Source organism: Peromyscus eremicus, chromosome 15, assembly GCF_949786415.1.
Source record: "Peromyscus eremicus chromosome 15, PerEre_H2_v1, whole genome shotgun sequence".
Lineage (NCBI taxonomy): Eukaryota > Metazoa > Chordata > Mammalia > Rodentia > Cricetidae > Peromyscus > Peromyscus eremicus.
The window spans coordinates 34,575,143-34,647,231 of NC_081431.1; the positions used below are offsets into that span (position 1 = coordinate 34,575,143).

The following is a 72,089-nucleotide window of genomic DNA, read 5'->3' on the forward strand; positions in this document are numbered from 1 at the left end:
CCATGAAGCTCCTGGACAACAACTGTGTTCTCCATTCTGAGCCTGGGCATGCTGGCTTCTTTTCTTGGGGTCTCATTTTCCTTATTTATGAAGCAGGAATCAAATGGGACCATGAATGCCCCTTACGTGCTACAAGGCCCTTTGGAGTGGTAGGTGGGGCGTTTGGATCTTGAGGCTTTGTATTGTCATCCCAAACTTTTGACTCTTCTTTTTCCTCAATAGGCGTCTAGGACTAGCCAGTTCCAAGGCTGGTTTTCAATGAATGGTCAATGGGATGATGAATGGAAGAAAGAGAAAGGGGAGTGAAAGCCAAGGGCATAATTTGATTCTCTCCTACTGAGGTTTGATTTCTAGAACACAACCCATGTTTTTCCTTCTAGTCACATTAACAACGCTTAACTTGAGCACTTTCCATAAGCCAGGCCCTGTACTAAATGTTTTATGTGCGTTTTTCTGTTTAATTTTTGAAGATGAGTCTTAATAGGGAGGTTACAGCACTCAGTATGAACTTGTGTGGGCATCAGGATCTGGACCATCCTAGTCTTGAGTCCTAGCCCACGATGCCCAGGGACTCTCATCCTTTCTACCAGTCATGGCCTCCCTCCTCAGTTCACCCCAGTACAACGAACTCTTTGTTAGCCTGACCTGATGCCAGCCTTGATATGTGCATCCCTCTGGGACAGCAAGGAGCACACTGTATTGTAGTGGTCTGTTCCTTTAGGCAGGTTGTGACCCGTCAGGACAGATTCTCATAACTGGGGATTGGTGGACATGGTAAATGCTAAAATACTTTCATGTGTATGCCCTGCCATTACTGAATAAACTGTGATACTTGTCCCCATGGAAATCTGAAAACATCTCAATAAGTTGAACCTATGGCCGAGACAGTAAGTTGTTCAAAGGGATTTTTTTTTTTGTTGTTGTTGTTGTTGTTCAGTCTTGTTTGCCTGTGACTTTGAATTCTAGAATAATCCTAAGGCCAAAGGGCAAGCAGCCAGCAGAGTACTCCAGTGAGCTGAGAATGCTAATGGATGATTGCATTGTGTAACTCCATCTTCTCACCCTGAGTATGGGCGGGCCCGGGCAGGTGGAGCTGAGGGGTCTGGGAGGTAAGCTGTGGCCCTCTGGGCAGCCCCTCCTCTGCACTGGAAAGTTTTGCAATGTCCTGGAGGAATGAACAGTGTCTGACTCAAGACTCTGCTCCCTGGTTGTCATGGGTGTGTGGAGACAGGGGAAGGAGCTCACGAATCACCCGACACTGTGAAGGAGCCTGCCTTGGGCAAGACAGCAAATGCGCAGCTGTGCTGTGGATCTTCCTTCTTAAGCTGGCATTAAGACAGCACAGCTGTTCACAAACATTTGACTACTCTTCCTACAAGATGCTAGATGCCGTTGAGGGTGGTATTCCTACCCATGGGGTGGCTATTGAGCACTTGAAATATGGCTAGCATAATCGAGCTCTGGACTTCAATTTGATTTAATTTTAGTGGCTGGTAGCAGTAGACGGGACAGTGTTGGTAGAGAACATTTCCACCATCTTGCTTCTGTTGGCCAGCACTCTAGGTGGCTCCTAATTTAATGACAAGCTAAGCATGATTGAGAGAGGAATCAGGAGCATCTAGATCACTTCATTTCTTAACTAGTGCAAAGTTGTGGTAGGGGTCCTTGATCCTTAGTTTCCCAGCACCAGATTAACCCAGAGGTCCTATTTTTTTTTACATCTTTAATATTTCTTCCTTTTCCTACAAGAAGACACTGGTCAACTTCACTGGAGAAATGTTTTCTAAGTGTCTCCAGGGAACATCAGTATGTTTTTCTGCAGCCATCATGGCCCAGTTCAGTCTCAAAGGCTGCCTGCTTTGCACAGCAGGGAGAGATGCTGCATTCCTGGTCCTTGGACCTGAGATCCTAGGAGAGCATTGACCAATCAGGGAGAATCTCTCCATCCATCATTTCTGAGTGAGAATAATATCTCAGGGATATGACAGCAGGAACTCACTCCAACATGCAAGGAGGGTTTCCGTTTCAAAATATTTACTTCAATAAACTTTACATGTTTGAATTTTATAGAATAAGCCACTGACAAATATTGTACAACTTTGATCATTTATATGTTCTTCTCAAAAAGTGACTGCCCTTTCTTTACATTTTCCTGTTCTTTTTCCTCCTCCCAGGAACTCAAGAGAATCCATTGAACAAAAGAATCCATTGAACCTCTCTGACTGTAGCTGAGTGTGATCAAGGTAAACCAGAAGTCCAGGATGGGGGGACCCCCCTCCCCAAGCCTGTACCAGTTTAGAAGACCTCTTCTTTATGAAAAATTTTAGGAGATTTGTTTTATGTGTATGAGTGTTTTGCCTGCATGTATACATGTGCACCACGTGTGCGCCTGGCACCCGGATCTTCTACAAGAGCAGTGGGTCCTCTTGACTACTGAACCATCCCTCCAGCCCCCCCCCCCCAAGCCTTTTATGTTCTCCATTAATTTACCCTGAGCACCCTGCCCCCACCCCTTGGCTGTATCTCTGGGATAGACTGTGAGGGGGAGGAAGTGGAGCGTAGTGAAGGATTGAACTGGCATGCAGGGAGAGGAAGCAGTAAGAGAAAAACAGAAAAGACTGAAGCAGGGATACAGGACACCAAGGTCTGCTTTGGGCTGCTGCTCCCCACATCCATGTGAGGGCCTATCATACCACGGGCCCTGCCCCATCCTAGTGTTCTAGAAAGGCTGTCAGAGAGGTTATGACAGGAAGGGGTCAGGAAGCAGTGATCCAATCGGGCTTGGGACTCCTGGATTCCAGGGAATGGAAGCAACTGAGAATTGACTTTCTGGGTGTTTCGTGACAGGAACTGGCTCAAGTCCATTCGATTAGAACACTGTAGATACACTGTGCCTGGAGTCAGAGGCCTTGTTATGGCGTCAGTGACAATTGACTGCTGTCTTAATTCAAACTGGCAGCCAGTTGTCACGGAAACCATGTTACTTGTGTGGTCTCTGATCCTGGTGATCCATTCTTGCGGACTGTTATCTGACATCCCGTCTCTGTTGTCTGGTTCCACCTCTACCCCGAGTCTTTTGTCTTAGGGGGACTGAGAGCTAGAGGTGGGAAGGGCATCTGGTGGGTAGCAATTGGCTGGGAAGGGCGTGTGACATGGGTAGAAGCCTGGCCATCCTGTGACCTGTGAAGGCCAGTCAGGGGCACCACAGCAAGCTCCCCATGTGACCAAGGGGCAAAGAATCAGGGAGTGCTGCTCTGGTCAGAGGCCTGTGGATGGAAGGCCTGTTTGCCTAGTGATCCAGGGTTTTGTAGGATGGCAGAGCGAATATAACTGCTCTGTCTGTTAGAAGACCCAGGTGTAAGAGCCACCACTAGACTGCCACCCTCTGACGGCGTGGAGTAGAATCTTGAGCACCAGGTAGCCCACGTGAGCAAGCAGACCTCAGTTTCCATCCAGTCTCATCACATTCAGGGATTGTTCTCGCTACTGTAATGTCATAATTTGGCTATGCCATTAATTAGGCGGTGATTTGCCACTTTCTATAATGGTCTCCATGGGGGAAATATTTAAAGAGCTCCCCAGTAGATGTACAAATGAGCTGTTAGGGTACAATCCACTTCCAAGTTGGGAATTCTCTGCCTTCATAACATGGTGACAGTATAATCAAAACACCAAGCAGTTCATTCTCTTAGCTGTAGCCTGGAGAGGAACGGCTCTCCCTGACTCAGAACAGATCTTATGGGCATGTCCTCAGGTACCACAGGGCACATATGGCAATAAACCCTGGTCTGCGTACCTAGTCTCATCTTTTGTAGCAGTTACTGGGGGTATCTTAAAAGAACAGGTCACTTGGGGGGGGGGAACCATGAGGTATTACAAGTTTATTCCTAACATCATTGTACATCCATCCACAGTTATGAGTACCTACTGTGTACAAGATACTTGCCTGAGCATCAGCATAAATAACAACGAACACCTTTACAGTTTAATCATTCATTTAAACCATGGCTTCTATATCCCACCTCCAACACACCATGCACTGCTACAAGTGCAGGGGATTGCTTTCCGGGTGTGTGCTGCCTTTGAGACCGGATGTGTGATAACCTCACATCTTTCCTTTCGGAAAAACCTTCCTCCACACAGAACATAGCTAGCTTATGTGGGGCATCTCCTTACCCTTTCTGTCTGTGTCCACTTTGCGTGGGCACGTAACTGCAGCCCATGGAAGAGATCACACGAGTTTCCATAGCTTTCTAGTAGTTACTGCCAAGAGCCATTCATTGCTGCTTAGAAGAGGGCCCCTTGCTGAGTAGTTATGGGGTAATGTCCCCGAGAGGTCTTGGACCACATTAAACACCTGCCAGTGGTAAGGAGGACCTTGTCGTGAGTTGCAAGCAAAGAGCTTTGAATGGATTTGGAACCATACTTCAAATTTTTAGGTACAGGTAGAAGTTCAGAAGCATATAGGAACCACTATCTATGTCTGTATCAATATACACTGGAGTGTAAGACTGTAACAGGTTCCTGGAATGTCCAAATGTATTCCCGGTAAAATACTATGTAGGTATAGGAAGAGGAAAGCACCCATCTCCAACCTGAATGGCATATAGACAGTGCATAGAGCCTTGCATGGCTATTTAATTGTGCATATGTGCCTAAATCTGGACATATCTTCCCATAAGACCTTTCTGCAAGTATGTACATTTGTGCAAAGTACATATTAAATGGCCACATGATAAACAGAATATACTGTTCCATGTACCTGTTGTCCAAATATACATACATACAATGGCCATGTGCATCTACTCGGACTCCATCTAAAGTGCATGTATACATGTTTTCTGTGCTTTTGTGATGGAGTATATCAGAGACAGTGTAATACATGCTTGGGACTACAACACAGAGCACTGTTATTGGACACGTAGCTGCCAAGACAGTGTAAGAATTGTCCACACGCTCCTATCCAATGGGATGCTCAGTCTGACATTTGTTCCTTGGTTGAAGTAATCTGTAGGCATGAGTGCATCACTGTTAAGGCTCCTCCTGAGTCTCTGTGGTTGGAAGGAGGCTGGGCTCAGAGGGGAGGACACTGAGCTTCCCATCCCTAGATAGGCAGTGATGGCCGCTTCTCCATCTGGAGGAGCTTGGGCTGAGCAGAGATCCAGAGGTCTTCGTCCTTCTTTTTCTTCTTCTTCTTCTTCTTCTTTTTCTTCTTCTTGTTTGGGTCTGGCTGCTGGCCGCTCTTGGGTGGCCGGCTGCAGCAGCAATGGCAGCAGATGAAGAGGAGCGTAAGAACTACCACTAAGGGCAGCCCCAGGAGGACAGCCAGGCAGACGGTGTTGAAGACGCCCCTTTCGTGTCTGGTCCGGATGGTTTCCCAGATAGAGTTGAAGAGGGAACTGTTTCTCTCCATGGTGCTGGGCTAGTGTGGGGCCAGAGGATCCCAACTACCTAACAAGCCCCGGACTCCACAGAATGCAGTGCTGGCCACTTGTAATTGATTCCTCTTTTGGCTTTGGGTTTGGGCATGTCACCAGGAGCACCTGGAGAGAGTAAAACAGACAATTCAAGGGAAGTGCAGAGGAATGGTCCACCATTTTCACAGTGTCAGTGGCTTTAATGCTTAGAAAGGAGAAGGAATTAACAGTTTGCAGAGTTTATTGAAATTGTATTAAGACTCAATAAACAAAGTGCATGTAATGAGTCAATAACCATTAACCCGTTCTCATAATGTACACACATGCTTTTGGGCTTAGGATAAAAGAATTAATATTACATCAGACCTGGTACACACTAGGTGCTCAGTAGTTGTTGGATAAATTAATCAGTGTGTATACCATGTGTTTTCTGGTTAATTCTCACCCTATACCCTCTAAAGTGACAAGCCTCAATCTTTTCTCAACTGTTGTTCACCTGGCAGGTGATGAATGTGTATTTCCCATATGATAGCTTTGTGTGTAACTCCCTAGGAACACAGCTTATCATTTTAGATGCTCCCTAAAGCTTAAACACACGATGAGATTTCCTCTACCTGGCTAAGAGGTCATCGATCCTCATCTTGCCACATCCTTGCCACCCTGGGTGCTTGCTCTATTCTCCACTCCCTGTCTCCTCTTCTCCTTACACCGCACTTCTATATCTGGTCCTCTCTGCTTTCTACTCCCTGTCTCCCCTTCTCTTTACACCACACTCCTGTATCTGGTCCTCTCTGCTTTCTACTCCCTGTCTCCCCTTCTCTTTACACCACACTCCTGTATCTGGTCCTCTCTGCTTTCTACTCCCTGTCTCCCTTTCTCTTTACACCACACTCCTGTATCTGGTCCTCTCTGCTTTGTACTCCCTGTCTCCCCTTCTCTTTACACCGCACTTCTATATTTGGTCTTCTCTGCTTTCTACCCTCTCCTTCTTTCTCACCCCACTTGCTACTTGCAAGCAAAACTTCTCAATCTCCTCCCTACCTGTTCCTTTTTTCCTCACAGAGAGAAGCCTAACAGCCCCCTGGAACTGATGCTTGGGAACAGGCATGGGGCCCCTGTCCCAAACTTAAGAGACAGGGACCATCCTCCTATTCTTGAACAAGTAGATTCCCTTTCTTCACGCCTCTACATCGCCACACATATCTTAGGGAGCAGCTCTCAGGTGTAGACTCTCAGAGGGTCCCGTGGATTCTGGAATCCACAGGTTCCTGTGTTCAGAGGTAACTTTGGGAACAGACATGATTCAGAGAAATTGAGGAGACCCCTTGCTGTATAACACATTACCCTGGACTTGAATATCAACAGTAACTGACTTTCAGGCTGGAAACTTCGGCTAGTTCTTTCACTTAAGGACGACAGATGTGAGTGAGGTCTGAAGTGGCGAAGAAGATGTCTGAGGCTACATGGAGTTGTAGGGAATGTCCAGAGTTTTGATAATGAATCCAGCATCCTCTCAAGGATGCTGACAAGCAGATGTGAATTATACAGCATTTTACCTGGCACTTTGCTGACCAACAGGGTTTCCACATGTCAGCCACTATAGGCTTAAACTTATAATCATCAGCCATAGACTCCTGAGTGGTTGGGGCATGCTGTCTTTTAAGTGAGGAATAGGATAGTGCTGTGACTGTGGACAGGTGTACCAGGAGGCCTGTGTGTATCCTGAGCTCCAAATTCCAGGTTAGTTCAGGTTTAGTTCTGCTGCCTGGAGGCTAAAGATGTGCTCCACACACAGTGGTAGGTTACAAGGTGCCCTGGAGGTTGTCCTAGAGGAAGTTTAATTCCTTGGATAACATGCTTTATAATTGTCCCATATACTCAGGGGCCATATGCCCATCTCAGCTCCACTTGGCCTGGTCTGCTGACCTTTGGCCTCAACCCAAGTGGTATTATTTGCACAGTTCTTGCAGTGGCACAGATTGGCACCTATTACTGTACCCCGTGGCCCACAGGAACTGAAGTAATGCTATAAAAACACAAAAATGATTTTAGCCTATGTTTTCAAAGAACTTATTATGTGCCAGGCATTGTTCTAGGCACATTCTACCCATTAATTCACTTCATACTCACTGACTCATTATTACCTTATGCAGCAGATGTGATCATTTTCCATCCTTCAGCTAGAGATGGAGGCACAAGTCACAAGATACATGAGTGGCAGAGCTGGACTTACTCATTCTGGGAAGTTTGGCTCCAGATCGCCAAAGAGTGAACTATTCACAGGCATTGCTCTGGGCCTCCTAGTTCTTTGTATGGAATTAACCCATTTTTGGCAAGTAGCCCAGGATTTGTAGAATCTTAGACTCCTTGGCTATTCCTCAGACTGACTTAAGCATTTATCCCATTCTACTGTCTGCAAAGAGATTGATTTCTCTGTGTGAGACACTTCCCCAAAGCACTAAGAGACCCAGAACAAAACCCAATTCCTTCCTAAGTGCAGGTTTACAGAAAGTGTAAGCCCAAACTAAAATTCAATATGCAACCAAGTAAAAAGTACTCTAGAAAGCCATGTCCTCTCACTGGAGGCATTGCCTAAGCTACTGGGAGGGCTGGAGACACCCCATGATGTGGGTCTGCCAATACACCATTTCATTCCAAGATTCCAGGCTCCCTGGAGAGAAAAGCAACCACAGATGCAGCCGTAATTCCGTAGGTGCCCCCCCAGCCACACACACACACACACACACACACACACACACACACACACACACACACGCCAGAACTCCACAGGCCCGCCCCCCCAGCCGCAAACACATAAGCCATAACTCCATAGATACTCCTTAGCCACACAGACAAGCCATAACTCCATAGCCCCCAGACACTTACACATACCTAACTCCACAGTCCTCCCCCTCCTGACACAAACACACACACACACACACACACACACACACACACACACACACACAAAAGCCACAACTCCACAGCACTCCCAGTGCCCCCCCACAAACCCCTCACACACATAACCCATAATGCCACAGCCCCCCTCTGCCCTCCCCACAGAAGCCATAACTCCACACACACACCCACTCCTGCCATTCACACACATAAGGATTTCTCCTCCTCTTAATTTCCATTATATTTTTCCCATGGCCCTTTGCTTTGCCTCGGTCTTGTATACCCAGTATTTTTTGGTTCACCTAGAGCAGTGGTTCTCAACCTTCCTAATGCTGAGACCCTCTAATACAGTTCCTCATGTTGTGGCAACCCCCTCAACCATAAAATTATTTTGTTGATACGTCATAACTGTAATTTGCTATGGTTATAAATTGTAATCTAACATCTGATATCAGATATAGGACTCCCAAGGGGTCTCAACCCACAGGTTGAGAACCACTGACTTAGAGCAAGTGTTCTGTTCTGTTGTGGGAGGATTCAGCTGGTCTCCTCTCACTTGATCCCACATATAGCCATCCTGAGACCAAGGGCTCCTTGCATAGAATCTGTGACACCAAGACCACACTTCCTCATAACCTGTTCTGCATCGGGTGGTGCTGGACTCTGCAAAGAGCAGGGGATCAGCAAGAAGAAGGGTCCCGAACCATGGAGTATTAGTAGTAGTAGGGCAGTCTCCAGCCATGTACAGATTCTCTCAAAGATAAATAAGATTTTAATCGAGAACTTTGGGCACAAAGAATATTTAAACATCTCAGGCAGAGAGCAATGTCTAGAACATGAACGGAAGAACAAACTGCTGTCCAATGAGTCTGAAGCTCAGCATAGGAGAGGAGGAGACCGGAAGAGGAGGGAGAAGGGTGAGCCATGGCTGGGGTAGAGAACTGGTCTCATGTGGAACTTTGTAGCAGTCACTGCAATCCGAGCTGACCTTTAGGAAAAGATCACAGATCTGAAAAGCTCTGTAAAATATTGTAAGAGAGCCCTTTATCCATTTCACAAACATTTATTGGACATTTGATTTGTGCCAGAGTCTGTGCTGGGCATAGTAGATTCAGCAATGAATGACAAAGTTATGGTTTCTGACACCAGCTTTTAGAGCCCAGGGCAATTATTATTATTGAAGGATTGTGACATAAAAGACAAATATAATAAGCAAATTCCAACTTAGATTGCTTAGTTGGCTGAAATAGAAGCATGCATTTGGATTATGTGTTTATCTCAACGTCCCAGACTCTCCTATCCTCCACCTTTGTCTTAAACACGTCCATCCCGTGGCACCTAAAATAGCCTTTGAATAAATAGATTTCTTTTCAACTAAAGCTAAGTCAATAATTCACTTCTGCATTCTTAAAGGTACTTGTGAGAGTCAGCTCTCCACACAGGCAGAGAGAGTACTCATTAACATTTGGGAACCTAGTCTGGGGAAAATTGGATTAAAAGGTATTCTTTATATTTTTTAATCTAAGAATTCTTGTCTAGGCTCCCCAGGTTACTTGCTGAGCACTGCTAATCTATAACATTTCATTAGTATTTATGAGCTTTGTGCTATTAGCATTTTCAGGAAACAATCAAATATCTCCTCAGTGGGATGAATGAAAAGTTAGGGCTTCCATGGGACAGTATGCAAAAGAAGTCACACATTGAGCCAAATGTACTCTGGAAGAGCCTATCATTTTGTTACTTTCAAGTATCACTGACATAAAAAAGTCATTCATCCATTCTTGTAACGTGAACAATGGATGCCAATCAATCTTCATGTGTGTGCTTGTGGGGGTGGGCTTGAAAGAGGGAGAGAATTGGGGAAGTTTCCTTCAGTTTCCTAGAAACAAAATATTATTAATCTCTACACTCCTCTGTAGTGTCTAGCCAGGGAAGGAGTCATTCATTCATTGTTGTTTCCTCACAAGCTTCTTTCTGCCTGAATAGGAGGTGACGGAGGGGAAAGTGGTACTAGAGTCAGAAGATCTGGGTTTGAGGCTCAGATTAACCCGTATGACCATGGCAAGTTAGTGAACCTCAACTATAAAATGAAGCTAATAAGCATTTCTCTAATGCTGTGAGGATCCACACAGCCCAGCCTATTTCATACGTTTTGTGAACTGTAAAATATACAGACGTGATCCATAAAACTGCAGTATTGGTGAAATTCCAGCTTTGAGCTCTGGCTTCCCATTACCTCCAAGCCCGGTCCTCATTGTTAAAGAGGCCTACCCCAAAAGCTGGTTCTCATGGAGGAAGCTTTGAGTTCAGTTCCAGCTCAGGGACCTCTGGACCCCATGTCTGAAGTCCTCAGCAATAGGGACTTACCTTCCACCTCTGGGAAGTAACCAAGGACAACAGCAATGGGCTGTATGTGTTGTAAATCTCTTGGACCGCCTTGGCTCACAACTCAAAGAGGGCTTCTAACACCTGGTATTTGGGTTTTGTTAGGTGGTCTTCGGCTCTTGGAGGGAACATTGTCAATCCAGATGGGAAAATTTTATTAAACTATATATGCATATTTATATACAGCCATGTGTATTACAGGTTTTTTATTTTTGTTTTGTTTTTTGGTAGATTGTTACTAGCATGATTCCTTATGACTTTTTCAGACATTGTTACTGTTACGTTATCTTCCTTCTATATTTATCTCCCTCCTCTTTCCTAACTAGTGCTCCCTCCATTTTTCTCATTTTTTTCACCATCAGATTATTTGTACCTTAATAACACCCTCTTTATTGCTCCCACACTCCCACCCAGAAATGGTCCCTTTTAACTTTCCTGGTTTCTGCAGTTACTCTGGGCTATGTACTCACATCTGAAGATTTGGAGCCAGGGGCCTCAGATGAGAGAGAACACGTGGCATTTGTCTGTCTGTGTCTGGGTTACCCCACTCAATATGATCTTTTCTAGTTCCATCCATTTCCTGTAAAGTTCATGATTTAGTTTTTCTTAAAAGCTGAGCATTTTTCCCTATGCACCACAGCACCAGAAGAAGTTTCCAAAGGAGGGAGGCATCCCAACCAACTGCCTTACCCAGCTACGCCACCTATGAACCGCACGATGATCGAGTGTAGTAGTGGCACACATAGCTTGGTGGTAACCAATAGTTTCCTAATTGGACTTAAGACCCACTCAATAAGAGGGAAACCATGCCTGGTACTGGAAACCTAGCTAACTACTCAAGGCTGGTAAAGTCATGTCTCTTGGAGAACCCACAACTGCTACTTTACTAAACTAGCATAATCCCTAACAGAAGAGTTAATGACCTCACAGCCTCAGGTGGGATGATAAACACTGGACAGGAAAGTTGACGTGAATGGGCTGTCAGGATCTGGAAGGCTCCTGATAAGGGAGTCCAAAGGATGCTGTGTCCTCTTAAACAAAGGATTTCTCTTTCTCCAGAAAACATCCGCTCCTGATAAGATGAACATACCAGTGTCCTTCGGTAATTGTCAGTTTGAGACTGCAGGGGAACTGACTAAAGCCTGGTGGCAAGGCTTAGGCCAGCAAATGCCAGTCATTCTCCTTCAGCCTCACCTATGAGCTCCACAGTCCTCTGAACGCCAGCAGGTTTCCCTCAGACGACCATTCTTCCCCGCCTCTGGATGCCTAGAATTAAAGCCATAGACCTGCAGGCTGGCCGCAAGCAGGCAGCCCTTCATGAAGCCCCTTTCACTTGGAAGGGTTAGGGTCTTCTTTTTGTACATTTTTGAAATTATAATTACATCATTGCCCCCTTCCCTTTCTTCCCTCCAAACCCTCCCACGTCCTCCCTGCTCTCTTTCAAATTCATTTTTCATTGATTTTTACATAATACACAAATATATAATAGATAAATACAACCTGCTCAGTCTGTAGAACAGTGGATCTTAACCTTTCTAATGCTGCGACACTTTAATACAGTTCCTCAGGTTGGTGACTCCCAACCATAAAATTATTTTTGTTGCTAGTTCATAATTGTGATTTTGCTACTGTTACAATTCACAGTGTAAATATCTGTGTTTTCCAATGGTCTTAGGTGACCCCATGAAAGGGTTGTTTGACCCAAAGGGTCACGACCTACAGGTTGAGAACCCTGCTGAACGTTGTCTGTATGTACGTTTTCAGGGTTGACCATTTGGTATTGGATAGCCAATTGGTGTGCTCTTTTTTGGGGAAGACTATTTCTCCTGCCCTTAGAATTTCTTAGTTGTTTGTAGCTCTTTATGTAGGGTTGAGGCCTCATGGGCTTTCTCCATCCACTTTAGTATGTCTATTATTGTTTTCCTTATTCAGCTCATTTTTAGGCAGTCATGTTGGTGAGACTTTATGTGTACAGCTTCTGACATTTGTAAAGACACAGTCTCACAACAAACTCCCCAATCCTCTGGCTCTTACCGCCTTCCTGTCCCCTCTTCCAAATGGTCCCTGAGCGTTAGATGTGGGAGTTGTAGATGTGACCGTTGGAACTCTGCATTCTGATTGGTTGTGGTTTTCAGTAATGTTCTCCCCCTGTTGCAAAGAGCAGGATTTGTTTTGTTTGGTTGATTGTTCGTTTTGTGGGAGTGAGTATACAGGTGTGATTCATTCCTCAGGGAGGGAGAATTGAATCTCAGAGGCAAAAGTCACTGCAGAGTTGTGTCCAAGGCTGTGCTCAGGCTGGTGCATGCTGTGAGAGCCTTGGGTTTTAGGCAGAGCAGAATTATAATGATTGTCTACTCCATAAAAAAGCTGTTGTGCAGGTGTGAGAAAACAGACTGGAGAGGCAGAGGTGGGGAGGCCATTCCAGTTGTTTGGAGAGAGTGGCATCAGGACAGGGGATGGTAGTGGTGGAGATGGTGGGACACAAGGCTTAGCTCAGATGTTCTCTAGATGTGAGGTGGGGAACTTGCGGGACACGAGGAAGTGTTCCTGGGCTCTACTTTCCTTCTAGCTCTGGTCTCCTATGAGGAGTCTGAATGGATGTGTGTGTGTGTGTGTGTGTGTGTGTGTGTGTGTGTGTGTGTGTGTGTAAATATGTAAATCTACATTTTCTTTTATTCACAAAGAAGGAAGAAGAATCCCACTGAGCAGTTCCTGACCCCCACCATCTCTAATACCTTATCCAGCCTTGCCTATCCAAACCTCACCCCAGTTCTCAAACCACTCACCTTACAAAGTCCCTGTGGTTATGATAGCATACAGTTCACAAAGCAAGCCTCTCTGGCTGTGAGGGCACAGAGTGGAGCCTTAGCCAGTGGTATTGACTTTGCTGACCTGAGTTGTATTTTAGTGACAGCTTTTACCCTGCTAACCTGAAACATTTAGGTCCCCTCTAATGCAGGGAAGAACTGTGTGAAACAAAACCTGTTGGATCGTGGCAAATAATCTGCATGCAGAACATTGCTTTTGTTACTGAAACCCAGAGCTAGACATTATAAAAATAAACATATTTCTCTAATGTAATGAACTAGTTCTAATAAAAGTTGGAGGCTTGTTCTTGCCCTAAAGCATACATATATGATATATGACTAGAAATTGATTGTTGAAAGAAAATAGATAGTATTTTCCTCCAGAATCAATGTTGCAATTATGGTTACAATTTGAACAAAAATACAAATAGATCATCAGTATTGAAATGATTATGATAACCTAGAGTTCTTAAAAATGATCAAAGGTTACTTTATTATAATGCACTTCCTGGATTAGAAGAGCCTTGAGATGGGCCACTGGGTGAGACTCCTTTAGATCGTTAGTAAGAAGTCTGGAGTCCATTGCTAGAGGTCAGCCATTAACAACTGGCACAGCCAGAACCAGAATCAGTATCTCCCTCTTCTCAGCTCACCTTGCCAGGCTTTCTCCAAAGAAATCCTTAGAAATGGGCACCTAGGTGGTGTCTTGTAAAAATGCACCTACATGCTGCCATTCTGGATGCGGGCCAGAAGACCTTGCAGCCCCTTTATATCTCCAGGGACTGTGGGAATGATGCTGGCCAAGGTCCCCTCCTTGTTCTGCTTACTCATATGGCCAGGGAAGGACAGCATGAGCCGGGGACAGCGGAGATGAAGATGTCTCTGAATGAGCATAGGGTAGAATTTAACTGCTATGGGAAGCCACTGAGTGCCCCCTCCCCATCTCCTCCCCCCACCCCTGCCGTTAGCCCATCCCAACCAATACAGCTGATGAACAGCTCACATTGATACTGCTTACAACATGTGTGCTGAGTTCTACACGGCTCCTTGAGAGCAACTTTGACCCAAGAATAGATCACCTCAGTGACTGGAAGTTTTGAGACCAGATATCCTGGTCTGAATTCTGGCTCTTCCACTCACTAAGTGTGCCACATGGCAGGTCATCCTCTCTCTCTCGGGGGCTCAATTTTCTCACTGGTAAAATAGAGCTGAATACAGTAGTAGGCTGTTGTTAGAAATAACTGTGCCAGTTGGTAGTGTCTCCTAATCTAGCTAGGCAGTAAATATGATGATTTGACCTCAAGCAAAAAGACTCGCTGGCTAAAATAAACATCCCTCAGCTCCCCAGCTAATGATGATTTTGTTTGCCTTTTATAATTTCAGCATGCTTCTGATGTAATAATTTTGATATGCAAGCCTCTAAAAGAGACTCTCTCCCCTCTCTCTAGTTTTCCTGGAACATGGAGGCTCTTTCTAAACATCTCACTCACTGTTGTTTTCCTAACCATTGATTCCAGAACTGTGAATGGACATCACTTAGAGGCAGAAATGCATCTCTTCTTCCTCTTCTCATAGACCTCACCTGACTGTGTGGAGTGGTACTCGTCTGGTTTGTCACCTCCATGTGACACTATCCTTTATCGCCTCTTCCTCTCCCTTTTCCCTTCTTCCGGAATACTTAATGAGCTGCTTGTACATGGTAATTTGCATCCTAGGCACTGCTGATAGCCTCATGAACGAGAGAGATGTGGCCAAGCAACGTATTCTCTACAGGGAGAAGACAGTAGACAAGTGAACAGGGAAATAAATCCAAATGTGTTCTCATTTCTATAAAGAAAATAATTACAGAGGTCTCTGCAGAGGTGACTTGGTGGGGGGGGGGATGACAAAGATCCACTTATGCACAGAGACATGGACAAAGACCCCCCCCCCAAGGCAGGAGCAGAAAAGGTGGGGCTCTTTGGGGAGAAGGAACAGGGATGCCCGGGAATGAGGGTGGTAGCACATGTGATAAAGATGAGCATTTTCGGAGCAGGTCTTAGCAAGTGGGCTCAAGCCCTGTGGGTGGGAAAAGGAATGTTAAGGGAAGGGTCTTGAGATGTAGACGTGTGCTCTCTTCAAACCCAATTCTGCCGTATTCATCCAAGTGCTCAAACTGGTCTCTAGTTTTTTTTCTTCCTTAAATCTCTCTAAACTCTAAATGTGACTTGTACCCACTGCTTAACCCTTGGTGACATGGAAATCACAACTACTTAGCATGGAGGACCAGTCTCCTGTGATCTGTTCCTCCTCCCATCCCAGCCTCATCTTCTACCCCACTGTCATCACCAAGTTTCCAAGAACATTCCCAGCCTTCCCCACTTGATGCTCCGAGGTGTTTCATCTGCCCCACGTCTTTCCACCTCCCTCTCTCCATCCACTCCTCAGGAGGACTCCTGGTCATTCGGGCCTCTCCTTGAGGTGTGACCCCAGATCTCCTGACCCCCACAAAATGATTGCCTTTTCTTCTGAGTTTCCACAGAGGCAGTTACCTAGCAGAGACCTGATCTCAATGCATTATAAATGTGTTTTCTTTGAAAAATTACAAGAATTCAGGAAAATGCAAAGGGTTATGTAAAACTCAAACACTCTTGTGTTTGCTGACTTATTTTTCATACTCACTTTTTCTAGGCTCCTCATTGAGGGATTCTCACTCCTCTGTACGGCTTGAAGATCTAGCTTTGTGCTTATCACATAACAGGTGATAACGAACATTTGACACGGAAAGGGATTCTGTTAACATTTAAACCCATTGGAAGAATGACCCCATCATCTGGATTCTAACTCCAAAATGCCTTTCAAACGCATCCACTTCTCTGCACTTCCAAGACTAGATCATTGCCCCTGTTAATTGGGTTCATGCAGTGGCCTCCTTACCAGTCTTTCTGGCTCTACTTTTCCCTTGCTCTGGTTTGTCCTCGCCACATGAACGGGCCACAGTGCCCCTGTCCCTAGCTTATGCTCCATTATGCCCCATCAAATGAAGTATAAAAGATAAATACTATACCATATCCCACAAATTATCCCTCCTGCCTCCATTGCCTGGTCCCTGCCTTCATCATACATGCCCTGTCAACATCATCTGGTCCCTGTCTCCATTGTCCAGCCCCATTTCTGTCTCTGACATTGTATAGCAACCCTTTCTGCTTCATTCACTGTATCCTATCCTGGGTTTCTCTACCTGCTCAAAAAATGTATCTCTTTGCTTGGCACATGTAACCCCAGAACTTGATACGAATACTTTATAACACTCAGGTCTTAGCACAGAAGCATTTCAAATTTCCTGCAATGGTACCTCCATGAGGAGCTTCTCCTGCCATCTTGTCTTAACATCTTTGCAGTATGACTCACTTTGAAATACTTCATTCATTCTAATTCCTTCCTCCCTCCTCCTCCTCTTCTTTGTCTTCCTCCTCCTTCCCCTCTCTCTTTCTCCCCTTTTCTCTTCTCTTCCCTAACCACACGATTTCCTGCTCATGGAGACATACATGTTTAAAGCCTGTCATTCTCCTCTGGAATATAAGCCACACGAGAACAGGGCCTCTGGCCTGGCTTTTCCCTTTGAATGTCCAGATTTGGGCAGGGAGCTCTATGAATGAACGAAGTTCACCCAGGGGTTCTGAAAAAGAAAGTGAGAGCCCTCCTGGACATGAATCAATCATTCAGGTCACCGGGAGAGAGAACAGAATGGAGGGTAGAAAAGGGGAGCGCTGATCATAACTGAACTTTGAGGATAATTGCCCATCCATCTAGCACTGTCCAGTCAGGTCCTCCAGCCACAGAATTCGCTGGAGAGGGAAATAATGTCCATGAAAATCCCATTATCAGGAAAGCAGTTGGGAGTGGTGTATGTCTTTATCAGCTTCTAAATAATCACCTACCTTCCCGGTGCTCAGTTACAAAGAGCCCATTGTAGCCGGGACTTCTGGATAACAAGGGGCCCTTCCTAATTACTATATGCTCTATTTCAGGTCCAGCAGAAAAGAAAATTAAAAAGCTCTATTTCACTTTGGGTTCAAATGAGTCAGTCTCTCAATCAATCAAGTATTAATTAAGCCATGCTAGGACATACAGGGAGAGTCAGAGATACAGCCTCTTCTTAAAAATGATACCAGGGAAATAATTAGCAAATGACTTAGGAACAAAGGAAAGAGTTTAAAATGGGCTTTATTTTGACTTTCTTTGATTTTCTATTATGAAAAACACAGAAGGTCTGGAGTCCAATTCCTCTATTCGTCTTTATTTCTCACTGTCCTTTTTCCTTCCCTCTCTTTTCTCACCTTTGCCAGAGACCCCGAGAACAGCTCATTCCACTTGGTCCGCTCTCAGGAACACTCTCTGGCAAGCATGGCGCTCTCTGATTCCTTGAGACATCCAGCTGTGCTCACGTGAGCACGGCATCTCCAGCCCACAACAAGTCAGCAACTTCCTCAGGTATACCTCCCAGAGACGGTAAGGAAGATGTCTCCTAACCTTTCTCCTCATAAGCCAGAAATGTGTAGCCAAGGACTTTGTCCCTTCTGCCCACATGGTAGAGGGTCTGGGAGCATTCACACCCATGCTTTGCGCTCAGCTTTTCCCTCTGGCTTGCAGGGTGGGGCATTTATGTATTGTGCTGCAGCACTTGGCCCTGAGTCTGACACAGAGCCTGGTGGAATGTGGACTGACGTCTTCTGAGTGACTGACTAACCAGAGAACACATTTCTAGGTGAAAGGAGTCAGAGCGTGTGCAAAGCACGTACTGCCCTTCACACGGCGGGTGCCTTAACATTGCCTTGAAGAGTGCAAAACATCATAGTATCCTATAATATCTGTTTGGTAACAAATCATTTCGTTCTGATCCCTGCTTGATCAGACTTGCTTTAACGGGTGCATTGACTGGCTCCCAGGAAATGAGGGCAGCTACAGCTGGCGCTTTCTCTCTGCTAACTTGTTGCCTTTCGTGACTCTGTCCCTACTCAGTCCTCCTTCCCCCCAGGATTGAGTTTCTAGGGGGTTTGTTTTGTACATCACTATCAGCTGTTCTCTTCTTAGCTTCAGCTAGAATACTCACTTGTTTTCATTTGTCCTGGCTTCTGACTTAGATACTTCAGAAGGCCAGAGCACAGACAGGCAAAGGTCCTAGCACCTTCCACAAGAACAGATCTGTTGACTCAAAGGCCACCATTTGTTGAGGTCTTGCTAACTGCACAAATCTCTCCTTTCTGTGTGTGTGCGTGTGTGTGTGTGTGTGTGTGTGTGTGTGTGTGTGTGTGATCAAGCCTTTATATCAAGGTTGAATTAAACAACTCAATGTAATCTTTTTTTTTTTTTTATCTGTACTGAGGAAACTGAGGCCATCAGAGATTTAAAAAATTCTGTCCAAGGCCGTGGAGCTTCCAAAGGGCAAAATGAGGTTTTGATCTAATCCCAGTGGAACACAGAGGTTCTGCTGTAGCTTCTCTGGTATGTGATCTCCGTTCTCAGAAGACCTTTCTGTTAGGATGATGGTTTCTCACCCAGTAATCCCCTACAGCAGGTGAGAACTTCCACATGTGCCACATCCTATGGAAATACCCCGATGATATTTAGATTGTGATTTTAAAGGGCTCATACTTTCAACATTTAGTTTTATTTATGTAGATGTGTATCTACTTGCTTGTGTGCTACATGCATGCAGTGCCCATAGAGGCCAGAAGAGGGCATCAGATCCCTTGGAATAGGAGTCACAGGTGTTTTTAACCCCCCCCCCCCCCCCCCCCCCGATATAAGTGCTAGGAACTGAACTTAGGTTCTCTGCAAGAGAAGCGAGTGCTCTTAACCACTGCATCATCTCTCTATAACTGTACATCAGTAGGGGGAGCCTGGATTCGAGCCAGGGACCTCTTGATCTGCTGTCTAAGGCTCTATCCTTGAGCTATACCTCCTGATGGGGCTCAAATTTTAACAAGCCTACACATGGCAAGAGGGAAGCGCAACCCAGCACCCTGTCAGAAGGCGATGGGCCTCCAAGGCATGAGCCTTCATGATGGGTACAATGCCCACTTGTATTCCAGGAGTTATACCCAACACACCCATGCTTTATTATGATGATGACTAATCCCTTTTCCTTTTCACTTATATAAAATCCTCAGTTTTTAGCTAATCCTAATATTGAGCTGTACTAACATCCCATGAATGCATAGTCTGTGGAGCTTTAAAAGGGCCAGAGTTCTCTCTGATCCCTGTTTCATCTAGTCCTGTTCACTACCTGGTCCCCGGAGGCGTTTAAAGCTTGTAGCCTGAATTACAAAATTCCTGGTGTAGGGACCACATCACACATTCTCTGTGCTACCACCATCTGTGTAGAGAGAGCTACCCAGCAACGGGGAAAGCAGAAATGAGGACAAAGAGCCAGCCTGTCTGAACAGCAGTCACCTCCTTGCTGACCGAGCTTCATCTCTGGTTAATGCGAGGAATGATAAAGATGAGGAATGATTGCGGAGGAGCTAGTACATATGCAGATATCCCTGGGCTCAGTGCAAAATGCTGGGAGAGGGGTGAGGTGCAAAGAATATTAAGCTAGGGGTCAGAGGAACCAGGTCTAGTTCCAGGTCAGTTGCCTTCCATGTCTTTGACCTTGGACAGCATCATTTAAACTTTCTGAGTCCTTTCTTTGTCTGAGAAATGAAATTATTTCCTGCCCTGGCTCTCTCTCATGAAGAACAGACAAGACATGTGAAAGAACACTGAGGAGGGGGAAAAAACCACAATCGAAATGCCAGGGAGTGGCATTTTAAGGAAGAACACAAAAATGACCGCATCAAACCTAGAATCGGAACCCTGAGCTTTTCTTCCCAGGGCAGTGCTCCACCCACCCACACCACTCCCCCCCACCAGGTCCCTTATGAATCTCAGCCATCAGGAGCTGGGTTTCCAAGGCCGAGGGTCCATGAATGCACACGGACACCACTCACACTCTGTACATCCCATCCGATCACATCCCGGTCTTAGTCCTCACCAAGTCTGTAGCCATGGGTATGGTTAAGGACCACAGTTACTCAGCTCTCATTTTCACTCTTTACAAGTGTCTGGCGAAAGTCTGGAGCCAGTTTTTGTGGGTGTGGTAAAGCAGCTAGGTGAGGTTTTATTTTTGGAAGGCTCAGGCCTCTGAGGTCATCTGCAAGTTAGGAGTGGCTGGGGCGGGGTGGCACCATTTCTGTTCCGTAAATAAAGGGGGAGTTCAGCTCCTGGGGGACTCCAGCCGCTGTTGCTTAAGTCTTCCAACTCATATCCTTTAGGAGGGAGAGGGGTTTTTTTTTTTTTTTGCAAGAGGACAACCAACTACTTATGTGATTCAAGGGCTCCTACACAGGTGGCAATTAAAAAATAGACCTTAAATTAAAAGTTACATTTTTTTTTTTTAATACCGGAGAAGGATATTTAGAGTTCTACGACCTGCAGCACTAACAGAACGGCGGATTTATTTCTCTTTCTCAGTGGTGATGGGGGAAGGCTTTACAGGCTGGAAACTAATGGTGTGGCAAAAATATACAATTATGCGACTTGAAAGCAGTACAGATAGGTTCTATTTTCCTTTCCATTTCCCCCTTCATTTAATGTTAACAGAAGTTCAAGGCAATTAAGAGTCAAATACTACCTTCTTACAGGGTTAAGGTTCAAAATGCCCATGCCAAATCGGGGAAGTGAGCAGAAATATCGTCCTTTCCATAATACCTCACCCTTGTGGAATGTATAGCATGGTGTGATGATTCCGAGTCACCAGGCTTTGGGTCACAGCCTCCTTTGTCCCAGAGGGTGAACAGTGTGGGGGATGAACCCTCACCTGCCCTCTGCATGGGTGTAAATCTGTATCTCTAAGAGTGCATGGAGACCTTTTCCTTTTCATCATCTGGATAAATAACAGTTGATAGATGCACAGGACATATATCATTGAGCTAAGATACTGAGTACAACCAAGTGCCAGGCAAATAGCATCTTTTCGCTCTACCGTTCTAGCGCTCTTTCTCCCAGATATATGCCATTTCTTTAGTCTTGGATGCAGCTGTCTCTTTGTTAACTCTACCACCTTCATCCCTTCCCTTCACCCCTTCCCTTCACTCCCTCCCTTTACCCCTTCCCTTTACCCCTTCCCTTCATCCCTTCCCTTTACCTCCTCCCTTTATCCCTTTCCTTCACCCCTTCCCTTCACCCCCTCCCTTCACCCCTTCCCTGATCTAGTCTGTATACCAAACATGTGCCTCCTCATGTCTGAAAAGCCTTTTCCAAAGGAAAACAGTTACAGAAGTCCTCCTTCACCCAAGGTTCCACTTTCTGCAGTTCTAATATCCTGCCATCAAAAAACATTACTGAGAAAACTCCAGAAATACACAATTTACAATTCTTAAGCTGTGCACCATTCTGAGGATTGTTATGACATCCTGGCCAGTGTGCACAGCTCAGAACATGAATCACTCATTTGCACCGTCTCCACACTGTATACACTACCCACCTGGTACTCCCTTAGTAGCTGCTTGAGTTATGAGATTGTATACGAAGGTATGGCAGTGCTATGTTCAAATAATTTTCACTTAACAATGACACATATAAGAAGGGTACTGACGTTGGCAACCATGACTCATATAACAAGGGTACTGATGTTGGCAATATTTATACGTATTATATATTTATATATATTATAATATACTGAAATAGGTATATATCCTAATAGACTCAAATTCAAAATTAGATATTTACCTCATCTGGATTAGCTAGGTAACATGTACATAAAATGTATATATATAAATCTTTTCAGTAAATTGTATATAAAACAGTAAAATTGCAGTATATATTGCCAATAATACATATATTAACCTATTTCAGTGTATTATGATCAATCTATTTATTATTTTTACCGTAATGTTTTACCATGGCTAATTAATAAACTAAAATTAATTGCAGGTATAGATAGACAGAAGAGAGGTAAAAACATGCACACACACTTATTGTCCTCAGCTACAAAATCTGGCTGTGGGCATTTGAAGAGCTGCAAACTCGTAGACAGAGGCATGACGAGCAGGTATGACTTACTCAGTATGTGTCTTGGGACAATCACTCAGTTGCTCTGGGCCCGTTTCTTTATCTCCAACATGAGGATAATCTAGAATACACAAAAAAACTTGTGTGTATGTATTGTTTAAACTGTTCCCAGAAGACAACTAGAGACACAGACTGGCTTTCCTCTCATCCACCCATGTGTCTAAGGAGAAACATTCGTACTCCCTAAAGACAGACACACTCTCAGCTGACGACGTGAGGACCTTCTCACAGGGTCCTCAGGTGAAGTAGGTGGTGCATGTGATGCACACCTAGGCTTCTAGCAACTGTACATTCAGTCAGAATTGGTATCATCTGGTAGATGAAGGCACATGACAAGCAACAGCAACAACAACAGCAACAACAACAACAGTCACTCCTTGGTTCTGCCCAATGCCAGAACAGCCTAGAGTTCCTGGGAAATTTATTCCAGTGATAGGAGAGCTCCCCAGTTTCTTCCAGAATGGAAAGGTAGTCATCACTCCGCCTAATTCCAGAGAAGTTCTTCCTGTCACGGTAGTGGAGCTGAGGCCTACTTGATGTCTAAAGGTGCTGGAAATTTGAGTCCTTACGTGCACTCTGGGTTTTCAAGGACTAACAGCACGTCCACCCTGTTGAGCAAGTTCGGACATGCACATTCCATCCATTTCCGAGAGGCGGTGGGGCTGCTCTGAGAGCAGCTGGAATACCTGCGCTAGTGGCCACCCTCTGGTTGTTCTGTGATGTCTGTGGGTTAGAGAATACTTAGGAGTCTCCCTTGACTGTTTACTGAGTCCCTGTAATAAAAATAACACTACAAGCACCACTCTTTACACTTAAAGAGGCTCATAGCGTGAATACATATTTGTATCAATGCAATATGCCATTTGAATTATTTCCTTGTAGATGCATGTGGATTTCATGTCAGGAAGTGTTAGCTAAGTATCTACTATGTGATTGGTATGTGCTAAAGGGCAGGAGGGGTAAGAGTGGTGACATGGTTTTTATCTTAAGGGAGTTGCCTTAGAACACCGCAAGTTCCTGTTTTGCTTAGCCAGAGGGCAGGTCAAGTCCTGCAGCCTCAGACGCCTCAGGTTTCTTATCACTAGCAGTGAAGATAATAATAGCTCCACTCATCATCCAGCATTAATCCCAAAGCCCACAGTAATATACGTGTGAATTCTTTGTAATTTGAAAATGCCCCGCAGAGTAGGTTTTGTTGTTCTGAGGCCGAGATCTGTATCCCAAGCTGGCCTCCAATTTATTACTTTGCTGAGGATGACCTTGAACTTCTGACCTTCCTCTACCCCACCACCCTTCTAAAACCTAGTTTTTTAATCTATTCATTTTTCTAAGCCTCATTTAAAACCTTGTTCTCTTGGGAAACGTCCTGGGACATATTAAAGATTTGGAGTCCCAGCTCTGTGCCCTTACTGTCCCTATATTCTGGCCACAGCCCATTGCAACATTAGGGTAATTTTTTATTCCATCATCCTTCCTCCTTTCCACATGGGATCTACTCCCAACATGGGATTGCCCATTCTTGACTTTCCTGAGTGCTGGGATTACAGGTGTGTGCCATCATGCCAGGTTTTATCCTTTCGGGGAATCGAACCTAAGGCTTTATGGATGCTAGGCAGGCACTCTACTCATTGGACTACATCTTCAGTTCCCCCAAAGTAGTATCCAAATGCTAAACTAAGAGCCAGCAAGTGCCTTGATGTGAGTTCTATCAGACTAGAGAGGTAAATATGGGCTCTAAGGTGGGGTGGCAAGAGGAGGCGAGGCTGTGCTGGCCTGTGTTTGAATTTAGTCTACACGAGGGTCGGACAAGCTAATGGGGAAAGGGGTCTTTGGGGTGAATTAAGACTACATGGGAAAGACTTGGGGGGGGGGAGCATGCGTAGTCTGAGTACGAGCTGGCAAAGAGGATGCATTCTGAGGACGTACGAGAATCGACACTGGGGGGACTCGGAGTGCCTGATACAGGTTCAGTGCAATGAACCCCACAGAGGTTCCAGAAGTTGTGGACCGAGACCTGATAATGCCAATGTTCCAGTGGTCAGACCTAATGTCCTTTCATTTAGGATTACCAGCTTTAAGTAACTACCCCTGGGGCCAATGGCAGTCTGTAGGCAGAGTATTCATGTATATTACAATTAAAAATCTTAATTAATAGCATACTTTCTCCCTCCCTGAGACAAAAAATCTGATTATGATCTGAAATGAAATATCACCAAACAAATAAGAAAGAGGCGTTTATTTATTGATCTCCTGATCCCTTGGGAAAGGAGGTGGGAGCAAGAATGCCTATGCACTCACTTCTCACCTTTGAACTGACACCAAGTGGGCCTAGCTTTATTTATGATTGAATTGAGTACTGTTCCGACCTCACATTTACAGCTTCTAGACTTGGGGGTGGTAGGGGAGAGGGTCTCATCATGTAGCCCAGGCTGGCCTCGAACCGGAGCTCCTCTAGCCTCAGCCTCCTTAGTGCTAGAATTATAGGCCCGCACTAGTACACCCAGCTCAGGGGTTTGTTAATGGACTCTAAACATGTTTCCATTGATGCAGAAAAGGGAGGGATCGCTTGCCCTGTTTCACAGGCGGATAAAGAATAAGGATTTGTTCAGAGTTACAAGGCTGTTGTGCCGTCCCGGGAAGACAGGGTGTAGTTTTTGTGTCCCTATGTGATGCACTCCTCCCTATGATACTAATTCCTGAAAAGCTATAACAAGGGCACCAAGCAGCGGCCCCCAACCACTTTGGAAGTTTATGAAGCCTTCTCTTTCTCACACTCTGAGATCCATGGTTCCCCTCCTCTTTGGAGGCCTACACAAGCTTCTCTAAGTGTACCCCATCATTGTTCCCAACACCATGGAGTTTCTTAGTCTACTCATCTTCTAGACCTCAGTTAAAACCTTGTTCCTCTTGGAAACACTTCCTGGGTCATGGTAAAGGTCAGAGTCCCGGCTCTGTGCCCCTTCACTGTCTCAATATTCTTACCACAGCCCATGGCAGCATTAGGGTAATTTCATATTCCACCATCCTCCCTCCTTTCTACATGGGATCTACTCTCATCATGGGATCCCCAATATCTGAGACCTATTTTGTTCCTGAGAAACATTTACCAAGTTAATGAATGGACATCTTTTCTAGATGAGAAAAGTTATTGAAATTAAGGCTTATTGAATAAAAGGCTTATTGAAATTAAATGACTTGTCCAAGGTCTCACAGCTATCAAAGATGCCATGGCAAAACTTTCTACCTGTGAATACCCAGCATTCTTGCCCAGGCACACTGGGTTCTATATGTCTAGGTTCTGTATGTCTAGGTTCACATACAGTAGTTAAAGAAAAGATACTTAGAAAAAGTGCACGAACTGGAATTTCAGTATTCCTCATCTGGAGAACTCTTTTAGCCTGGCCACTGCTCAGGTGCCGATGTTTCTGGGATTCCCAGAGTAGGCACACTCTGCAGGCCAAGGTGATTGGCCTCAGCGGACACTGGCCTTTTCGTGGGACACCATATGGAATTTTAAGATGGCGTTACCTAAAAGTGGCTCTCCCATGTTGTTGGAAAGCCCTGCCTGCTCGTGTTTTTGACATATATATATTCTTGGACTGATGACATGTCACATAGTGACACCAACTGTCACACAAACTGAGTCCAGGATGTGTGTGTGTGTGCAGTATCTCACTACCCCATTGCTATTACTACAAAAAGTGTCTGTGTTAGCTCCATTCTTCCCAGAGGGACTCTCTTTGCTGTCTTCTACTCTCCGTCACTGAGCCTGGGTTGTTGACATCACTGAGGCTGGGAAAACCAAGAGCTCCCGTTTCCGCTCCCTGCAGTACAGCAGTTTGCCTCAGCTTCGTCTTGCTACCCACTGTATACACGAAGGACATCTCTCTTTTCTAGGACGTTCCCCCACAATGCTGCACAATGAAAAATAAACACTCTCCCAGCTCCCTGGGTAAAAGATTCAAAACTGAACTGAAGACAGGCTATGTTTAGAAATTCGTTTCTTTTGGGGGAACCGGGTGAGCACAGGGGAGCACCATAAGGCAGGATTAGTTATGTGTCCCAAAGGGAATCCAAACAAATGGTTACAGAGCAGCAAGGCAGGCTGAGTTCATCTCTGGGAGGAATGTTTGGAAGGATCCAGGCAGGCGAGCTTTGAGTGGGCATGTAAGACAAGGCAGGACGGTGGGAAAGAACCTGAATGCAGCTTGGTAAAGGAGAGAGGTGGTCCGAAGGAAGAATCCAATTAAAGTGACTCAGGCTCCAGCTCAGATCTGGAGGTTTCCAACCTCCTTGTTACTATGACAATACTCAACCAGCTTCCTCCTCTGACCCTCCCTCTTCCTGGACCTTTCTCCAGCTGCTTTAAATGCTAGGGCATTCCAGGGAGCAGCCTGGCACATGGCAGGGATTCCTCAGGGCCGTGGCCTATGGAGGAGACTATTGGGAAACTTTCTTTCTGCACGTATTTCATGAGGTATTCTGACTTGAAAGTCCAGGGATGAGGAGTCACTGCTGACACACCAGGCCTGAAAACCTTCAAGTATTTTTTGTGTTTCATCAAGGACGTAGACTGTTGTATGAAAGCTTGAGTGACCACTGGTGGTTTTCCTGTCTCCTCCCATCCCCCACTCCAACCATGCTTTAGCTCTTTGCACATCTTTATATTAGATGTAATCTTGATTTCAGAGCTGTTATGAGGCCTAGGGCAACTGGAGCTGGTTGGGTTCAAAGGGATTCTCATTCTCTTTCTCTACACACACACACACACACACACACACACACACACACACACACGCACACACACTCTTCCACACTCCCATACCCCCCACTGGGGGGAATAAACAGACACACAGACAGATAGATAGACAGACAGACACACTCACACTCACACTCACAGACACACACAGAGACAGAGAGATGGGGGGCATAGAGGGAGATACAGAGGGAAGGGGGGAGAGAGAGAGAGAGAGAGAGAGAGAGAGAGAGAGAGAGAGAGAGAGAGAGAGAGAGCTTTGCGTAGCAACACCGCCCAATATTTAGAATAAGTTTGTGTAAACCAAATGAGGTTTTGGGTAATACCTGGACCAGTCTGTGGGTGAGAGCTGAGAGATGGGAAGTGTGTGTAAGATGGGTGTGCCTAGTGAAGGGGATTTCTGTGACCTCACTTCCAGCTCTCCAGTTAGCAGAGTGCCCTGTGTGTGAGCCTACATGGCCCAAGTTTCTCTTTCAGAGAGGACAGCTGGGGTCAGTTCTGCCTACCCCAACTCTGGTTATCTGAAGATGGAACACCCATTGACACCCACCCAACCCCGGCCATGTTTTTCAGCTACAAAAGGAAACTAAGGACAGATCTTCTGTCTTAGGATTGTTGTGACAATCAGATAGTTAAATACACATACTGTAGTTAAAACAGTGCTGGTGAGGGTTAAATGCTCAATGTTAGCTTTGCCCATCTGTTTCCCTGTAGGATTTGTTCTGTGATCTCTGCTGGGGTCTACAGAAGGGATCACAGTGATGACTCCTATGTGTGTCATAGAAAGATGGCTTTCATATTTCAGACCCAGGGAGGAATGTAAAACTGGAGCAAAGATTGAACAACTTGTACAGCTCCCACCAGGTAGGGGTGAGATAAATACGATTTGATAGCTTGATTTTTCTTCTAGAATCTTGTATAACATAGGGACATGCTAGTTGAAATTCTCCTTGCCACCGCATCACCTCCCTAACAGTGCACAAAAGACAGCTGTGTTCCTTGTCAGGGTGCTGCTCTTGTCTCTTCCCTGCTCGATACTGGCTTATTTCAGTGCCTTTTCCTCCAGGCATCTCATGTCCAGTTTGGTACTAGCGCAGGTAAGATGTTTATAAATGTGTTATTGTTGATGAATGTATTGACTGATCCCTTAGAGTTTGGGGAGATGGAAAAAAAAAACAAAAACAAAAACCAGAGTTCAGTGTGTCTCTGTGAGGACTTTGTTGCCATCACTGGGGCTAGGATACTCACATTTGACGTCAGCACCCTATCCATACACACATCTCTGCAGGCCTCTGCAAGCCTAGGTCATGGGGTGAAAGACAAGAGACTGGGGTCCAGGAGGAGCGGGAAAGCCTCCTTGGAGTAAGTGGAGCTCTCTGCTGTAGCCCAAAGCAGCAGCTATGGCCAAGTAAACTGGTTAGCCGTCTGGGGAGCTAGCCCAGCGGGAATAAGGAAGCTGGTGCCAGAAGTTCCCGAAAGGCACGCCCTGACCTGGACAGCGAGTGGAGATATGGCGGCTGCAGGAGCAGAGACAGACAATCCCTAGGGAAGATGCTTTTCTCAGCTCTAGATGAAGAGGGGCCAGGAGATTGCAGGTGCCGGGGTGGCAGGTCCCTGAAGGCCCAGTCTGAGTCTGGTTTGTGTTTTGTTTTTAAAATCCCCCACACCCTTTAGCAGTATCACACACACAGGTGTGAAAGAAATGCTTATGCATTTAAAAAAAAATGCTACCCAAGCCATGTTGAGACAGACTTTGCCATCTGAAGCAAGGCCACCAGACTTCCTAAGAGTTTTATCATTTTCCCTTTTTCAAGAGGAGCTGAGGATGAGTAGTCAAGAGAAAGTGACATGCCCAGTCTCACCAATCCTGGGAAAGATGGGTAAGACTTAATGTTATTATAGCTCACAGGGTATGATGGCGCATTTCTTTAATGCCGTAACTCCAGAGGCAGAGGCAGGTAGATCTAGGTGAGTCTGAGTCCAGCCTGGTCTACAGAGTGAGTTCTAGGAGATCCAGGGCTACACAGAGGAACCTTGTCCTAAACATCATGTCCCCACACTGTCCACAGGGTAGTGGGGAAGACAGGTCCTCACTATGCAGCTCTGGCGGGCTGGGAACTCACTAGGTAGATTAGACTGGCTTTAAGCTTACAGAGAGGGATTCACCTGCCTCTGATTCCTAAATTCTAGGATTAAAGGTGTGTGCCACCAAGCCTGGTGAGACTTACTTCTGGGGGACACTCCAGACCTGCCAGAATTGTCTCCTGTACCTGCTAGCTGAGGTGCATGTGCCTGTGTAGCCATAAAATACGAGTCCAGACAATTCTGAAATTTCTAAAACAATGGGTTCTAATATTTCCGGTTAAAATTTAAGCTCAAAGGCATTAAATAAGAGACCAGGCATTGAAAGCTATGCCACATACTATGGCATACTTTGGAGCACGGTGAATTTCTAAGTGTTGTAGATAAAAATGTGGAGAAAAGGAAAATACCTTGACAATTCTTGAACAAGTTAAACATAGAATTATCATAGGACCCAACCAGTCTGCTCGCTGGCATACACCCCAAAGAGCTATAAACAGGTGTTCAAGGGAATCCTTGTATGTACATGTTGCCAACAGTATTATCCACAATAACCGAAAGGTGGAAACTCAAATGCCCATGAATGGATGGACAGATTAAACAAATGGTGCTATGTATATATATAATGGAATAAGATTGGGATATAAATAAAATGGAGTGCGAATAGAAGCCACAACACAGCTGAATCTGAAGAACGTGTTAAGTGAAAAAAGCAGTCCCTAATAGTTTCACTGGTAGGAGGTTCCTGGAACAGGTCAGCTCACAGAGGTTAGATTACAGGTCAGTGGTTGTCAGAGACCGAGAGGACGAAGGAACAGGGAGAACTGCTTAATGGTTTCATGTGGGGGCATTAAAATATTTTGGACCTAGATAGATGTGGTGCTTGATTGGTACTGACTGCCACTGAACTGCTCACTTTATAACAGTTCATTTTACATAATGTTCACTTCCTATCAATAAATGATACAGGAGATGACACAAAATTTCTTGAAAACAAATGATGGTGCAGCTATCATTTTTAATCACCTGAGAAGTGTAAAGTGTAAAAGATCTCTAAATTTATCCCCCCATGCCAGTATCGGAGGTTTTTAATGGCCACACACACCAGTGATGTTTTCCCCTCACTCTCGGGTCCCATCTTGAAGGAATACTATTTTTCAAAACACTAAACTCTTGTTCCTGGAAAATGTCAGCCAGGAACATCTGACCTTCCCTGTGTGGCGCGTGTCCTATGACTGTTCTCCTCCCTTGGCCCAGACAGTCTGAAAGAGAGGTATTCTTTCCATGGGAAAGTGGCGCCATCCACCCATGGAAATTAAAATCTCCAGCTCTTTCCTCAGAGGCCAGTGAAATAATCCTCGTGCCCAGAAGAATGCAGTCATTGCACGTCAGCTTGTGTGTTGTGCCACCCAGCGGGGCATCGCTTTCTTCCTGACCCAGAGAAGGCTTTGGTCCAAATACCCCACAGGGCAGAGTCTAACTTTTTAATTTGGAAGCCAGGAGATCTCTGAGCAGGCTGTGTCTAGGTGGGGTGGCAGGCTAATATGCCTGCTTTCCCAGTTGAAGGCTTCATTTCTGGATGGTGGGGGTCACCCGCGTGACCAGCCTGGAGGCTTTCATCTAGGCCACTCTGTGCTAAGCTGGCAACTCGTACTCAGCAGACTGCGGGCCTCAGGCAGTAGGTAATGTTTTAGGTTTAGGAGTGGAAAGTGGAGAGAGCAAAGGGCTGCGGGGGTGGGGGAAGGGGTGGGTGAGGGAGGTGGAAGCCAAGGCACCAGTCTGCAGGTCTAGATTTAAGAGTGATACATTCTCCATTCACTTTGAAATTTCTCCCTACTGTAATGCTGAAGAACCAAAATATATTGTGATGTGTTCATTAGGCAATCTGGAGGCAGGAGGCAGTGAGGGGTGTCAACTTTGACGGCCTCAAAGTCCTAACAGGACTCCTGAAGAAACTGTTGAGAGGCTGGTATGCACACAGAAGCTCTGTGGAGCCCTGAAGAACAGATGAATATTTGTTTATTCTGGTTTCCATGGGAAGGCCACTTCGACTACAACTACTTCCTGTGTGGTTTCAGGCCGGTGTGTATGAGTAGCTGGCTGAAGCTTGCAGGTTACCACCAAGGCTCTGGGTGTCCGAGGACCACAGGCAGAAAGGTATTGAAAGCCTGCACTTTGTCTCGCTCATGGATGAGTCAAAGATGAGGAACCATAGGAAGAGGGAGACAGACTCAGTGTGTTACTTGGGTTGTGGAGAAAATAAGGATGCTTCTAACTCAGACCCCTGAGCTCTCTTATTCACAGTTGCTGCTGTCACATGTCATTTAGGTTCATACACAGCATGCTCTTGTGACATTCTGCTCCATTGTGCTAACACTGATGGAACTTTCCAGTTCCCGCTGCTTCTCTCCCTGCCTTCAGGCCTAGCTTCTATCCCATCTCTATACCCATGACCTTTGCCCCGTTAGAGTAATTTGAAGATTGAAAGCTCTCTCATATGCAACTATCCTAGCAGAGTTGTTCAAATGTTTGTCTGTCTTCTGCCAACTTACTTTTATTAATAGCAAAAACAAAACCCCAAACAAAAAGCTCTAAAAGGAATTGCTTATGGGCTTTCCTTAGTCTATTCGCCTTGAAATGAGGGTGTTTTTGAAGGGAAAATAAACTCAGCTGAAAAATACTGCACGGAGGGGAGGTTACAGAGTTAAGAGAGAGGGCAAGTCTCGAGTGGGTTATAAGCACACACACTCCTTTCTTCAAGTTTGAGCCAAGAAATGTAGGAATGGTTATGGTTTCTTCCTTGTCTTAGAGAAACTCCGGGGGTAGCTTGCTTACAATAGTGGGAACAAGTGCCTGGTCAGACAGGAGGACTGGGCCTCAACACTGCCATGGTCCCTTGAGACTGTCCCCTGACAAAGAAACCCCATGTTTGTGTGCATTCCTTTTAAAACTCAGCCCCTCTTTCTGTTCCCCACCGAACGTCTACTCCACAGCCCCAGATGATGATCTGTTCAGCAGCACTGGACTGTGTTGGGGAAAGGATGGACACCTAAGCTGGCTTGTGGCCCTAAGGATTGCCCTGCAGAGTCTGCTGTGGATTTTCCCTTGCTGCTTAGGGAAAAAGTCTGTCTTGTCACTGTCCTTATCTCTCTCACTGAATCCATGACCAGTGTCATGTGGTGTGATTGTTTACCTGAAGGCTTTCTCATCAGACAAATGAGTTACACTGTGGTGTCTGGTGAGGAAGGGGAACTTCTTTCTGGTCTCTGAGCACATTCTAACCTCTGAGACTAGTTTCCATGGTTATGTGAGCAAACACCGAAAGGGCTTCGGTTACTTAAGGTACACAGTATGTGGTCTCCCAGCTCAAACAGTGTTTGGGGACTCCTGAGGACAGTTAAAGATTGAAGTTGCAGAAACAGAAGAGACAGGGATGGTTTGGATATTGTCATAAAAGATGAAGTCTAGCTGAGTCTCTTCAAGATCTGGAGTTCGCCCCAGGAGCCACTCCAAGAAGATTCAGCCTTTATGTGTGATCTTTTCATTTTATGTCTGCCATCATTTGAGTACTTAGATGGAACTTGGTATCCCCGAAAATAAAGCAGTGGTCCCTGGGTTCTGGTTCCTCTACAAACTGGCTGTATGACTATGGCACTCACTTCCCCTCTCTGAGTCCCAGTTTGCTCATCTCTCAAGTGAAAGGGCAGGGCTGGTTCATCTCTAGAGGTTTTGTTTTTCCATTTGAAGTCTCTGACTCTACGGTTACTTCCTCTTCTTCATCAACAAACAGCCTCTGTTCACTTAAAAGTCTTGATGCTGGCATAATATTCAAACTCCACTATGCTGGAGTATGAGACACAGATGAATCTTTTCAGAATACAGGCTTCCATGGTTGGGATGAGAGAAAGCCACGAATATACCTTAGTTATAACTGATGTCCAGATTTAGAACTACCACCTACTAAACTGGTACCTTCATGAGGATTAGAAAAAAAAAGTCACCTGTGGGTTGACTCAGATATAAGGCTGGTGGGTCAATGGCCTACCAGAATTCTGGCTACTTTTAGCCCCATGAGGTCTCAGAAGTTCTTATGCAGTAAACAACCTGTATGCACACATATTACCAGAACATTTCTTCTTTGGGCTCTGGCCCTTTTGGTTGAGCCATAGAAAAGGAGAAGGATGAGGTGAGGCTAAACTAATGCACATTACTGATAAGACGGAGAGAGACTTTTGTCATTAGTGCCTTAAAATATTTCATGTGATTAAAAGAGCACCAAATCTAGTCCATGATGCTGCTGTGTCCTGCACCAACACACCCCATCTGGTTTAGGTAGCTTCAAGAGATAATAATGATAAGCCCTTACATTTTATAGAGCCTTAAAATTTATGTAGCACATTAAATGTACTTACTTTTTCAATTGGATTCTGATCCTAACCATTGCCCTGGTGAGTAATAATTATCTCTGTTTTAAATACAAAGGAAATGAAGCTGAGTGAGTCAAGGACTTGTTCAAGGGCAGTTGATAAGTGATCCAGTCAGGTACTGAACACACATCTGTCTAAAAATGCCCATGCAAGTTGCCTAAGATCTGGACCTGGGCACCGACATTCAGATCTAAAAGCAGCTCTGCCAGGGTCTGGAATCAGTCTCATCGGCTTATTCTCTTTATTCTGATGAAGACAGGTCTCTCACACAGGTGAGGTGGCTATACATTCTGGAGCAGTGGTAGCAGATCATACAACGTAACTAAGTAGGCCTCCTCTTCCTCCTCCTTTATAATGAGGTGATGGTTCCTAGAGATGCACTCACTTAGTTACATGGATAGGTCACACTTGTGTGCCATTAATCCAGAGTTATTTCACGATTTTAGCTGTGAGGCATCTCAGGGAAGCCTTACCTCTGGGCTGTCTTCCTACCTTACATTCTTCAGTCTCCATTGTTCATATCTTCATACAGGACCCCTGCTTTTCTTCTTGTCAAGCCAGCCCTCATCTGGTCAGTAACTCCAAACACAATATGAGGCTACCTAATGATGGCGTAGTATGGCTGGAAAAAGGCATCTCACTCTTGGCAGCATAGGATGTAATCCCCATTCCCTGCTGTTCCTCCACCTGCCATTGAGTTTGTGACAGCTTTTTCCTTTGCCCACAGTACCTCTTCCATGGGAAATGCTAGCCATTTTCAAGATCCTGCTCACACACTGCTTCTGGGGTGCTTACTTCCCAGGTGACCCCTGCTCATCCTTTGGATGGTTTCACCATTACTATTCATATGATGTACACAGTTCTGAACTGTAGTTTGTTTCTTAGCACTGATTTGCCAGTCTGGGGCTCTTCAAAAGCAGAAACTATGTCATCACCTTAGATTCCAGAGCTCTGGCACATTGCCAAACACACAGTAGGTGCAGTAAAGCTCAGTGAATGGATGGGATGTCCTTCCTCTATGATAAAATCGATAAAGTAGCTTGCTGAGTGTTTATTATCTTCTTGATTTTGATCCTGAGGTTTTCACCTCTTTTCCTTCTATAGGCAGAATGTTGACAAAGAAGGCCAGAGAAACATTTGTTTTGTAATGGGCCTCTTCGCTAGAACTGTGTTGTGAGTAAAGATGGGGAGGCAGAATTTCAGAAAAAGGGAGACACTGGGCCAAGGGAAGGCCTATCAGACTAAGTGGTTGATAGATCTGAATTAGTTCAAAGGTAGGAGAGAGAACCTTGCAGAATTTTCCCACTCACACATAACTCCATAGAATATGAAGGATAACTTAAAAAAAATGACACTAAAAAACCCTACAAAACTCCAAACCAGGACACAGAGCTGTGCTTAATGTAGCAGTGCCTTTCAGTTGTAGGGTTCTTTAGGTGGCATTGGTAAACTTTCCAAAAGGGTTTTAAGGACAAGATGCACCCATGTAGCTTTTAAGTCTTGTTCTTGGTCCCCAACAGGACTTCAGAATGAAGGTGACTTAAATGAGCTTTAGCTTCTTAGGGATGCAGCACAGAGGCTTTGGAAGGCAGGCATTCTGGAGATGCTTAGGCGCTGCCTTCCTGTCCTTCCTCATTGAGCAGACTGGGAAGAGCAGGCCCGCAGGTTCCCAGTGGCAGACTGGCTGGCGTTCTCTGTTAAATTAGGACAAGCACTCATCCCTGCTTCAGGTTCCCTTTAGTTAGGCAGGGCTGGTGTTCAACATCACGGCTATCTATCCTATCTATCGGGCTATCATTTACTTAACTATTATTACACAAATCATTCCTACAAAGCCCTTTCAAAACACACGCACGGAATCAGGACCTGCTGTGTGCTCCCATCTACCTTCGCGGGTGGGAAGAAGATCAAGGACCATTTAGAGAGTTAGAGAAGTTCAGAAAAAATCTGTGTCACACAAATTCTCTGGAAACTCAGAATAGCACATAGGTCTCACTCCACCCCTTGGCTCCGGGCCGCGTTTTCAGTTTGGTCAGTTTCTTAGCCCCGCTGAAATTCTAGTTTCTCTTAGAGTGATTAAGAAAAATGCAAACCGGTATGATTTTAGGAGCATCTCAAATACTGACTTTGTCCGTGGAGACAGTGTTTATCTGCTCCTTTTCAAGTGGCTCCTACCCGCAGCTGGTGTCAACTGGAGTTGAGAACTCCACCCCAAACTCCAGAGGAGCCCATGTGGCAGGCCAGGAGCAGAAAAAAAGTTGTAAGACCTCTAGGAGGAAAGTTAGCTAGAACGAAAGCAACCCGGCAAGAGGCTTCTTAGAAATAACCCTTTTTATCTCACTTCTTCTCTCCGGGGCTGATTTCACCCTTTTGCAGAAAGAAGTGAGTGGGAAGTCCCCTTCCACACCAGGGGCAGATGCCAAATGTATTCTGAAAGTAACAGCACAAAAGCACTATAGAAAGTTTTGAAACTCACCTTTGGGTCCGCTGGAGGGCTTCCTGCATGTGGGACTGCTGGGTCTGCTCCGGTGCTGTCTGGAGTGACTTGGGCACAAGGGTGAGGTCTCAGTCCCTCCTCCAACTCCTCCCCGCCACTGCCAGGTCCTGGGAGGGAGGTGGCGCTGCGGATCAGTGGGTGCCACCCGTGCGGTGTGTGGAGGAAAGCACCCCCTGTGTTCCCCGCTGAGGCTTCGCAGCACCCAGTCCGGCTCCTGAGGTCAGGAACTCGACTTCCTGAATCTGACTGGCTGACTCCGCCGCTCCCCAGCCCAGCCCACGCCTTAAACTAGGACGAGCACGCCACAGCCTCAGCCCAGTCCCGTTCCTCCGGGGCTCCCGGCCAGTGCCCCCCCCCAACCCCGCCCCGCTGTGACGTACTTTTGCCCCTCCGCCCCGAGCACGCCTCCTTCAGGATGCCGCTGAGCTCCGCTCGACCTGACAGAGTCAGCTTTACTCACAGATGCCCTAGTGTTCCCTGAGACATGGGGTGTGAACAAACTCTCTATCCTGGTTAAGGGAAAACAACAGCCCGGTGCTGCGCCTAAGGTGACCACCTTCTAGGAAAGGGTATGGAGCGTCTTAAGGGAGAGCAGGCTGCATTGTTTCATCTCCGTGTGTGTGTGTGTGTGTGTGTGTGTGTGTGTGTGTGTGTGTGTGTGTGCTCCAAGGCATCCCCTGGAAAATCTTCGAAGACACTGAGGAAAAGTGATAGGAGCCACCTGAAACTGTTAGGAGCACAGAAGGCGGGGACAACTAACTTCAAATAGTTCTCAGGAGTTCTCCCCTTTTACAACATTCATTCTTCGTGTGCTTATATTTAGATCTCTTGGGTCTAACTCCGTAAAGGCTCTGATGATATAGAGCATATTTAGTGTCTCCAAGTCTTCCGGAGGGAAGGTGGAAAGCGTCATGGCAGAAGCGGCTGTGGAGTATCCAGGAGCGTCCCGGAATCCCCTTAGGAGATCTTGCCATCAGAGGTGGGATTCTGCCCATTGGGTTGTAGGTGCCAGGTGCAGAGAAGGAGCTTGCTTTTCAGCGGCTGCGCCTGAGCCATAGGGTCCCTTTGGCCTTGCGTGGCTGAATTAAAATGACTGGTAAAACCAGCTGTCACAACCGAGAAACAAGAGTGTTCTTCCTGTTTACTTAAGAGAAGCCAGCTGGCCCTGGGTCAACCGGACAAAGAGAAGGCCCAGCACTCGTCCAGAAAAGCCAAGAATAGTTAGGTGATGGTGGTGGTGGGGTCTTTCAAAGGCACATTAATTAGATTAATTAGAGATCTTCCCAGAAATGCTGGCAGAGAGAACCTGATCTAGATCTGCTGTTGTTTGTTTGAAACCAAGTCTCACTATATAGCCCTGGCTGGCCTGGAACTCACCCCGTAGACCAGGCTGGCCTCACATTCCAGTTTGGCCTCACAAAGTTATGCCCAGCTATGCCTCCTGAGTGTTGGTATTAAAGGTGTGTCCCATCATGCCCTGCATCCATCTAGCTTTGAATAAGAAGAGGAAGAGTGGTCCCAGAGATCTGGGGTCCAGGAGTTAGTCTGGTTGAGTGGGTGGGGAGGGGAAGGTCAGCTTGTGAAAGAAGACAGGGTTCTTAGCAGGACACAGCCATACACAGACTCCACCAACAGCTAGGGCAGGGGTGGCGGGGGGGGGGGGGGATGCCTAGATCGAGGGCTTCCCTGGTATGTCACATCTGAAGTCCCGGTTTGGAGTCCACTGGAGCCGGGGCTAGAGGAAGACAGACTTGGGGAATGACAGGAAACCTTAGGCACAAACCTGGTGATTGGAGACTGAGTTTCTCCCATGACCTACAGCTTTAAACAGTTTATATCATTCTGCCGACACCCTACTTTGACCCTCCCTTTGAGGATGGTAAGTCACTTTCTTCCCCCAGGTCACAGCTAATGTCCCCATCATCGGGAGAAGGAATGCTTCTGCAGATTGGGCTGATGTGCAAGTGTGTATTGACACCTACTGGTGGGGGAAGACTGTGGAAAATACTTCCCTGAACAGCTTTATTGAGGGGTTCAGGCTGAGGTGACAGTCACATTGCCTTTCGGGAAAACAAAAACAGCGTCACAGAGACATGGAATGAAGGAACTAGGGGAGGCAGCTCAGTGCTTTTTGAGTACGACTGTTAGAGGTGGAAGACAAACCAGATGCTTAGCTATAGGGTGGCATCTCAATGCTGTCTTAGTTCCCAGGGAGACACGTCTAGTAAAAGGACAATTCAGGGACCTAATAGATGGCAAGATGGCAGCTGTGCTGTCACTGAATTGTCAAGTCTACAGGGTCTGTTGTGGTTCAGACACCACGAGGAAGATACATCTATGGCATGAGCAAAGGAGTGAACATCGGACCAGGGGGTTTTCATTCTGGATGGATGACGCATCCCTTAGGAAAAAGGAAGTCAGAGCATCCACCTACTGCTTCACCCCTTTGGCAGTGAACTCTCAACTCTTGTATGAACTCATGAATGGCCCTAGGCAACCACAGTGCTGTTCCGGCTTTTAAAAATCCTCATTAGTTTTCTTGTTTTTTGGTGTAGATCTTTGAAGGTAGTCAAGAGGTTAGTGGGCTCCGATCGGAGCATTAAGACATCGAATTAAGAAACAAAAAGCCCCAAATAGCAGATCTGTGAACCAAGACTGGAAATTTAAACCCCCATGGTGGGTGACCACCCCTCCCTAACTTTAGCACCCGGTGAGCTCTGGTTCCGTATCATAGTGCTTCAGACAAAAACTGCTGGCCCCCTCCCAGATGTTCTGCTAACCAACAAGACATTAAACTGCTGGATTTCAGCTTGCTTTGAAGGGGAAGACTGACCTCACTTGTTCTGTCTTGGTAATGTCCTGTCTCAGCTAGGTCAATGGCAGTGTTGGCCAGCACGGATTCATCTGTGCAAGCCACCTGTGGGAGACAGTGTCCCATCAGGTCACACACTCAGAACAGTGCTGTATAACAACAACAAAAGCGGTGTCTTCATCAGAGTGGGAAATATTAAATGGAGGCTGTTACATCATTACCACCTGAAACTGGGGCATTCTTGCCTGCGACAGTGTATGATGCTCAGGCCTGCCCAGCCTTATAATACAGTGACACAATAGTGTTATCTATAATATTCACACTTAAAAACCATGAAAACAGGATACAAAAAGATTGAAATAAACACACACACTCACACACACACACACACACATACACACTTCACAGTGTTCTAGAGGCAGTTTATGATTTTGTGCTGGTCTGCATATAGAGCTGTCTTTGGTTCCATTGTGGTTCTGGGGCAAATATTGAGTTGGACAGTCTCCGTAGAGGTGAGAGCAGTGCTATTAAAAGAAAGTGGAAGGGTTGCTGGCCAGACAGAGGGTGTTAGGGGGAAATGATGAAACTGTAAGTGGTGTAGGTAAGATGAGCGCAGACTTGTTCCTCAGATCCAAAAATGCCGCTGCGGCTGAGAAGCTTGAGAAAGGCAAGTTCAGGACAAGTTTGTGGAAATACAACTTCACACAGTAGGTAATGAGTCTATGGAATGGAATTATCTCCCAGAGGTGGCCTAAACTGGTACTGTAAGTGGATTCCAGAAAGCTTTGGACAGACATATGAATGGCAGAGCTGTAACAGAGAGGCTAGGAAAGCTGAGAAGTACACCAAGTGGTTGGGAGTTCAAGGCGGCCCCACAGTATGGACCTCTGGTCTTTGTAGCCAAAGGAGTCCTGGCCTCTGGGTGCTTAGATTTGAGCCAGTGGGCAGCCCAACACTCCCTCCGCATCTCACAGCGTCTGTAGCCTCTGCTCCTACAGACAACAAAGCTGCTCTTTTTAACCTAAGCCTTACTCGTTAAAACACGTTCCTCTTTCATCTTGGCTCTCAACTTCTGAAAAGATTTTGAATATGTCTTCAGACGGATTATTGTGTATATCTCTCACAGTTAGATTTCTGTCAGACTTTCCTCCTAAATTATCAAATTTGAATATAAATGACTCTCATTTTGAAAGCTCCTCTGCAGAAAAGCACTAACAATTCACTTTTCTTCGGAATACTTCGTGCGTCATCCAAAGTGTCCTCGCTGCTACGTGAAGGATGCTGGGCAAAAATGTTGCTTTCACGGCCATTGCGCCAAATCTTGGCATTGGCAGTGGAGGGGAGATTAAGGAAACTCTTGGTCTTCTCTTCTAACAACCGACCTGTCTCTCCACCCCTCTGCTCCATGTACTCCAAGCCTCCTTTAGTGTTCATAAATGTTGTTGGAAACAGCACTCTGGCCCACCTCCTTGAGTATAGGCATGACTCCGAGGGGGTAGTTTTTGTATTTCTGGGCACTATGGGGCTCAGTGTTCATTTCCAGTCTCTGGTTCAGAGCAGCCCCAGCACCGTTTTCAAAGCAGTTTCACGGTGATAGGGCCTGCCTTTGTGAACTGGCAACCCTGCTGCTCAGAGGCAGCATCCCTTTGCTGGATTTGGCCTCAGCTTTGTTAATGTAAACAGTGGGCTTCTGGATTCCGTTCTTGTGGCCGCATATCAGAGCAGGAGGGCCCACAGAGTTCTCATTTTGCCTCTTTCTGTGGTTTACTCTGTCACCTGCTCTTCTTGTGGGGATGGGTTTAATTATTGATTTGCTGAGTGAGTCCACTGTCTGGGGTCCCAAAGCCTACACAGAGCAGGTAGAACATTTCTTGTCACTTTGTTGGAGAGCTCCCTGGGAAACCTCTGCTTCCTCTGCCCACCTCATTCATTCTGGTGGCAGGTTTTGTGAAGGTTGAAACTGTTCAGAGCCTCTTGCCCCGAGGGCCCATGAAATAACTGTGGCTTTGAAATTGGCTTCCTTGACTACTTTAGTGACTCAGAACATCAGTGTTGCCACAAACAAACTTCCTGTCCCCGGGGGTGGCTCTTTCATAACAGGTAAAAGGAAGGGCTTGAAAAGAAGAAAAAAAGAAAGGAAGGAAGACAGACAGACTATGAGAGAGCCCTCATTTACCTGGTTGAGGGAGTGAGCTGTTTCTGGTTTAGCTAGTGGATGTATTGCTTTCTTTGGGCCAAGTTCTGTACTATGTGTCGGTAGAAAACTGTTTATAATGAAAGGTTACACTCTGTAATTTGGATTTAACGGCAGTAAGACTGGAACACTCAAAGAAATTTTCTTAATAAAGGTGGATTGACCAAAATATGGAGGTACAAAGGAATCTGAAAATACAGTGAGTGAGCGATTGATCTCTGGCTGGGTAGACCATGAACAAAGGTGTTAATATGGAACAAACATTGCAAGACTCCCCCCCGTCCCCCTCTGACAGGTTCAAAATTATGAAGGAAAGCATTATCCATAATTTTAGTACTCCAAAATAACCACTGTAGCATTTTTGGTATGTGTTATTGTAGTCTCTCAAGGAGATTAGAGTTAGAATTTCTACGTAGGTAATTGATATCTCTTCAGATTTTTGATAATAAACTGACTACTTTAAAAAAGATGGAGGTAATTCTAATGGCTTTTTGTCGCATTTATTTAAGTGAAGAGAGACTGAATTCAGAAACTTTGATGGATGAAAAGGACGTTATAATACTCTAGCTTCTGTGTTTATTGTGTATGTGTGTGTGTGTATGTTTGTATATGGTGTGTCATGCCACAGCCTGGGCGGAGGTCAAAGGACAAGTCGTGGGAGTTGGTTCTCTCCTTTTGCCATGTGGTCCTGGGGACACTGCTGAGCTTTGCCATTAAGACCAAGTAATGAACATTAGTAAGTTCCTTGATCAGTCGACGAGGAGTGCCCACCACTGAGGCTCTTCATCCAGAGCTGAGTGAGCCCATGGAGAATGCTGTAGAGGGACTGCTGTACTTCAAGGGAGAATTCAGTGTGACTTCTTCCAAGTCCCCAAACCAGGATTTACACAGTTAGTTGTGGAAATTCACATTTACATAAATTATGATACCCTCTTCGCTTAAGATTTGATAACAATTGACTTATTTAATATGCGTAATTGGGCAATATGGTAAATGTCAGCAGACATCAACTAACTATGAACCACCAAGGCTAAGTCCCCCCCTCCCTTCCTCTTTCTCCTCTCTCCATTTTCTTCTCCCTTCCTTTCTTCCTTTTGCTTTCGCGACAGTGTTTCACTCTGTAGCTCAGGCTGACCTTGAACTTGAAGCTATCCTCCTGCCCCAGTCTCTAAGTGGTGGGATTATCGACACAATTCACCATGCCCTGCTGTGGGATGTATGGCAAATGTGTTGCTAATTAATCAATAAAACACTGATTGGCCGTTGGCTAGGCAGGAAGTATAGGCGGGGCAAGGAGGAGAATAAAGCTGGGAAGTGGAAGGCTGAGTTAGAGAGACACTGCCAGCCACCACGATGAGAAACAGCTTGTGAAGATGCCGGTAAGCCACGAGCCATGTGGCAAGGTATAGATTAAAGGAAATGGATTAATTTAAGCTATAAGAACAGTTAGCAAGAAGCCTGCCACGGCCATACAGTTTGTAAGCAACATAAGTCTCTGTGTTTACTTGGTCGGGTCTGAGTGGCTGGGGGACTGGCAGGTGAAAGAGATTTGTCCTGACTGTGGGCCAGGCAGGAAAACTCTAGCTACAATGCCCAGCTTGCTAAATTCTTATACATCAACACTACCATTTTAACACTGGAAGCTTACCCTTCCATGGGGGACATTTCAGGAAAAATGCTGACCTTTATAGAGCCTCTGTCTTCCTGGCTCCATAATCTCATTGGTCCACAAGACTAAGGTAGAAGCAAGTCCTTTGTATTCCCATGGGCTCCGGGCTGGTCTACCCTATAGCTGCCCCACACTCATGAAATTGGCCATTTATATGTCCTCTGCACTGGACTGTAAGCTCTGTAGGCAGGACAGCGCTCAGCAAATGGTAAGTTGCTTGGTGGTAAATATTTGTCACTGAATGAAGACCCTTGGTCACAGGGTGGAATCTAGGAAGCTTCAGTGTCCTTCTATGCACAAGAGCAAGTGTGATAACCTTATCTGTGCACTTGGTGCCTTATACATTCCCAAAGCATGCATTTATTTTTTTCCTCAGTATTGCTCCTGGGTCTGCATTTCTGTGTCTTTAGGAAACACTGAGCGTGGAAAGGACGTAAAGAGGAAAAGGGAATAGCTAAAGGTGGTTCAGGGCTAGGGAGGCAGGGACATGTTGAAAAGTCTCATCTGAAACCAGACATGGTACCCACTTTCCCTCAGACTGATGAACCATTAATGAGGAAAAACTCTCCGCCCCTCCCTCCCCTGTGGGAGTATTGGAACGCCCTTCTTTCCAGCTAGTCTCCATCTCCACTCAGCTTCACCCTGTCTTAGACTCCTGATGTTGCCAGCTGTCAGTGAAGGCTGGGTCAGAAGTGTCTGCACCTACTGTGCAGCTGTGAAGATGCTGGATCCGGGTGCCTGTGAGATTCACACAGGTTCCACCTAGAATTTGAAGAGGGAGACCATCCATCAGCATATAGTCCACTTCTCTAACAGAATCACTAAGTAACCCAGTTTTCAGTGGCTCTAAAACACATGTGGGTGAAAGATCACTTCTATATATGGCCAGAGAATAGCCCAGTCGCAGGGCTAGCTTCCTGGTGGACATGCTCCAGTTTTTTCCAGACCGGCAGACTCCAGAGACTTCCAGGCTGGACATTGGTTTCTGTGGTGTGCATATAATGAGATTCAGCAATGGAAAATTTGGCTCTCGGCATGACTGCCTCTACTTTCTTTATACCCCTCACTGCCACACAGGCACACTCTTGCCTCTGCTCCCTTGGAAAGCTGTGGCTAAAAGCAAGGAGTGACGCTCCCGCAGCTGTGGCCCTGATAAAAATAGAAAGTTTGTTTATTTTTATGTACATAAAATCGTTTTCCTGCTGCTGCCGCCGCTGCTGCTGTTGTTATGAGTGGGACTCCCAGGCAGGAAGAGGACAGGCTGACACACTGGTCACTTGTCAAATGGATTCTAGTGTGTGTGTGTGTGTGTGTGTGTGTGTGTGTGTGTGTGTGTGTGTGTATGTGTGTGAAATCTAGCCTACTATGGACCGAAGTACTAAGCAACTTATTTTCCTTTTTGAGCTCCTTGGTCAGTGGGCATCAGGTCTCCAGATCTTGTGGGGCAGGAGTTCCTTGGTTTGAGGGCAATCTGCCTGAATGTACTTCCCTTAAAGGCATGGCTGTCTCTTTCGTCATGGCCTGATCACAGCAGAGGTGCGGCTAGAAGAAAGAGCCCTGAACTAAAAGGCAAGAACCTTGTTCTTCTTGGGATTCTGCTACTTTGCTACTAACAAGTGACCCCGAACAAACCGTAACACCTCAGAACCTCAGTTTCATTGTTTACGCAATAGATGTAACGGTAGATGCCTACGACTAATGAATGAATGTGAGTGAGACAACTCTGAGAATTTCAAGCTGTCTGCAAATGAATTTTAAGTTCAAGTTCCCCAAACACTTCCAGGAAATAGAGATTTCCTTTTATTTATAGGGCTCCCTAGTATCTTCCTCCAAAGCGTGATGGATGGCGTCTACATGGGAGTGTATCTTCTGATCACATTTACTTTAAGATGTGCAAAACAAGCCGGGCGGTGGTGGCGCATGCCTTTAATCCCAGCACTCGGGAGGCAGAGCCAGGTGGATATCTGTGAGTTCGAGGCTAGCCTGGGCTACCAAGTGAGTTCCAGGAAAAGGCGCAAAGCTACACAGAGAAACCCTGTCTCGAAAAACCAAAAAAAAAAAAAAAAAAAAAAAAGATGTGCAAAACAAGAGTTTGTATTGAAATACCTAGAAGATGGTGTTTTAGGGTTGCTATTGCTGTGATGAAACACAATAATAATAATAATAATAATAACAACAATAATAAAACCCCCAAAACTTGGGAAGTAAAGGTGTATTTGGCTTACATATCCTGAATCACAGTCCTCTGAGGGAAGCCAAACAGGAACTCAAACTGAGCAGGAACCTGGAGGCAGGAGCTGATGCAGAGGCCATGGAAGAGTGCTGCTCACTGGCTTGCTCCTCATGGCTTGCTCATCCTGCTTTCTTATAGAACCAGGACCACCAGCCCAGTGTGGTACCACCCACAATAGGCTGGGCCCTCCCATATCAATAATTAGGAAAGTGTCCTACAGGCTGGCCTGCAGTCTGGTTTTATGAAGCCATTTTCTCGGCTGAGGTTCCCTTCTCTCAGATGACTCTAGCTTGTGTCAAATTGACATAAAAACTAGCATGGAACAGATGTTCAAAGTGAAAGTAAAGAATCCTAGATTAGGATTTGGGACCTTGAAAAAGGGCAAAGCTTGCCTTTCTGATAGTTTGATGTGGACTCTGGAGGAAGGGTTTTTATTGTATGTTTTACCACTCTCTCAGAGTACTGAGCCATTATTAATAAGCGCTTGTTCAAGCTGGAAGGGATCTCCACTTGCTTAGCCATCTAGAACACTGAGCACATACCACACACACAGTGACTGATAAATGTTTTCCAGAGAGGGTTCTGGACGGTGGTCAGTGATTCTTCCTCCTGGCTGAGAATGGGGCTATGCTGGAAACCTTTGTTTACTTCAAGCCACTGTAACTGTTTTTGCTCATCTTATTATTTATTATTTATTTGTTTTTGTGAAGAACTGTCATATATTTGGGGCTGGTTCTGACACATGGCTCTCATGAGGCACCAGGATTAATAAGGTTTTGATCACAGAATTTATTTAAAGGAAGACTCCTCACTTGTTTCCCTTATTTAAAATGTATGGGATCTGATTTTTAGGTGAATCCTTTCTTCCCCCTTAGTTGTCCCATTTCCTTTACCAGCTTGGTATTTGTTGCACGAATCCTAAATGGTCTTATAATAAAAACCCAGAGCCAGATATTGGAGTAAATGCTGAAAGATCAGAGAGACAAAGGAACAAGCCACAACCACTTTTTACCTCGCCAACTCCATGAATCCTCAGACTGAATGCTCCTGAGTCCTAGCTGAAAGAGCTCTAGTTCCTGTCTTCTCAGGCCTTATATGCCTTTCTCTGCCCAGCCATCTCAACCTTCCTAGTGCTGGGATTAATGGCGTGTATGCTTCCCAAATACTGGGGTTAAAGGTGTGTGCCACCACAGTCTGGCTCTGTTTCTCTCCTAGGCTGGATCCATCTCATGAAGCCCTGTGTGGCCTTGAACTCACAGAGATCCAGATGGATCTCTGCCTCCCACATGCTAGGATTAAAGGTGTATGCCACCACTGCCTGGCCTCCATGTTTAACTCTGTGGCTGGCTCTGTCCTCTGATCTTCAGGCAAGATTTATTCCTTAGATTACAAATATCACCACAGGTATTTTCTTAAGTTATAAATGTCCACAACAAACTAGGTATCTGTGACCTTATTGTACTAGGAAATTACAGATACTTACTTCTGAGACAGAACACAAAGGGCTCTGGCTCCACCACCAAAGCTTCCATCTCTGGCATAGACCATTTTCACAAGACCTGTCTGCAGCAAGCCAGGTCCAGAGAGTACAAGATTCCCACAAAGAAGTCAAAGAGACTTTCCTGCAACCATAGTATGTGCAGAAAAGCCTGGCTTACTCTGACCACCACAGGACCTTCCTGGGATGCTGGAAATAAGACCTCTGTCACCTCTCCACAAGTGCAAACAGACTCAATGTACATGAGCCAATCATTGCACCAAATCCAGGCCTCCATGCAGAGAGTAAAGATCAGATGAGAGGTACCCCCAAATCCTGGACTATCCATGTGCTTATCCATGTCTTCCTGTGCTCAAATTTAAGTGCACCAAAACCTGCTTTGATTGGTATGGCTTGGCTCTTCATAAATTCTGTCTTAGATTAAGCAGAATTAATCCTGGGATGATTGACAACATTATTGGTGACCCAGATGAGACCCTCTGTTTAGAAGGTCTCAAAGGGCTGAGAGCAGTGGTGATTGGCACAGACCTGCCTTGTTATCACCAAGTGGTGATTTGAACCTCAGCTTCGGTGTCACCACAACTGTCAGCTCCTGCTCTGGCCATTGCCTGCTGTGTGGTTCTTCCCACAATGCTCTCTTCTGCTTCCCCTACCTTTCATTCTTTAGTCAGTTTTTATCCCTTTCATTTTTATTTAACATTCATCACCATTTAAAAGTCATTTTATTTTATTTAAAGTGTGTGAGTGTTTTGTCTGTGTGTATGTATGTATACCATGTATCTGCCTGGTGCACAGGGAAATTGGAAGAGGGAGTTGGGTCCCCTGGAACTAGAGTTACTCTCTAGCCCTTTGCTCACCATTTTGATTCTGATGGTAATCTGTGTTGTGCCTTAGACATCTGAAGCAGGGACAGAGTGAGGCTGTGACAGGCCTGGCTTGGAGAGCCCTATGTTCTAAACTGCCAAGCAGGTTGCAGTCTCTCCGCCAGTCTGTTTGGGTTTTGGAAGTTTTCTATGTGGTGTATTCCATTTCTGTGATTGTCTTCCTTCAGTTCTTCTGCTTGTCATTTTCGTGTGCTTCCTGGCCAGTCACAGCCTTTTCTGGACACCTTAGCGTTGTCTCTCTGTAGACCGTGTCCAACACCCTGGGAAGTATCCCTTAATGACCTCAGGATTTCTACCTGCCTTTTTAAAAATTGCCCTATAAGGCACCTTCTCTTGCTTTTCAGCTATGATGAATCAATGTAATCTTGAATTTAATAGACTATGAACTTGGCATAAATTTGAGATTATTAAAGAATTCTTAAAAGTTTGAGGATACCACAAATATCCTGGTGAGAAATGTCTCCTTCTTCTCTTCTCTGCCCGTGATTGCTAATCTTTACCAGCACCTCCACTCCTGGGCCTTATGGGACCAGGCATGGTTATATACCCAACTAGGAGTCTCCTCATAAGCTTTATACCTATTACCCAGATCTCAAATTGTCAGTCGCTACCTCTCTAGACACGAAGATTACTCCTAGTAGACTAAAAGATCCTCTAGTAGGGTATCTGATTGCTAATTGGTACCAGTTTAAGCTTGATGGTCTCAAGGGAAAAAAATACTGATTTTCCTTTTACAATATTACCTTGCCTAAATATAGGCTGGACTATAAAGAGCATTGGTCAGAAAACTGGTCCCTAAAATCTGTTTAATGTCACTTTCCAACCCAAATTGATCTGGAAAAATGAGAATTGAGGAGAAAGCCTCCATTTCCATGAAGTTGTATCAGGACCCTGGGCTGATGGACTTCTGTTGAGCTGGTGTGTCAACAACCAGCTCTGAACCCAAGCACAAGCACGGTCCTTGGAGAGGGAAAAATCATCACTGTCACATAGCAGAGCTTCAGGCACAGGAAAGCAGATACCGGATACCGGAGACACCTTTTGTGTCTTCATCAGATTTGCTGGCCCTTTTCCCAGTGTTGACTGCACAGGTGTCGATGGGCAACCTAAGATTGGAAAATTTGCCTGTCTCCTTAGTTTTGAAATTGAGCTCACCACCACTACTTATTCCTGTAGGTTGCAAAATGGCCTGTGTTTCTATTATGAAGAGGGGTCCTTAGCAAACTGGGTCCCCAGTTCTCTTAAAAGAAGAACACACATAGGTCTTCATAAAGCCAGACTAAGAGACTCATTTGTTAGCTCTCCTTTGGTGTTTGTGGATACCTTCACAGGGTGGGGTTAAAGCTGGTGACTAAGGTCTGTAAGTAACTTTTGTTTGTTTGTTTTTTTCGAGACAAGGTTTCTCTGTGTAGCTTTGGAGCCTGTCCTGAAACTCACTCTGTAGACCAGGCTGGTCTCGAACTCACAGAGATCTGCCTGCCTCTGCCTCCCAAGTATTGGGATTAAAAGCATGCACCACCACCGCCCGGCTGTAAGTGGCTTTTACAAGAGATGATTCCTAAGTTTGGATGTCTTAGATCTCTCCAGAGGGCTGTCTTTCATAACTAAAATCACTCAGGGGTTGGCATTTAGCTTAGGAATTGAGTATTTACTACATGCTAAGAGAAAGACTAATAAGAAGGAAGAAAGACAGAGAGTACAGTCCTTTTACATGTGCAACCCGACTCAAATATTTATTTTGAAGCAGGAGTAAGACTATTTAAGAGGACAAGATCAGAGTGAGAGGAGAGAGGGGACAGGTAGGGTGATAGAGAGTGAATGAACATGGGCAAAGCACAATGACATACATGTATGAAAATGTCATAAGCCCATTATTTTGCATGCTTACTAAAAATTAATTTTAAAAAGTGGAACAAAAAGAATTTTGGCACCCAGAGCCTTTAAGAGAATTTCAAAGGGCAAGCCAAAATATCAAGGATGTTTACTAAACTGTCAGGATATTCAAGAGTTCTTGGTTCAAATATTTCTCAGATTTCTCCATATTACAACACCATCTACAGTGGGATTAAAATTACCCCCTTTGAGATAATGTATGGCAGGCCATTTGTCGCTCATGATCTCTTAACAGATGATGCCAGGGGGTACTAAAATGCATAATTAGTCTGAACCAAGTACAAAAAGCGATACAAGAATATGGGAACAAGTTACTCTTAGAAAGTAAATGTCAACATCCTCGTACTACATGCCTAGATCAGGTCTTGGGGCTCTGTGCATGGAAATGTCTCCCCAGGTCTGCCCCCAGGCTTTGACTTCATCTAAGAGTGTCAGCCCAATAGCACGACTTGGCTTTCAGCCTCCTTCCTACTCATTGGGTCAAAACCCAGCAGCCCAAACCAGCATTCACTATGGATGATGGAGGAGAGGATTAAGTGGAGACTCAGCTGTCTCTGATGCCCTTCGGATTCCAGGGTGACCACAGCATCTAAAGATTTATTGCTAAGAGGAAGGTTGTCTATCTCCACTGTCTGCCCAGCCTTTGTTTGGGTAAAGTCTCTTGAATAAAAGGTTCAGTTCTTCAACTATCCATTGGCTTGTGTACTCCTGGGATGTCTGTATCTTTGTGGCCACTCACAGGATCTAAGAGGGTAACTGGGTTAATTCTAGCAGCTGTGGGGTACATTTGCTGAAGGACATTGCTGGAGTAGCTTCATGTACTATTACTCAGCTGCTCTAAGAACCTTAGTCTATAAGCTATCTGGCCCAGAAACTGGAGAAACCATCACTGATTGCTTTGAGTTACTAGCTGTGTTTGTCATGTGCTTGATAACCCTCTAGCATTAGACTTCTTCCTATCTGCACAGGGAAGAGCCCTTGTCCTCATTAATATGACCCACTACACTTAGATAAACCACATAGGATGAAGGGAAGTAAGCAAATGGCTATGTACTTTTGGACAACACAACCCTATAGACACTTCCATGTGGGATACAGTAAGGTTTTCCCTACCCTCTTTGTCATGATTCCTTACTTTATTGGTTCCATTTGTAATTATACTGTTAATAATGTTTTAATGTTGAATTTTTAGCATTTTGATAATGTCTGTGTCTTCAAGGCTATACTAGTTCCAAACTAAATGAAAGGTTACACAATGTTTCCAACCAATATCTTCAGGGGAGAAAGTTGGCCCATATAAGTCCCTAGGGAAGTCAATGGGATTTTTTTTTTTCAGATGTCTCCAAGAAACCATGAAGTCAATGTTCCTGATCAGCAGGACTCAGTTTCAAAACATGTAGACTCTTACCCATAATCCCTTGAAATTAAGGGCCTTTAAATATCATCTGGGGTATGAGACATAGTAGAGAGGGCCTTGCACCCCTGACAAAGTTTGCTTCCCTGATATAAACTGCTTTTACAGGATGTGTCCACAGGTAATCAGGCCCAGGAACTGGTAGCTTCTTCCAGTGCTTACAAAGAGACTTTCCCACAAGAGTCATGTGCACACAATGCCTAATTCAACCACTAGATGACTTCCCAGGGGTGTTGGTAATGAGCCCTCTGTCATCTTTCTGTGACTCAAATATAAACAGGCTCAGTGCAATGAGAGACTTGATGCTGAGGACAAAGATCAGATGAGGTGTGTGCAAGTAGTCCTGGACTGTGTGTGGCAACCACTACCGTGCCTGTGTAGGGATGACTTCCAGACTATTAAACACCGTGTCTGACGCCTCAGAGTGCCAATCAGAGAGCCATTATCCCTGCATGTATGTCCCTCTTGTACTCAAGGGTAAGTTCCAGGAAAACCTTGTGTGGTCAGTGATGCTTGCATCTTTCTTAATTTCTCTCTTGCATTGAGCAAAAAGCCACAGGCTGATTGATAACACTTTGAGGCACATCTCAGCTGTTGCAGACATTCTGAATATCAGTTGTTCTCATCATTATTTCTGAATAACAGAATTACAAGTCTTGCCACTAGGTTTACTTAATTCAAGACGGCTCAAATGTCATGCTATCACATATTTGTTGTTTAAAAAAAATCAGTTGTATTTCAGTATAGTTCTTTCCCCTGTATCTTTTATTTTATACAATAAAAAATTCTTTTCTGACATTACTAGCTCACTGAAGGGCTTATCTGTACGAAAGGTTAGGGCCTTGGCCTGAGAAATATTAACTAGGTTGCAATGGAATTGACTGCATAATTTTCAGAGGTCAAACAAAATGAAAGTGCAAGGTCTCCTGTTCAAAGAGTCTCAGGAATTGCAAAATGGCAGCAGCAGAGCATTAAAACACGGACAGAGCCCTGCTGAATCTGGGGCCTTGTGAGGCTGAACTGAGAGCACACAGCGAAGCTGGTCCTGCTTCATAGAATTTCTAGGAGCTCAAAGAGCCCGGCACAGTGGCTGTCCAGTATTCATACTGCACTGAAGAACTGGCCCGGTGAATGCCCATGCTGCTCCTGCTGGGCACAGATGCCTCAACGTGTCCCCGTGCCACACTGACAGCAAATGCTGGACACCTCCCTTGAAGCTGCTTCCACAGACACATTCAGTAGACTTCAAAGAGCCATCCCCAGGGTCAGAATGAGTTCTGTGCAGCTGTGATCTTTTGAACCAATAGTTTCCAATCTAAACTTATGGGTTGCGTGCTTTTGATTGATGAAGCCTGGTTCACAGCCAGTCTGGCAACTGCTTCTATTATTGCCAGCTTGTATTGATGGAAATCAGCTCGGCCTCACCAGGAGAGGGAGTCCACACACACACAAAAGAGACTCAGCTGCTAAGTATCCTAGGTGTATGAGAAATATCTTTGATGGATACCACCATCTGAGGCCACAGTCCTCAGGCCACTTTTGAAGAATACGTGGCTCCCCTTAGGTCAACAGGGACATTTGAGAGCACACTTTCTGTATGTGGGGAAATATTTTTAATTTCTAGGACGTTTGGATGATTTCTAAGAACACCGAGACTACTTAGAAAAGAGATTAAGAAAATTTACAACCCGTGGAAGCAGGGCATTGAAACTTGATTTTTCTTTTTCCTTTCCCAAATCTCTATTCACAAGACCAGGCAGAACCAGGAAGAACGAATGAGCTCTACGTTGTCACAAAATGACAGGTCTAATTACTACAACTGTTTTCTTGAAGCGAAGAATGTCAAGTTAATGTTCATGTTGGCAGTTTTGGCCGGCCAAAGGGAGCAAGGTTTGATCTAGAAATGAGTAGTTCTTTTCTGTAGGGCTCTGTGGAGGAGAGACTGGGCCTCTATACTCTGCTGGTGGCCCCAAGTTCCCCTGTACTTCAAAGTACCTGCAAAGAAAAGCAGCCAGCATGGCATATGCTTCTCTCTCCCACAGTGGAGGGTAGGCAGTCCTTTAGAATGGGGTGCAAGGATTGAGCTGCCCGTGGGTGGCTGGGCAGAGTGCAAGGTAACTTCTAAAAGTGGCATGGAGAGGCTAGTGCTCACTGTCCAGGGGCTCAGTCACCCAACAGCTTCTGGAAAGCTGGAAACACAGGGAAGCTACCCGAAGAAGTCAGCAGAACACATGCTGTCCTCTGTAAAAGCTCCCAGTGGAGTCTTCTCAAAGGGGCTGATTGAGCCGCCCGTGGGGATGTCCTAGGAGAAGGAAACTACCACCTACCAGATGGCACCCTAAGACTCTGTCTCTTCTTCTCCACAGGAATGCTCAAGAGAAGCATCTTAATTCTCGTCTTGTAGACTAGAGAGTGCAATTCCCAGTTCTTACTTTCTCAGCATATAATGCGATGGGAGAGGAGCTGGCCACCACCTTTTACTCAACTTCTCTCTCCTGGAAGGCTGGGAATGGTTGTTTTATCATGCTCTTTTTACTGAGGAGAGAAAAGTAAAAGTCACCCTCACCCACCAAACAAAACCCCCTTCACCAACAGAAAAGCCCCATAAGAACTGTGACACATTTTTTTTTAATCTGTAAATCTTCTAGATTTACAGAACAGCCAAAAATGTAAGTACAGAGACTCAGTGTACCCTTAATTCAGCTTCCCCAAACATCCGCAGTCAAGATAACCAATGTCACACTTGTCAACGCTAACAGTAGTGGTGTGTAACATCACTAATAAAACTAGACTTTTTATTCTTGGGCTGGCAAGGTGGCTCAGCAGATAACGGTACATGCCACCAGATCTGACAAACCCAAGTTTCAGAGGGTGAGTCCATGGTGGGCAGGGACTCACCCTCTGAAATTTGATCCTTAGACTCACACGGTGGGGAGAAAAACTGACCTCAAGTTGTCTTCTGACCCTACGTGCACCATATTGTAGTATGCACATGCCTCCCTCTGATTGCAGAGACACAAAATGAATAAATACAAAGGTAACTAAAACACCCCTATGAATTTTTTTTTTTTTTGTTTTTCACCAGGGTACCTACTAATGTCCTTTCCCCCCTTGTTTGTCTTAGATCTACTTAAGGATGCCACAATGCTCTGGAGGAAATCCTGAATTCTAGAAGAGTTTTCAGAGAGCCAATGGAGGGTTCGAGGCAGGATTAAAAAAAGGCTTACTTATAATTTTTTCTTGCCTTTCTTAGCAAGATGCATTCAATCTTAAGTGCTCTGTGAATTCTTGTGGCCTCAATGAACTCTTAGCCGGTTTGAAGGAATGTTAATGCCAGGCAAAGTTGAAAATGCTTTGAAGATTTATGAGTAAAGATATCGCAAAAACATAGAGTGTTATGGTTTTGGATTGTAACATGTACTATTCAGGTATATTCCTCGGTCCAAATTCCATGTTCAAAAAACAGAATACTTTGCACAGACAGAACCTCACATGCTTTTGTAAAACCACTTATATTTGGGCTCAGAGATTTGCTTTGAGATGAAAGTATGGTGGTTTGAATGAGACTGACCCCCATAGACTCAGAGAGTCGAATGTTTGGTCTCCTGTGGAACTGTTTGGGATGGATAAGGAAGTGTGGCCTTGTTGGAGGAGGTGTGTCATTTTGGGTGGGCTTTGAGGTTTCAAAATCTCATGCAATTCCTAGTTCCCTCTCTCTCTCTGTCTCTCTCTGTCTCTCTGTCTCTGTCTCTCTCTCTCTCCCCCCTCCCTCTCCCCCCCCCCGCCCCCTTGTGGTTGTTATCTCAACATGTAAGCTCTCAGCTACTGCTCTAGGGCCATATCTGCCTGCCTACTGCCAAGCTCCTGGCCATGGTGGGCATGGAATCACCCTCTGAAACTTGAAGCCCCAGTAAATTCTTTCTTCTCTAAGTTGCCTTAGTCACGGTGCCTCTTAACAACAATAGAAAAGTAACTAAAACAGGATGTCAAAAAGACAATGAAAAGTGAGGTGTTAGGTCAAGTCAACTAGGCAGTTTGGTCTCCCCAACCAAACTGTGTACTGGGTCCAGCGTACACAACACGGGGCTTCTCTGGGCCATGTTCCAAGGCATGGGTGTCTAGCTGTAGCTGCCTGGGATTCTGCCTTTCTATTGGGCATCCTTGCTAATAGAGTTTGTTTTCTCTTCAAACAGAACTAGAAATGGATTTATTATTAGGAATTCTTGTGCCTATGACAATTCCCTTTGGCAGTCTACTGACCTGGTCTCCTGTGGGAATCTGTAACATTTCAGGAGCCGGGATTCTAGGATTCCTTCTGGTGGTTCTGTGCAAAGGAGCTCTCCCAGGATAATTCTAGCAAGCTTTCTTTAAAGAGGATGATTGGAAAAAGTCCAGCATATTTAACATGTTTGGCTGATCACTTTGGTCTGCATGCCCAACCTTTGTTTACTTTAGTACAAAACTACAGGACTATTATAGAATCAGACACACAAATCTATCCCCCAACCCTTATAGTCCACCTAACCATTGGTGCTTACTTTTAGAATTGCTAATATTTATTGAGCATTTACTACATGCGAGGCAGTCTGCTCTCTTGTATGTTTTTGTTTTATGTAATGCCTCATAGTTTTAGATACCTCTATGTACTGTCTAGTTTTGTGTATCAACTTGACATAAGCTAGAGTCATCAGAAAGGAAAGAGCTTCCTTAGTTGAGGAAAGGCCTCCATGAGACCCAGCTGTAAGGCATTTTCTCAATTAGTGATCAATGGGGGAGGGCCCAGCCCATGGTGGGTGGTGCTATCCCTGGGCTGCTGGTCCTGGGTTCTATAAGAAAGTAGGCTGAGCAGGTCATGAGGAGCAAGCCAGTAAGCAGTATCCCTCCATGACCTCTATATCAGCTCCTGCCTCCAGGATCCTGTCCTGTTTGAGTTCCTGTCCTGACTTCCTTCAGTGATGAACAGCAATATGGAAGTGTAAGTCAAAGAAATCCTTTTGTTCCCCAACTTGCTTTTTGGTCATGGTGTTTTGTTGCAGCAATAGAAACCCTAACTAATACACTCTATTATATTCATAATTTCAATGAAGCAAATTACATTTACAACTCTATTTCATTCACAGTCTCATGGCTAGGAAATAGTGAAGTCAGAAATCAAACTCAAAGGCATCTGTCTTCAAATCCGGTAGTATTCTTTTGGTTATTGAGCCAGGATGTACAGGTGGTTAATAAATACACATATATTTTCCAAGGTAAGAATTCCCTATACCCCTTTAGGCAAATATAACTCTAGTTTTAGAAACCAATAATCTATATCATTTATTGAAAAATTTTACATTAAAACTCTGTGCTTGATACAGAAGGGGATGGAGAGAAATAAAAAAAAAATCAGAGTGCTGGAATGGAAAGAGCTCATGAGACCTGGAAAAACATTCTAGACCCATCTCCTCAATTTGGCCACGTTGTATGACCTCTTTGGGCATCAAATGACTTATTTGTAAAGTGAGCAGGTGTGATTAGCTGAGCTCAAAGGCTTCTGCCAGTTCTTTGATTCACAATCCAAAGTTTTGTGTCAGAGATGGCACAGGATAAATGCCAGATGTCCTCTCTACCCTCAAGGATCATGAAACTTTCAAACACGTGAAGCAACAGGGAACGGTGGAGTGGTAAATTGTCTACTGTGGGCTGTGGGCAATCTGCAGGCAAGTACCTACTTGAACTTCTACACACTTGCCAGTTTTAAGGATAAAGACATATGTTACAATTTCTTTCATTAACGATTGTACAAATTAGTTGGAGAAACAGGACACAGGGGTTTGGAACAATGACTAATATAAGATACTAGATAACGAAGGACTAGAGTGTATGGTGGCCTTTCTGTGGGTATGGTAAAAATATTAGCAGCTGCTGGGCATGATGGGGCACATCTATAATTCCACCACTCTGGAGGTGGAGGCAGGAGGATCAGGTGCTGAAGACCAGTCTGGGTTGTATGAGGCTCTTGCAAAAAACGAACAAAAAATTAGCACCTAATGTAATTACTGAGTCCCTCAGAAATCAAAAATAAGTAACTTCTTGCATTTATTTATTTATTCATTCATTTCTAGTGGTAGAAATTGAACTTGGGAGCTTTGCTCATACTAGCTGATTTTTCTAAGATTGAGCTATATGCAAGATCGTGTGCAATATATTTAAAAATCAGAATCAGTGGGGCTGGATAGATGGCTCAGAGAGCGTTGGCTGCTCTTCCAGAGGACTCATGCTCAATTCCCAGAGACCACAGGGTGACTCACAACTCTGCAGTCCCAGGGTTGCCGACACCCTCCTCTGGACTCCTCTGGCACGGCATGCACATGATGCACAGGTATACTTGCCGGCAAAACATCCAAACGCATAAAAAAAATTAAAAGATCAGAATTAGTGGAAAAAACCCCACAGAGAAGCAATAATTAAATATATAAGTAAACACTGAATCATTATGTTACAGATTTTCTCTTTGGTTTCAAGCTCCAGTAAGGCTCAGTGATAGAGGTGTGACAGATGCTTTCCCTTAGTTTTTACATTATCTGATGGCCCTCTTGCCCGTCTTTGTGATGAGTCTATTTTTAGTGGGGTTTTTATGAGGAAGCTGAGGCTTGGCAAGCTCAAGTCATAGGAGGGGCCAACGGCAAGGCTCACACTGGGTTCCCGCTCTCTGATGCATGCTTTTAAACTCTGCCCTGTATACCCTGTATGCCTGCTGGGAGAAGGTGGTCCCCAGGGGCTGCTGCTTTGCTCAGGGCAACTCTGTTCCTTGCACCTGTGGCCAGCTGGCTCACTCCCCACCCCCTGGATTCCACTGAGGCTTAACCCGCAGCTGGGGTCCCACCCAAACCACAGCTCTAGGGTGCTCATCACATCCTTGAGCAAGCACTACATTGATCTCATCTAGAACTAGGGCTCTCCAGTGGAGAACATCCCAGCTGTGCTTTTCGCCTGACACCACACACACACACACACACACACACACACACACACACACACACACACACAGAGAGAGAGAGAGAGAGAGAGAGAGAGAGAGAGAGAGAGAGAGAGAGAGAGAGAGACAGAGACAGGAAACTGTACTGAACTCAATATAAGTGTTTGCTGTCCTGGGCCCCATTTTCAGCCTCGAGCTCTATTTCCGGCAGGAAACAAAACCACAGAGAGCAAAAGAGATCTTGATTTCTAAGACACTTCATTGTCTTGGCAGCGGTACATCTAGCAAAGTTAATATGGAGACATGCTATTTGGACTGGCAATCCACTTGTGTGCTTTGGGAGACTGGGAGTTAGATTTTTGAAGCCCAAGACAATTGATTATTAGTCAGAATAGGTGCTTGTGATAACTAGATATTTTTTTAAAGAAATTAAAACATAATTACAAACAGTTAGAATAAGAACTGATTCTGGAGTTCACTGAGTCATTTCTTCACCTTAAAGAAGAAACATTAGAAGCCTAGAGAAATTATGTGATCCCAGGAAGGGACATGTAACCATTTTGTGGCAAACATGAGACATGAAACTGAGAAGAAGATAACATTATGAAGGGGTAGTTTTAATTCAGCCACCAGCAATTTCAATAATGCCACAAACACATGCTTATTCTATCATTGTTATTATTGTTGTATATTAATTGTATAGAACAGGGAGTTTCATCATTACACTTCACATGTGTTGTACTGGCTAGTTTTTATGTTAACCTGACACAGGCTGGAGTCATTGGGAGGGAGGTACCTTCAGTTGAGAAAGTACTTTTCACCAAACTGGTGGGTAAGAAAGTGCCTTCACCAAACTGGTGGGTGGGAAAAGCATGGAGTGGAGTTCATTTTCTTGATTGATGATTAAAGTAGGGAGGGGGGCAGCTCACCTTGAGTGGTGTTACCTTTGAGTCGGTGGTCCTGGCTGCTATAGGAAAGCAGGCTAAGCAATGTCATGGGGAGCAAGCCAGTAAGCAGCATTCCTCTGTGGCCTCTGCATTAGCTCCTGCCTCCAGGTTCCTGCCTTGTTGAAGTTCCTGCCCTGGCTTCCCTCAGCAATGGAATGTGATCTGGAAGTTGTAAGCTGAAATAAACCCATTCATCCTCAAGTATTTATGGTCATGGTGTATTATCACAGCACTAGAAACCCTAACTAAGATATGTGTGTAACGTATTTTGGTCAAATTTGTCCCTGAATTCTCCCCTTCCCTACTCCTGATGGCTTCCTGCCCCCAAAGTCCTCTTACTTCCATGATTGTTTGCTTTTGAAACGGAGCTTATATTTTAGAGAAAACATGCTATATTTGTCTCTCTGGGTCTGGCTTGTTTCACATGATATGATGAACTCCAGTTCTGTCCATTTTCTTGCAAGCAACAAGAATTCACTCTTTATGGCTGAACAGTACTCCACTGTGTATGTAAACAACATTTTCTTTATCTCTGCATCTGTTGATAGGTACCTAGGCTGACTTGGTCCACTTAGTCACAATAACTTGGTTATTGTGGACAGTGTTGTAATAAATATGGCTGTGCAGGTATCTCTGTGAAATTAAAGAACATTATTTTTAAGAGGACAGTGAGTTTCATTTTTTTCTTTGGTTTTGCTTATTTTCTCCTGGGTTCACTGGGAAAATATTGTGATCCCCTAGTAATGCCTTCTGTAGAAGCCTGTGTGTGGTGTAATGACTATTTTCATGTCATAAAAAAAATATGGTGTTGTGGATCTTTGCCTGAGTTGGCACATACTGCCTTTTTGTTTTATCTTCATGAGAAAATTTCCTTTCTCACACTGTAGAAAAGGGAAGCTATTTCTTAGGCTTCATAACATGCATCACCAATTCACATACCATTTGCAGAACACATGTTTTCTGACAGTTTCAAAGGCTTTATTCTTCCAGCATGCTGGCTCTTTTTTTCTGGGCCATCAAGATGCTCATGATGGGAGGTTGAGCTCCTTGCTCTGTTAGCTGCTTTTCCATCCCATTCATCTCCAAGATCTGTGTAATCTGGATGTCCTGTTTCATAAGAATTGAAGAACCTATGTGGAGCAAGGAATTGATGAGAGAAGCCTATTTAGTGACCTATAACTAATATCAACCTTGGGTATTTGATTGAAAAAATACTAGGTGAATCTGATAAACTCACAGAATAGGGATGGAAGGTTATAGGACTTCTGGGTCATGTATCAACCCAATTGTAATAATTGTTTGCCATCAACTGCACAGGGAGTGTATAGTATATTTACGCTACCCAGTGTATACACTATACATCCTTTGAAAACATTTCAGTTCTTACAGATTGCACTGATTTCATCCCATTGTTTAAGCCCGTGGCACAGCTGTTCTGCATGAACTGCTGTTACTGCTTTTAGGTTTCATTAGCTTCTTAAGGTCCAGCTTGATTGTTACTACTTCTAAGAAGTATTTCCTTGGTGCTTCAGGGAACTGTTGTAGAATATTATTTTAAGATGTGTTGCTTTTGTTTATGTTGCATTTGTTTAACTCTGTGAAGCTGTGTTACTGTGTCTGTCTAAAACACCTGATGGTCTAATAAAGAACTGAATGGCCAATAGCAAGGCAGGAGAAAGGATAGGCAGGGCTGGCAGGCAGAGAGTATAAACAGAAGGAGAAATCTGGGAAGAGAGTTTTTGAAAATATAGCAGCCAGAGAAGGAGGAGGACTCCAGGAGCCAGCCACCTAGCTACATAGCCAGCCACAGAGTAAGAGTATGATTTACAGAAGTAAGAGAATGGGAAAATCCCAGAGGCAAAAGGTAGATGGGATAATTTAAAGTTAAGAAAATCTGGAAAGAAAAAAGCCAAGTTAAGGCCAGGCATTCCCAATTAAGAATAAGCCTCTGTGTGTGATTTATCTGGGAGCAGGGTGGTGGGCCCCCAAAAGAGCAAAAACAACATTTGGGAACCAGACCATTCTCTTTGCCACCAGGTGTCTGTGTACATAACTCTGATATGGCTAAACATTGCTTGTTTGTGTCTTGTTACACGAGGACAGGATCACACTGCATCTGGCTGGCTGTCCCAGAGCCTCATGCAGGACCTGGAAGTTGAGCAGATGTTCATAAGGTGAACTCTTTCTTCAGAATGCTGGTGCTCTACAAAGTGTTTCATTGGGGTCTTCGATTATGGGCTCATAGGTCATAGGTTATGGACTCAGGCCTCTTTCTCCCTGTCATTTGGAAGAAGGTAGTTACAGGCATCACAAGCAGATTATAGACATACACACATCTCTTGATATACATAACACCTTTGCTTCTAATTTAGAAAATTTGCCAGCAAGACACCAGCACTTTGGACATTGCACTTCTATGCCTATAGGCATTCATATCAACTTGCAGTTGCAAAAGAAAACTTGATTTAAAAAAATGATTTCCAGTTTCCTTTAATACTGCTTCAAAAAAGTAAAATACTTATTGAAGTGTAATCATTATCCCAAGTGGGCTCCAAATTACCTTTTTATACAGTTATCCCTTTCTATCTATATGATTTTATGCTCTGACAACACATTTGTCAGTCCACAAGTATTTAGTGAGAGCCCTGCAGGGTGTCTAATGTAACATTTTTCATGCATATCATACTTTCCGTAAGTATTCTCCTGGTATTATAACTCTGCTTCTAATGCAGTTTCAGAAAGAAGAGTATTTCACATGAAAGTGTTTTGAAGTTTATAACCCAGAGATTGGTGACTTTGACGAGGAGAGGGACAGTTATAATTTATTTGCCTACTGCATGCCAGGCATTATACCCTGGAATTGACAGGAATCAATCTCATTTCTTTCTTAGACGCCCTACAGGTGCATGCTCTTATAACATACTTTAAAGATTTATTTCTCTATTATTTTTTAAAGCTTGCATATATGTATATTTGTGTGTGGGTATGTGCATGTGTGTACAGGGGCCCATGGAGATGGCTTCCCAGAAACTGGAGTCAAGGTGGGTGTGAGCCTCCTAATGTGGGTTCTGGGAATTGAACTACAGTCATCTGCAAGAGCAGTGTGTACTCTTAACTGTCAGGCTATCCCTCCAGTCCCTGATACTGTACTTTACAGCCAAGGAAAGAGATTCAGAGCTTACAGTATCCTATGACCTCAGAGGGTCAGGTCAGGTCTTAAACTCAGGCCCATATAGCAAAAGTTTACATTCTTCACTTTGTATTAGCATCTCATTTTGTTGAACTACTCATAAAGGCAAACCTCTGGGTTGATTACAATTGAAGGTATGTTATCAGTTTCTCAATGGTTGGATTTCATAAAACTGCAATGTACCATTTGATTTTGACACGTCTTTGTGTCTCTATTTTTCTGTATTTGTGAGAAATAGGACTCACACTGAGATCCTCCCCTGGGCAGCTGGAAATGGTGTAAAGATTTCACACCCTTCCTCCTTCCATCAGTCACAAAGAACAATTTGCAGGACTGAATCCAAACTCAAAAGCTGCCTAAGGACCTTCATGATTTCAGCCACATATTCATTCTTTGTGCTCTTGCTTCATGGAGTTCTTCTTTGGGTTTTTCATTTTATTTTTCTTTCTTTGTGTTTTATGGGAGTTCTTTGTCTCCCTGTCTCAGCATCTGTCTTTATTTCTCATAGGTCCTAGAGAAAAACAAACAATGGCTTTTATGTAATATCTGGGGTCTGTTGTGGTCATTCATTCATTTGTTCATTCACTCATCAATCAGTTCTGAGTCCTTCCATGCATCCAAAGGAGGTGTGAAACTGTACACTGCCCACCCCTGGGGGCTTAGAAGACAACTATGCACACAGCTGACTGCAATGAGATATTTATTCTACATTAGTTCTGTGAAGGAATCCAAGAGACTTTAGGAGAGTTAAAGAGTAATTAAATAGGAGGATGGCAAGAAAGAAAACAATGAAATCCACAGACTAAGGAATCTTAAGCTGGAATCCAGCCACGCAGGAGCATTTATTAATCCCTTCATATGGCTCATTTGAAATGTTCAAAGTGCAAAGATGGAAAACACATTTCTACACCTCAAAGCACTTATGGGCATGAAGATGGAGAAAAGACACACAAGTAACTGAGGGGTGGGCACCAAGATCAAAGGTTAACACCACAGCCACAGAGTCAAGGCCCAGGCTTTTTGAGTTGGACTTTTGGGAAGGGACAGATTATGAACTCTCAGAGGAGGTGGGTTTAGAGTGATAAGAAGTTGCTTTCAGGGTGTTTGTTTGTGAGGCAGAGTCAACTGGCAAAGAGGCTTGAATGAGCAAGGTATATTAAGGAAGTTCAAGGGTCAAGGGATGGAGAGTGGTATGTGTACATGTGGGCAGTGGTGAAAGAACAGTTGGGCTGGTGTGCATGGCTATGGAGCACGGTTAACATTTGGGTATATTTTCATCAAAGACATACATAGAAGTAAAGGCTAAAAATTGAAAATTTAACGTTGTTTTCACGCTGGGATTTGGACAGGAGTTGTGCAAAATCTGTATATTTGGGGGAAATTGGTGTTTTTATTTTTTCTGAGTGTTCTAGACCATGAGTGTGGTATATCAATTTATTTAGATTTTCTTAGATTAATCAGTAATGTTTAAGATTTAGGACACAAATCATATACATGTTTTATTCCATTGACATCTGATTACAGCTAAATGATTTTGGGGCTAGAATAAATGGTATGCTATTTTAAATTAAGGTATCCATGTGTTCATTTCTCGGAAATGTAATGAAGTTTATCATGAGTCCTGTGGCATTTAAAAACATTTGTTAGTTCTAGGATGCTTGTGTTCATTTGTTTTTATAGTTTCCATGGAATAGCCTATGTAGACAATGATGTAATTAACAAATGGAGACAGTTTTATTTCACATTTCATCATTTTTTCACTGTGAGCCTTTTATTTCCTTCGTCTTCTTACTCTATCTAGTACTTTCAACAGCTTATTGAATAAGCACTGTGAGCAGACATACTAGTCTTGCTTGATATCTTAAAGGGAGAGCAGCTGTTTTTTCATCACTGAATAGTGTTAGCTGTAGGGTTTTCGGTAAGTGTTCTTACTGAGTTGGGGTAGTGATTCTTTCTTCCTATTTTCCTGAGAATGATTATATGTGATTTTTCGTGGTCAACAAATCGGTGGATTTAGTTGATTATTTTTTCTTTATTTAAAATTAAAATATTATTATGTAATTTTATTCTATTCCCTTTTCTTCCTCCAGTGCCTCCCATCCCCCCACCCCCTCAAGTTGTTCCTGGCCTCTTTTTTTCGTAGATTCTTTTAAATTTATTAAAAATAAACTAAAATATTCATAACTATAAATACTAAGGGAAACCTACAGCTGATGTTTGAAATACATATAATTTTACTTGGTTCAATTATTGCTTTCCTTACCAGCTCCCTTCACTTCTTTTTTTTTTTTATTTAATGCTGAATGCTGTTTATTGAAGGAGGGAAGAGGTCTTAAATACAGGCTTACAGCACAATGGGAGAACCCCAGAGGGCAGAAGTTCACTACCGATATTTTACAATCTTGCGTCTAAGCTGCTAACTCCCATTATGCAGGATACACAGACAAGGAACTTCCCTTAAGCATTTAGGAGGGTGGAACCTGGCAGGGAATTAGCATAGGGAGGATATCAAGGTCAAGGTCAGCAAGCAAGGCAACAGTTACCCAAAATGGGGGTCAGGACCCCCTTTTACTAAAAAATGAGCTTCTGACTTAGGTTGTGTGGGATGTCAGCAGGTCATGGAGACGCCTGCCCAGGCCACACAGGTGTTCTGTCTTAGGTAGGTGAGCACCCCCCAGGAATTACCCATCTCTGAATACTCATTATCATCCAGGCCTCTTCTTAATTGTTACTGTTATACACACACACACACACACTCCTATACAGCTACAAAACATATATATATATATATATATATATGGTTTTTTATATATACCATATATATGATTTTAATATATACCATATATACATATATTCACACAACATACACATACCACATGTATATACACATATATATTAATATATAAATACAGCCCACTGGGTTAGTTCATTGTTGCTTACATGCACATGATTTCAGGGATGACTATTGGATAACCAATTAGGGGACTCCTTCCTGGGGGAAGACTACTTCTCATGCTCCCAGTATTCTTTAGTTTCTGTAGTTCTTTAGTTGCTGTAGTAGGGCTGGGTGAGATTTCCCCCTTCCATGATAACATGTCTGGTGGTATTGTCCTTGTTCAGGTCTTGCTTAGGCAGCCATATTGTTTAAGTATCATAGGTGCTATTGCTAGACAACACAAACAGATTCCCTGGTGCTCTGGCTCTTAAAATCTTTCTGTCCCACCTTCCATGAGCTTCTCTGACCCTTAGGTGCTGGAGTTGCATTGTAGATGTATCCACTGGGGTCACAGATTCCACCATCAGTTGCTCTCTGAAGTTTGACCAGTTGTATTTTTCTGCAGTGGTCTCTGTTGCAAAGAGAAGTGTCTTTGGTGAGGGTTGTGAGCTACACTTAGCTGTGGGTATGAAGATAAGTGTTTAGAAAATAGTTAGGAATTATGCTGGCTAAATAAAATGGTAGTTGTATTACTTTTAAAATATGGACAAAGGCTTGCTTCCCCGGAATAAACTCTACTTGCTTACAGTGTATAATGGATTGTTATCTATTCATGAATTCTATTTTTCCAAGGGTTCTGTGTTTGTATCCACGAGGGACAGTGGTTTGCCATTTCCCCTTTCTCATTTTTTTGTACTATCTTTATCTGGTGTTGGAATCAGGCTGTACTAGCTTCAGGGAATGAGTTGGGAAAGGCTTGCTTTTCTTCTATTTTCTGTGTAGAATTGGTATTGATCCGTTATCAAGTACCTGGTACAGTTCTCCTGTGAATGCTGTGGGCATGGAAATTCCTCTTTTGGAAATTTTAAAATTACAGATTCAACTTGTGATAGTTCACAGATATGAAATGATCTGCTTCATGTAGGGTGGGTGATGGCGGGCTGGGTTTTGAAGAGTTGGTCCATTTGTTAAATTTAAGCATATAGAATTATTTATGGGATTTACTTATGATTTTTAATATCTTCTGTGTCTGTAACAATATTCTATATCATCCAGACACTGGTAGTTTATGTCTTTTCTCATTTTTACTTTTATTGTTGTTGTTGGTTTTACTAGAGTTTTGTCAGTTTTAAGGGACTTTAATTTTCACTGACTTTTCTATTTTTGTTTCATTTATTTCTGTTAGCCTGATTATTTCTTCCCTCTACCTGACTTTAGGCTGTTTCACTTTTTCTTTTTTAAAGTAGGCTAAAGAGCTTTGAGTGAGATTATTGATTTATGACCTCTTCTCCTTTCTGATGTGTTGTCTGTGGTCTACATGCGCTCTCAACATCCCTCTTTATGATTTGATATGTTATATTACAATTTTAATTCATGTAAATGTATTAAAAATTTCCCTTTAAATTTCATTGACCCACCAACTATTTAAAAATATCTGGTTTAATTTCCAAGTGTTCAGAAAAATTTCCCCACCACTTTTCTGTGATTAAAGTCCATTTAGAGACCACAGTGCTCAGGAATTCTGTGTGATTTGAATTCTTTGATGTTTGTTTTCTGGCTCAGCACATAATCTATGTTGTTGTATGTTCTGTACACACTCGGGAAGAATTCATATCCTGCTTTTGTTGGGTGAAGTGTTTGATCATTTTCAATTAAAGTCTGTTGGTTGATAGTCTAGATAAGCCTATATATGCTTGATGATTTTCTGTGAGTTATTTAAACATTGCTGAGAGGGGAATATGAACTCTAATTATAATGAAAGGTTAGTCTGTTTTCCATTTGTTCCATCCGTTTTTGTTTCCCATATTTTGCAGCTCTCTTGTTTAGTGAATATATGTTCAGGATTGTTCAGTCTTCTTAGAGAAATCACCCTTTTTATAATTGTGTAGTGCCCTCCTCTGAATCTTAAATTTACATTTATACTCTGAAGTCTACTTTATTGGGTACTAATACAGCCACCCCCACTTTCCTTTGGTTAATATTTGCATAGCAGAACTTTCCCTATACTTTTACATTTCTGCCTGTATTGTGAAATTGAAGTTTTATGTACTCACCACATACTTGGGTCACTCTTAGTTATCTTTCCCAATATTTGTCTTTTTACTTAGTATTTTGGCTATTTACACTTAATGTAATTATTGATAGTACTGAAGTATGATGCTACTTTCTATTTCTCTCTATTGCACTTTAAAATTTTTCTGTTTTCTTTTTCCTGACTTCTGTGAGTTAATTGAATAATTTAAACATTCCATTTTATTTATTTATTGTGTATTTGAGTACATAACTTCGTGTAGCTTTAAAAATAGTTGTTCCAGGAATCACATTATATACACTAGTCCTCTTTTTCCATGCCTTTATTTTTTGAGGTTTCAGTTATTTGTAACCAATCACATCTGAAAATACCATATGGAAAAATTCCAGAAGTAAACACTTGATAAGCTTTAAGGTGCATGCCATTCTTGATATCATGGTGAGATATTGTGTGACTTTCTTTTTCATATTCAGTGTATGTGAGTGTATTTATGCTGTTTTCCATTAATACATCTAGTGTATTTATGTGTGTGCTCCTGGTTAGTCACCTAGTAGGGCATCAGATTGTTGGTTGCTATATTTTAATGCTTGTACTCAAGAAACTTTTATTTTGCTTGCTCAATAGTGGCCCCCAACATGATGCTGGCAGTTGCACTGTGCCTCCTTTAAGTGAAAACTATTGACTTAATAAGGGTAGAAAAAAAGTTTTGGGGTTAAGATGTGCAATAAGAAGAAATATTCCATGAAATATTAAAGGGGGAAAAGAAATGCTTTGCTGTTGTACCTCAAACTGCAAGTGTTATGAAACACATCAGAACTTAGGATGGAAAAGTCACTAAGTATGATCTAGTTGATGGCAATATATTTCATTCAGAAACGTACAAAAACTTCGGAAATGGATCTTCTGAAAGGAGTGGTACCAAAGCACTTAATGCACATATGGGGTAGTTACACAGATCAGAAATAAGTTTGGACTAAAAAATGAAAATTACTGGAAAAGCTGTATCTGCCAATGAACAAGCTGCCACCACATTTCTGGCAATGTTGAAATTAATTAAGGAAAACAACATCATCCAAAGCCAGCCTTTAATTATGATTAAACTGGATTTCTCCAAAAGAAGATATGCAATAGATCTATATTCATTAAACTGCAAAAGAGGCACCAGGGAATTAAGCTGGGAGAGACAGGCTGACAGTAGTATGTAGCAACACTTCAGGACATGGCAAAACCAGACAAAATATGTAGAGAAGATCACACACACACACACACACACACACACACACACACACACACACGTACACACGCACACACACACGTACACACGCACACACACACGTACACACGCACACGCACACACATATTCTCTCTAAAACAGAAATAAAATGAAACAAAAACCCATAAAATTTATTTTCCTATGTTCTGGAGTCATAATTGGATAACGGTGGGTGATAGACTTTTTCTTTGTGGGATGATTTCTAACAGTACTTCATTCCAGATGTGAAAAAAAAATACCTAGAAGTCCTAGGAGGAGCTGGAATTTAAATTCTTATTCATAATGGACAATGCATTTTCATTTGTGAAAATGAAAATATAGAAGTTGTATTTTGTATCTCCAAGCAGAACGTTATGGATTCATCTCCTTAACTAGGACATCATTTGGTTTGTCAAGGTTATATATATCTTCTGGGTACTTGAGAAAATTTGATACAGACCCCTTGTCTGGATATATTGCAGTTCTGAAAATTGTTCATTATTTCTCACCCAATCACATTCATTAAATGGGTGAGTTAAAACCAGAAGTAGTAAATGCCTTTTGGGAAGACCTTTCAAGTGGAGTCAAGAATGCTTTAAAAGCTTCCTAGGGATCGATGGAAAAGTGAGGAAAATCATTCATGCAGCAAGACAAGTTGGTAGGGAAGGATTTGCTGACATGCTTGATGAAGTGGAAGGACACATTGAAGGCCATCAAAAATTGTTAAGAAATGAGGGATTGGAGAACTTACAGAGTCATCTGCAGAGAAAGAGGAAAATAATGATGAAAAAGAAATTAGAGAAAGTAGAGGCAGTAATATAAATGTCACTGAACATTAAAGAACAGAATGATGAAACATAGTTCTTGGATAGATGGTAGCATTGAAGTCACCTGTATGGTCTCTGAAGGACTACACCCTCTGCAGCAGCACTCCAGTAAGTTACCAAGAGACGGCTTCTCATTGTCATATTCTTCTAGTAGACTTTAGGGGCAAGCAGGCAAGTGAGCAAAACAAACAAAAACCTTCAACTAACAATTATCCCAAACTATTGCCATCATCTTTCTTGACTTCAAACCTTTGGCATCATCTTGGCTCAGTGATAAAGGATCAATAGAAGCAGATGACCCTTCTCCGAACAGGTCATCAGGAGCTCAACATGCCTAACATTGCCTCACAACACACGCAATACTCTTCCAACTTTAACTCATCATGTAGGCATTGTATCATCTCCGAATCATCACAAGAAGGATGAGTACAGTACAATAAGGTATTTGGAGAGACCACACTTATATAGTTTTCCAGTAAATTGTGATAATTGTTCTATTTTATTATGATTGTTGTTACTCTTCTACTGTATCTAACTCATAAATGAAAGTAGATATGTACATATAGAGAAAAAACATGTTGTAAATAGGGCTTAGTCCTATTCACAATTTCAGGCATTTCTCGGAATGTTTTCTTTGCAGGTTAGAATGGGTCTAGTGTTTACACAGCTTACTGAAGTTGGTTAACTCACCAGTTTGACTTAAAAGTATGTGTCACCTTCTCCTTATCCCCACTTACAACGGTCTTGAGCATCCCCCACCCATATGTATATTTAAAGTCATAGGAGAGTAATAATCTTTGCTGCGACCAACAAACTTAATTTAGAAATTCAACAATAGGAAGAAAGCTTACTCTATTATATGTTCTCTGGAACCTTTCAACAGTTCTGTCTCCAGTTATCAGAGCTTAATTACAATGACTTGAAACCAAGTCCTTTGGGTGTATCCTGTTTGAGGCTGCTCAGCTTCTCAAGTACGTAGATTTATGTCTCTTTCCAAACTTAGGAAGTTGCCAGCCAGTATTTTTTTTTTTTTTTGCATGCTCCCTTAGGCTCATCTCCTTTCTCCTTTCTATTCTATTGATAAAAATATTAGACCTTAGCTGGTGGCATACTTTTAAGGCTGAGGCTGGCAGATCTGTGAGTTTAAGGCCAGCCTGATCTGCATAATGAGTTCCAGGCCATCCAGAGCTACAAAGCAAGAACTTCTCTCAAGGAAACAAATAAACAAAACAGTTAAAAATAAATTATATATTTTGTTTTAGTCCCACAGGTCTCTACACAATTGTTTTCCTCCTTAATTTCTTTTCTCCTTATTGCTCAGTTTGGGTAATTCCTGTTTTTCTATTTCCTGCTTTAATATTTGTTCATTTACTGAACATCTAATTTGAGTTATGTGTTTTTTTCAAAAATTTATTTTTTTTTTCTGAGATGGAGGGGTCCATATGCCACAGCATAGATGTAGAAGTCAGGGGACAACCTGAGGCCTCTTTCCTTGGCCATGAGGGTTCTGGGCATTGAACCTAGATTATCAAGTTCAATAGGGACATTGCTCTGGCCTGTTTTTATTTTGAGTCCTATACTTTGATTATTCTTTTTCAATTTTATATTTATTTACAGATACCTTCAGTATTTTTGTTTGATGTGTACTTGTAGTTGCCCATGAGCATTTTTATCATAGCTGCTTTAAGATTCCTGTCAGGCTATTGTAATATCTCTTTCACCTCAGTGTGAGCTCCTATTGATTGTCATTTTTCATTCAGTAGGAGATCTTCTTGGTTGTATGATGAGTGATTTTTTTTTCTATCAAAAGCTGAACATTTTCTTGGTTTGTTCATTTCTATTTTGTTTGAACTTTCTGTTTGCTGTTTTGGGACCAGCATGGTAGCAGTGATGGAGTGACATTTTATCCCTTCAAGGTAAAGGTGAGGACCAGGTGCTTCTCTTACCCTTTGCTGGTAAGGGACATCTGAGAGGACTGCTGACAGGTTGCAGTGGTGCTCCAGTCACCAAGTGGTTTCCATTGAGTTTGCAGAAGAGTGGCCTTGTTATAGCTAGTGGTGGTCTAGGGCCAGACTTCCACTGGCCTCTACTGTTCCCATCCCAGAGCATACAGAGAGAGGCCTCTAGTTTCTGCTGGATGAAGGTGAAAGTCTAGGGTCCCAGTCTAGTACCCATTAACATCATGATCAGGAGGCATAGGAGATTTAGTACTGGCCAGCTAGGATGAAAGTCCAGGCCACCTCTTTGACTTTCCCTGATACTCCTTCATGGATGTGTGGGACATCTTGTTACAATCTCTCAAATTTGGAGAACTAGGGAACTACTGGGTTTTTGCTGCCCTGGCTGGAAATGAGACCACACCTTTGTTTTCCTAGTGTTTGGCAGGAGCAGAGTGATTACTGTCTGAGACAGTAATTCTGTGATTTCTACTGACTTGTTAAGTGGCTCCCCATTGGGTTTTTGGCTAGAAAGAGAGAAGCTTTTTTTGTTAAAATTAGTTTGGTTGCCAGGTGGTAGTGGCTCATGCCTTTAATCCCAGCACTCGGGAGGCAGAGCCAGGCAGATCTCTGTGAGGCCAGTGTGGTCTACAGAGCAAGATCCAGGACAGACATCAAAACTACACAGAGAAACCCTGTCTCAAACAACAACAACAACAACAATAACAACAACAACAAAAAAACAAGAACAACAAGAACAAGAACAACAAGAACAACCAAGATTAGTTTGGTCTGAGACTGTCAGTGTTCCTGGTTGCTGATGTCTTCAGCTCCAAGTGTGAGACCCGATGAAGCATAAAGAAACCCCAGTGGATTCCCTGCTGTCACTCCTTGAGTTTTGGCTTCTCCAACAACTCTGCTTTCTTCTCTTGACTTCTTAGTGTTTCATCTTCATTTGTGTATAATTCCCAAGGTCTATAAGTTGCACTGGGTGGGTAGATAAGTCTAAGTACTTCTTCCCCATTACCCCAGAAGGAGAAGTATTGAAT

At 43.9% G+C, this 72,089-nt stretch overlaps 1 protein-coding gene across 2 annotated transcripts; it reads right to left on the reverse strand.

Annotated features, from left to right (window-relative positions):
- Window positions 1–4,096: 4,096 nt before the first annotated feature.
- On the reverse strand, window positions 4,097–36,681 carry Kiaa0040 (KIAA0040 ortholog). Of its 2 annotated transcripts, none has more exons than XM_059280697.1 (2): window positions 36,345–36,681; window positions 4,097–5,543 (listed from the first exon to the last, which is right to left on the reverse strand). In XM_059280697.1, exon 2 carries the CDS (start codon window positions 5,411–5,413, stop codon window positions 5,105–5,107), a length of 309 nt encoding a protein of 102 aa, XP_059136680.1. In that variant the 5' UTR covers window positions 5,414–5,543; window positions 36,345–36,681; the 3' UTR covers window positions 4,097–5,104. The 2 variants fall into 2 exon arrangements, with proteins under 2 accessions (XP_059136680.1, XP_059136679.1); XM_059280696.1 differs by lacking the exon at window positions 36,345–36,681 and adding an exon at window positions 22,595–22,680.
- Window positions 36,682–72,089: the final 35,408 nt, after the last annotated feature.

Excerpts from the sequence above, each read along its gene's own strand:
- Kiaa0040 (XM_059280697.1), bottom strand. The coding sequence starts at position 5,413 with ATGGAGAGAAACAGTTCCCTCTTCAACTCTATCTGGGAAACCATCCGG.